General features: G+C 53.9%; 5 protein-coding genes across 11 annotated transcripts in view; 2 read left to right on the top strand and 3 right to left on the bottom strand.

The window, feature by feature from the left end:
• The window catches only part of PITPNM1 (phosphatidylinositol transfer protein membrane associated 1), a 13,581-nt gene extending 6,512 nt beyond the window's left edge, over positions 1-7,069 (bottom strand). The window contains exons 1-10 of one of the 3 annotated variants that reach the window (XM_027531507.1): positions 6,884-7,069; positions 5,864-5,982; positions 4,170-4,384; positions 3,963-4,084; positions 3,535-3,759; positions 1,527-1,853; positions 1,341-1,436; positions 1,152-1,259; positions 378-439; positions 36-292 (exon numbers count right to left, since the gene is read on the bottom strand). In XM_027531507.1, coding sequence (XP_027387308.1) covers positions 36-292; positions 378-439; positions 1,152-1,259; positions 1,341-1,436; positions 1,527-1,853; positions 3,535-3,759; positions 3,963-4,084; positions 4,170-4,384; positions 5,864-5,941 — 1,490 coding nt within the window. In that variant the 5' untranslated portion in view covers positions 5,942-5,982; positions 6,884-7,069. The remainder of the gene's footprint in view (positions 1-35; positions 293-377; positions 440-1,151; positions 1,260-1,340; positions 1,437-1,526; positions 1,854-3,534; positions 3,760-3,962; positions 4,085-4,169; positions 4,385-5,863; positions 5,983-6,883) is intronic. The other 2 variants (XM_027531506.1, XM_027531505.1) reach the window with 2 other exon arrangements.
• A 1,290-nt stretch (positions 7,070-8,359) lies between these two features.
• On the bottom strand, positions 8,360-10,698 carry CDK2AP2 (cyclin dependent kinase 2 associated protein 2). Of its 3 annotated transcripts, none has more exons than XM_027532244.1 (4): positions 10,033-10,698; positions 9,619-9,719; positions 9,398-9,530; positions 8,360-8,892 (listed from the first exon to the last, which is right to left on the bottom strand). In XM_027532244.1, the coding sequence occupies exons 1-4, from the start codon at positions 10,112-10,114 to the stop codon at positions 8,825-8,827; spliced, it is 384 nt and encodes a 127-aa protein (XP_027388045.1). In that variant the 5' UTR covers positions 10,115-10,698; the 3' UTR covers positions 8,360-8,824. The 3 variants fall into 3 exon arrangements, with proteins under 3 accessions (XP_027388045.1, XP_027388047.1, XP_027388046.1); XM_027532246.1 differs by having other exon boundaries at positions 9,888-10,262; XM_027532245.1 differs by having other exon boundaries at positions 9,907-10,090.
• Positions 10,699-16,916: 6,218 nt separating this feature from the next.
• CABP2 (calcium binding protein 2) lies at positions 16,917-21,612 on the bottom strand. Its single transcript, XM_027532186.1, has 7 exons — positions 21,556-21,612; positions 20,898-21,074; positions 20,311-20,341; positions 19,335-19,469; positions 18,531-18,640; positions 18,284-18,431; positions 16,917-17,164 (listed from the first exon to the last, which is right to left on the bottom strand). Exons 1-7 carry the CDS (start codon positions 21,610-21,612, stop codon positions 17,139-17,141), a joined length of 684 nt encoding a protein of 227 aa, XP_027387987.1. The 3' UTR covers positions 16,917-17,138.
• Positions 21,613-28,017: 6,405 nt separating this feature from the next.
• Positions 28,018-30,655, top strand: LOC113886404 (glutathione S-transferase P-like). Of its 3 annotated transcripts, none has more exons than XM_027532579.1 (7): positions 28,018-28,084; positions 28,194-28,229; positions 28,636-28,742; positions 28,836-28,923; positions 29,940-30,043; positions 30,139-30,246; positions 30,408-30,655. In XM_027532579.1, coding segments are annotated over exons 1-7 (633 nt in total). In that variant the 5' UTR covers positions 28,018-28,083; the 3' UTR covers positions 30,597-30,655. The 3 variants fall into 3 exon arrangements, with proteins under 3 accessions (XP_027388380.1, XP_027388381.1, XP_027388382.1); XM_027532581.1 differs by having other exon boundaries at positions 28,070-28,084; positions 28,555-28,742; XM_027532580.1 differs by having other exon boundaries at positions 28,065-28,229; positions 28,555-28,742.
• A 27,205-nt stretch (positions 30,656-57,860) lies between these two features.
• Positions 57,861-61,033, top strand: LOC113886202 (glutathione S-transferase P). The gene is made up of 7 exons (XM_027532221.1): positions 57,861-58,235; positions 58,435-58,470; positions 58,744-58,850; positions 58,974-59,061; positions 59,597-59,700; positions 60,490-60,597; positions 60,763-61,033. Coding segments are annotated over exons 1-7 (633 nt in total). The 5' UTR covers positions 57,861-58,234; the 3' UTR covers positions 60,952-61,033.
• The last annotated feature ends 5,861 nt before the right edge of the window (positions 61,034-66,894 follow it).

Genomic DNA, 66,894 nt, shown 5'->3' with positions numbered 1-66,894 from the left:
TGTCCACCCCCGCTTTCCACCCCCTAGACCAGTACTTGGAGACGAGGGCATAAGCAGCCGCGCAGATGGGTGGGCAGGGCACCAGGCGCAGCGCCACATGGCCCAGGGCCTCGGGAAAGTGGACGCGGGTGACGGCCTCGAAGGCTAGGCTCAGTGTCTGCACGTCCGCCCGCTTGGAGTCAGCATCTCCCGGGCCCGAGTCTAGGATGCTGCCACTGTGCAGGACGAGGAAGAGGGCGTGGACCTCGCACGTCTCCGCCCCCAGCTCCCCAGCGCTGTCTCCATCTGGGCCCTGCAGGGGGCACAGTGTGACGTCAGAGCGGTGGCTGGTGGGTGGCCAGGCAGAACTAAGGCTCGGGGTGGCCGGCCATACTCACTTCCGAGTCCCTGGGTGCCCGGGCCCCGTCCCCCAGGTCTTTGGTGCCCTCAGTTCCAGGGTCTATGGGAGGGGGAGAGCCAGGGAGAGAGACTGAGGGCTCTGTGGGGATGCCCTCACCTGGCACTTCAGGTGCCCCCGCTCGCTGTCTGCCTGGGCACTACCCCCTGCCCCCATCTCCCTCAGACGTGCCCCTCTCACCCGACTCCCCCAGGTCATTTCACACTTCTAGACCTTAGCACAGGCCAGCCAGTCCCTGCTGTTCCCAGAGACACCTCTCCTCACAATGCCCGTTTGCCTGGAAGATTCCTTCCGATCCTGCCCTGTCCCATGTGGTAGCCACGAGCCACATGTGCCTGTTTAAGTTGAAGTGAATTAAATTACTGTGCAAAATTTAGGTCCCCAGTCACACTCACCACATTTCAACAACTTGAGAGTCACATGTGGCTAGTGATGAGTACCTTTCCAGCATCTCAGAAAGTTCTTTTGGACACAGCTGGTCTAATCCTTCAAAATCTATACTTCCTGCATGAAGACTTCCCGGCCTCCAAATGAATTCCTCCATTCTTTGTTCTGTCTTTTTACATTCCAACCATCCATCCACCCATCCACCCATCCACCCATTATCCACTCATCATTCATCTGTGTATTTAAAGAGCACCCTTTCTGGGTTGACATTCATCTTAGTCCCCGTTACGTTTAGGAATGAGTAGTTCTCTGAGTCCCCACCACTTAGGGGGTGCGGGTGGCTGGTGACGGGATAGGGGACCTTTACCTGGTGTCCCCTCAGCCTCCATAGGGGAGGCAAAGGCGTCGATGAAGTCGTTGGAGTTCCACTTGGTCATCTCCTTGGGGAAGACCTCGTCACTGTCCGAGAAGCCTTCTGAAGGGACCAGGGACTGTGTCATGGGGCGGTAGGCACTGCTCAGGGCCCCCCCGCCCCCGGCAGGGCTGGGGTGCTGACCGTGGGCATCAAAGAACTCCTCCTCGGAGCTGTTCTCAGAGTCCCGGGCGATGTTCTGCATGCGCCACTCAGACAAAGTCTGGGGAGACACGCCCCCTGCAGGGCCACGCGGGCCTCAGCCTGGGCGTCCGGCCAAGGGCCGTGCTCCCCGACACCCCACCACCAGTCCCCATGCCCCAGCCTCACCCCCATGCTGGGATGAGTAGGAGGAACGGGAGGATGAAGACCACTGCTTGCTGAAGCTGGCATCGGGGGAGGCATCGGGGCCTGGGGGGGCCTCAGGCCCATCGGGGGTGCCCGCGTGGCTGGCCCCGGCCCGGGCCTCAGAGCTCGGCTTCCCTGGGGGCTGGGCCTCGGGGCCCTCGCTGCCTGTGTTGCACTTGGCCATGCGCTGTGCCAGCATGCGGGCAGTCTCCTCCTCTAGTGCCCGGATGTCAGCCATGCTCAGCTCTGTCCACTCGTCCTGCCAGCACCAGGCCTGTCGGTGGGCCCGCAGCATCACCCGGCGCAGACCTGTAGGTGCCCAGACATCAAAGCCATGCCCTCCCCACCCCCTGTGTCCCTGCCCTGCATGCCAAGCCCTTGAATTCCCTTGAATTCGGGTAATGGCTCCCTTAGGCACACCACCCACCCAGAGCTGCAAAGTAGGGAAGGGTGAGTGCTGTCCAGGCGATGGCAGTGGGAAGTGGGGCATTTTTCTTCCTGTCCTACCTACCTCCCTGCCCACAGCCTCTTTTGTCCCTCCAGACACCCCAACTCTTAGCTCTGAGCTCAGCCCAACACCCCAGGAAGCTGGGAGCAATGTTTGTTCTTGATCTTTCAGCTGGCTTCCTGCTGACTTCATCAGAGGAGTCAACAATTAAGGCGTTAACAGTTAATGAAATTGTTGATGGTTAATGAAGGTGTTAATAGTTAATGGAAGTGTTGGCACTTAATGAAGCAAAAACACGATACCCATTCTGGGATATTTTCATCTTAAGCAGAGGAGTAAAGTTAGAAACCTCAGTATCTAGGAAATAAAGTAATAATGATTGAATTATAAACTTTTGGAAGGAAATGCATTAGAATCTTAATAATGGTTATATGTGGGTGATTTTCACTTGCTTTTTTTTGGCTGTACCACATGGTGAAATTGAAAGTGAAAGTTAGTCACTCAGTCGTGTCCGACTCTTTGTGACCCCGTGGACTATAGCCCATCAGGCTCCTCTGTCAATGGAATTCTCCAGGCAAGAATTCTGGAGTGGGTTGCCATTTCCTTCTTCAATGATATGTGGGATCTTAGTTCCCTGATCAGGGATCAAACCCAAGCCTCCTGCGTAGGAAGTGCAGAGTCTTAACCACTGGACCTCCAGGGAGGCCCCTAATCTTATTTGTGCTTTTTGGACTTTTTCCAAATTTAGGATAAAGAGCCTGCATTATTACTCTCTGAGCTAAATTTCCTCATGTGGAATCATAATAGTCTTTACCTTGAGAGGTGTGGGGGGTGTGAAAGATATCTTGCATGGGAAGTGATTAGCAGAGGATTTGGCATCTTGTGATCAATATCAGCTTTTGCTATCAGGCCCAACCTTTTCCTCATTTACAAAAGGGACAATTAAGGAAGCAGCTCCCTGGAGGGGAGATTCCATGAGAGTCCGTGGTGGAGTGGAACCCAGGTCCCTGGGGGTCCCCGTCCTTCTTCCTGTGGGGAGCCCAGCATTAGACCTGGGAGGTGGGGCAGGGCTAAGCCACGGGAGTATGACCTAGGGCCTGCTGGAGACCAGAGCAGGAGGATGGAACTCAGAGCTGGGGTGGGAGGGACTCTGACAGCACCCAGCTTCGGCCTGCACTCCACAGCGTGTTGCCAGTTACAGCTGGTGACCCTCCTGAGAGTCTCTAAGCCTCGCTTGACCCACAGAACATTGGCATCTTAGAATTTTAATGGATGAGCAGATGCATCTCTGAGTGTCTGAACCGGCATGAACCTCAGAGATTATGTTGCCAGCTTCTTGCCCTTCTGACTCTTCCCTGTACCTCAGGGCAGGCTCCCCCAACCCCAGTTAGGCTGCGCTGCTCCCCCCTGCCCCAGCACCCACCCTATCAAATGGAAAGGATGGTTTTATGTTTCTGTGTCCCCGGCAGACTGGGAGCATCCCTGGCTCAAACACACGGCCTGGTGCATGCTAAGTGGAACCGCCCAGGACAGGGTGCTCACCGACGTCATGGATGAACTGCTCGATCTTGGCCTGCATGCCCCAGTAGCGGAACTCGACCTTGCACAGCTTGTAAGCGCACATGAGGGGCCCGGTCTGGGCTGCTGTGCGTGCCCAGTCATCAGCCAGCGGTCCTCGGCCTGTCTTGGCCGAGCGGTACAGCCGGGGGTCCTCTTCTGCTTTGTACTCGCCTGGGGCCACAGCATCCCGCACGATGTCGATGGTATCTGGGGGGGTTCCGACAGCCCTGAGCAACACCAGCCCCCTCCAGCCCCTGCTACTCCTCCCCCACCTCAGGATTGGGAGGGCAGCTTTTCACGCACAGAAAGCCGAGGCCAGGAACTGAGCCTGGGACTTGTCAGAGGCCACCTCTCCAGGTGGCAGGTGGTCTGAGAGGGGCTTTGGGGTCATTATTGGCTGTAGGTCTCACCCAAGATGCGCTGTCTCCGCTCAGCTCCACTCAGGTTGAAGACATTGGGCTGCTGCCCCCCATCGGGCAGGTAATAGGTCTCAATTTCAATGGAGAATTTCTCCACAAAGGGGCAGGTGTACCTGGGCAGAGGGCAGGGGTGAGGGTCACTGCTGGGCCCACCAGGGCCCTTCCCCTCCTGGCCCCTGACCCACCCCACCCACTCACCGGGTTCGGGTGTAGGGATAAGCATTCCAGGATTCCTCCTCCACCTGCAGGGCAGCCTTGGGCAGCAGTGCCCGGAACCAGCCTGGGATGTGGGAGCCCACGTGGTATACCTTGTGCGTGTACTGTCCACTGCCACCCGGCCCATCTGTGTAGGGCCGGTTGGCCAGGATCTCCACGCCACTGCCCTCACCACTCGACTCCTCTCGGCTCTTTTTCTGCAGCCCAGGGCAAGAGGAGGATGGGCAGCTCAGCCCTAATTCCGCTCCTGGGATGGGCTCCCCAGTTAGGCCTGGTCCCTGGCGCAGCTCTGAGGCCCGAGTCCCAGCCTTTCTAGGTCTCTGAAATCCCACTCTGCTCCCTTATAGCTACTGGGGTCAGGATTATAGCCTCTGACCAGTCCCCTCTGGGGTTCTGCAAGCAAAGACTTGTTCAGTCATTCAAGTATTTGCTGTCTGCTCTATTTCAGGCACTGTCTGGGCTTATATTCACTGGGATCTGGTGACGTACAGAGTAAAGACCCCTGCCTGCCCTTGTGGAACTGTACACTCCAGCGGAGGGAGACACAGTAGACAGAAAACAGAAAAAAAGCATCTTAGAGGGTTCTAAGTGCCATGGTAAAAAGAAAGCATAGACTAGGGTTAGGTGGATAGAGTTGGGGGTTGCAGTTTTGATAGGATGGGCAGGAAAGGCCTCACTGAAAAGATAACATGACCCTGATTTGAAGATGACTTGGGGGGGAAAGGAGGGTGCTGGGCAGATATGGGGTGGGGTGGGGGGTGTACTTCAAGCAGAGAGAGAGCCCGTGTAAGCTCCTAAGGGGGACAAGCTGCATGCCCTGCCAGCAAGGCACCAGGGTGGGCAGGCTGGAAGAATCAGGAGAGTAAAAGGGATCCCTGCCTTTCTAGGACCCCAACACCAGCTCCTGCCACACCCCTCCTAGTTGGAGAGCACTAAGATCCTGTCCTTATGTAGCTCAGGAGTTTGAACATGGCCCACCCAACCCTCTGAGGCCAGATCCCAGCCCTCTTGCCTGCTCAGATTCTGGTCCCACATTTCAGGGGACTCCTCTGGAATGGGCACCGGCCTCCTCCCCTCCCCGGGCGCCTGCCCTGGCTCACACTTCTCCGCCCAAGCCTGGCTCCCTACCTGCTTCCTCTCAGCCTAGACCTCACCCTCTGGGTTCCCTGCCTGCTCCTCTGACAGTCTCCGGCCCTAAGCCTCAGCCCATCTCCCTGACTGCTGGGGGTGGCCAGGTTCCTTCATCCTCTGGGAAACCTCTCCTAGTCTTTCTCTACCCCCTGGGACCCCTCCTCACTTTCTGCCCCCCACTCTTGCCTCCTCATGCGCTCCTCTCCCTACCCCCAGAGGATTACAGGTTCTAAGGAGGATTAAAGGAGATCAGATGGGGGCTGAGCGTTCAGCAGGGGCTGGGCACTCAGGGTGGGGAGGCACCACCAGGCCCTTCCGTCCCTCTTCGCACAGTCCTTAACCACCCCACCTCTCCCCCACACCCGACTGGGGACGGGCTCTCTTCTGCTCTGGCCTGAGCCCTCCCAAGCCCCGGGGCTGGACTGGAGGGGGATTGAGCTGGGCCCGGCCCCTTGTCCCAGGTGTGGCCTGCGCGCTCCTGCGGATACCCAGCATGAAGCATGCCCCCATCCCCTCCTCGGCCTCCTACTTGCCACCGCCCTCACCTGGATCATGTAGAGCTGGGCCACCTGGTACTCGTCCAGGCTCATGGGCAGCAGGATGTGGTACTCCTTGATGAGCATCCTGAAAGCGCTCGGCCGACCGCGCGCGGCCTCCGCGGCTCCTGGCGCAGGGCACCGCGCGGCCGTCAGTGCGGGGCGGCGGCGCGCGGCCCCGAGCCCTGCGCGCGGGCCGAGGGGCTCAGGCCCGGGGACCCCATGCCTGGGCTCGCTACAGGGCAGGCAGCGGCGAGCCCAGCTCTGCAGCCAGCGCCGCGGGGGGCCGGGAGCCGCCGCGAAGCTGAGCGCTGACCTCTTTTCCGCGCAGCCCCCGCCCCCCACCCGCCCATCGCCATGGCAACCGCTCGCTGACGCGGGCCCCCAGGAGCCGCGGGAGGTGGCCGGCGGGCTGGCGGGCCAGCCTTGCCTCTCCCGCCGCGGCGGCGTCCTAAGCCCCTCGGAACAGCATCCTTTGGGGACCCGCCCCTGGGAACCCTGGGGCCCCTCCTTCCGGGCCGCCTTCCACCACCGGCCCCTTGGGGCCCGCCCCCTGCATCCCTTTCCCCGAGTCGGTCCGTGTCCCCCACTCCTGGACATCCACTTAGAACCTTGTCCCCCGCGTGTCTCTCCGCGGAGCAGCCCCGGGCGCCCCCCGCCCCCCGCACCGGAAACTACCTTCAAAGACTAGATAACACCTCCGCCCCGAGACCTGTCTTCCCCACCCTGACGGGCAGCCCAGGCCCCAGCTCCCCTTTCCCCGCATCGTTCCTGGCCCCCAGGCACTCGTCTATGCAGCTGCCTCATCCTCCTCCAGGGCTGATCACTCTTCAGGCTCAGGCTAGAAGTACCCTACGGGCCCCCGCCCTGCAAGCCCTGCTCCGTCCACCTGCGCCCCGACTTCGCTGCCGCCGTACTCCCACCTCGCACCCACTGAGCAAGCGAGAGGCCCCCACTTCCCTCTGCTCCCCGGCGTCCCCGTCCCCCGCCGTGCTCTCTATCGGCCCGCCCGCCAACGTCCCGGCTCACCTCTAGTCTAGGGTGGACGCCCCTCACCCGGTACGGGCGGGGGCCTACGGGCCGCGGGTCGGAGCCCCGAGCGCCCCCAGCCCCGGCCGCGGATTCCAGCAGTGGCCGGACCCTCTGGAGGCGCAGCGCGGGCCCATGGCCCCGACCTTCCTCCCGGTCTGCCCGCCGGCACCCCTCCGGTCCCTCCCCGCCGACCGCCGCGTCACTGCGGCCGCCCCGCCCCCTTCCTGGGAGCGCGGCCCTCCCCACGCCGGCGGGGTCTGGGCCGCCCCGCCCGCGGCGGCGGAGGGCGGCCCCAACCTTCCTTCCTTCCCCACGGCGGTGGGGGAAGAGGCCCTTCTCCAAATGCTGGCGCTGCTTAGTTCGGCCGTGTTCTTTGGGATCCCCAGACACTCTGGGATCCTTCCTCCACCCTGGCCCGGCCCTCCAGTGTGCTATGGAAATATGACAAGAGTCCCATCCCCAACTTCTCCGGCCCTGGGAACCCGGGGCCCAGGGTGGGGGAAGCGCCTCCCCGTCCCAAGTCTGGCCAGCGGCTGCTCTCTGACATCCCTGGCCTAGCCGGTGGGGTTCCGGTGTCCCAGACCGCCAGGTCATTCAGAGGGCTGCAGTCACTTTCACTTCCAGTCTTGGGGCTCCTCCCGGAACGGGGCCCCAGCGCTTTCCCCACCTGTATCTTCCGGGTTCGTAAGTCTGGCCAATGGCGCCAAGACCGTGGGCAAAGGCTGCCAGGGCCTAGGGCTGGGCTCTTGGGACCGCACCCAGTTGGCTAGAGGGCACTGGGACGGTGCAGGGCGGCGTGGCGCAGGGTCTCACCCACACTGGGGAAACCAGTTCTCTCTCGACTCTTTCTCAGGTCCTGGGGGTTGGGAAGCAGCCTGGCTCCCTTTCTTTCTTCTTAGGACTCAGAGATAGGGTGTACTCCGAGCCCCAGGGCTGATTCCAAGCTTAGGATGTTAGGATGTTAAGGCATGCGAGGGTGGGGCTTAAGTGAACTGGCATTTCTACCCTCCAGGCACCTTTAGTCCAGAGAAAGAACCCTCTAGGCTCAAGCTGGAGACAGAGCCCTCCAGCTGTGGAAGCAGCCCAGGCCTTGTGCTGCCCCCTGGTGGCATCTTGTGAAGGAGGGCAGGGCACTCAGCTATTGGAGTTCAACTCTCCACAAACAGCTGGCAGGCTGAGGGCCAGGGAAGGGCAGGGTCCCACTCAAGGTCAATGGGCAGTGGAGGCAAGGCAAAGCTGGGTTTGGCGGGCCTCCCTCCCACTCAGTGTACCCGACCATCTCCCTCCGAGTCTCTGCTTTCCCTTTCTTCGTGGCCCACCCAGGCTTAGAAGCACCAGGCTCAGAGAAACTATGAACTGTGGGCTTCTCTGGTGGTCCAGTGGTTAAGATGCCATGCTTCCAGTGCAGGGGCATGGGTCCGCAGTGCACGGATAAAAATAAATAACTAAAATAAAATAAAAAAGACTCCGAGCTGAGAGAACAACTCCAAATTATATTTTATTTATATAAAAAGGGTGTATTTAGCAAAAGACACACTGAGAAAAGAGTTGTTATGGCCCAGGAGAAAAGGCAGGGAGGCCATGGGCCTTCTGAGGCCCTGCTGGGGGAGAAGGGGTCTGGGCAAAGTGGATCAAAGTCCTGGGTAAGTGCTGAGTGGTGGAGGCCACAGAAAGGAGACAGCTCCAGTTGGATCAACACTGTTGGCAGGTCATGGGTGAGACTCACAGTGACCTCGCTGCTAACTCTTTCGGGGGGTTCCAGTTAGTGCTGCCGACTGGAGTTAAGAGCCACCCCACTGGTTCCTGGAGGGTACCCACCAAAGGACACAGGACAGGAAGCCCAGGACGGGAAGTGCAACTCGGGGTGAAGGCCAGGGAGAAGCAGGTGCTCTGCAGTGGCCAGGAAAGGTCCAGAAGCTGAGGTGGAGTCGGGTCCTGTTACGTGCGGGCGTTCCGCTCTGTCTCTGCCAGGCACTCTCTGACGAGGGCCCGGGCATGGATGATGCCTGGGGTGGGCATGGGCAAGTAACATACAGGATCTCAGCGACCCTCCACAGTCGCAGGTCTGCCCTCCAGAGGAAGACCCCTCCCTCACACCCCGTTTCCTTTCAGTGAAAGGGACTATAATCTAATGAGGGACTCGATGACATTAGAGGTTTAGACGTTAACCAGCAAATTTACCCCGCTGAGATACAGCGTTGGATGGCATCACCAACTCAATGGACATGAGTCTGAGTAAACTCCAGGAGTTGGTGATGGACGGGGAAGCCTGGTGTGCTGCAGTCCATGGGGTCGCAAAGAGTTGGACACAACTGAGCGGTTGAACTGACTGACTGAAATACAAATTCCCTGGTCCTTCCTTAGAAACTGACTCAATTTCAGTTCAGTTCCAACACGTCTCTGGATAGTGATCCTTGCCCTCGTCTAGGCTTGGTTCAGGCGGCCTCCAGAAGTCTTTCCTTCCCTACCTTGTGAAGAGTTGTTCAGTGTTTGCCTCCTGGCCTCACTCACCTCTCTTCAGGCGTTCCATGGCGCTCTTGCTGCCAGCATAGGTGGGCCGGATCTCTTTGCCCATCTCTTCTATGACAGACAGCAGGTCGGTGTAAGTGCTCTGGGAGCCCTGGGCGCCAGGTGGTTTCATTGCCTGCGTCAAAAGAGAACAGGGCAGTGAGTTCAGGCCAACAGGGCACCTCCAGTCCTTATCCCACGGGCAGTCCCTCAGCTCCGCTCACCTGCACATAGCCCATGGAGGGAGGCCCAAAGTCATTAAACAGTGGTCTGAAAGGGCCAGCGGCTCCCGGCACAGAGCCCGATGGTGATGGGACACTTCCAGCTGCAAGAGGAGCGAGTAAGCGGTCAGCGCGGGTCAGGAGCGCCTCCTCCCGGCGCTCCAAGCCTCGGACTAGATTCGCCCCGATTCCCTCCAAAGGCACGCTCCATTCCAGGCCGCTAAACTTCAGGACAAGCCCCCCTCCCGCTGCGCTCAGCCAACAACCCTTACGCGACCACGCCCACTTTACAGGCCAGCAAACTGAGGCTCGGCGAGGACAGGCGGCGGGCCTAGCACACTGCAGAACTCGGGCCGTCTTCTCTTCGGAGACCTTGACCGCCCGGGCAGGCAAGCAGGGATGGAGCTGGATCCTCACCTGTCGGGACCGGGGTGCCGGGCCCAGGCGTGCTGGAGCCGGGGGTGCTGCTGGGGGCGGGGGCGATGGGCTTGTAGGACATCCCCAACTCCTGGGTGCGGCGGACGCCGGCCGGCCGCTCCTCCCGGGTTGGCTGCCTGGCCTCTGAGCCGCACTCTGATTGGCAGGCCGGCAGCACGCCCCTGGTAAATAGAGCTCGGGCCGGAAGGGCGGGCGGGCACGAACGATCCTTCACTCCCGATTGGCGCGTGGAGATGTCACTCGGCCCTCCTCATAGGCAGAGACCGGCCCCAACAGGCCGCAACCGCTGCTGATTGGCCTCCGCCTTCCGGACCTCGCACCTGTCTGCTTCGGATTGGGCGGTGGCCGACACCCTCCACAATTGGAGAGTTCGCGGCCCGGGGCCGGCGCGCTTTCAATCCGATTAGTCCTCAAGCCTAAGGGGCGGGGCTTCGGCAGCCTGAGAGCTGGGTCTGGTCCGCCGCGGTTCGCGCCGAGCTGGGTTCCCCGGCGCGGGTGCCGCCCTCGCACCTCACTCACGTTGCTTTGTACGTCAGCGTCCCGCTGCCCCGTCCCGGTTCGGCTGGGTTGTGGCCGCCGCTGCCGTCACCGCCGCGGCGCGCGCGCGCGCGCCTGTCCTCCGCTCTGGGTGCCGGAGGACGCAGGGCTTTGACGTTCCCAGCCCCGCGCCCCACCCTGTGCGCTTTTACGTCACCTTTCACCGGTTCCACAACCTGTCCCCGATTCGCGCATGCGCCCTCCCCGAGGCCTCCCCCATATGTTCCCATGGCAACGGGTCCTGCACCTACGCGGGTGATGCGCCTCTCCCTTCCAATTGCCTGGACTTCGGGTCTAGGTTGGTGTAAGGTCCAAGGGCGACTTCAAAGACTCCTCAGCCTGCCTCTCCCCCCCCCCCCCCCGCCCCCGCAACCCCACCAAATCCCCATGCCGGTGACTCATAATGACAATCGCAGGAACAGCTCACCTTGAATACTTAAACTGTTTGTCGGGCCCTGTACTATGGACCGTCCTGGATCATGGACTACAGCACCATCTGGGGTCAGACTGATGGTTGGAAGCTTAAATCACGTCCGCTAGCTGTTTGGCCTTGGGCAAATCACTTCAATAGGCCTCAGTTTCCCCGTCTGTAAAATGAAGACATTCAGTTCAGTTCAGTTCAATAGCTCAGTCGTGTCCGACTCTTTGCAACCCCATGGACTGCAGCATGCCAGGCCTCCCTGTCACATCGCCAACTCCCAGAGTTTAGTCAAACTCATGTCCATTGAGTCGGTGATGCCATCCAACCATCTCATCCTCTGTTGTCCCCTTCTCCTGCTTTCAATCTTCCCCAGCATCAGGGTCTTTTCCAACGAGTCAGTTCTTCGAATCAGGTGGCCAAAGTATTGGAGTTTCAGCTTCAGCATCAGTCCTGCCAATGAATATTCAGGACTGATTTCCTTTAGGATGGACTGGTTGGATTTCCTTGCAGTCCAAGACACTCATAGGGTTGTTGTGGGGATTAAAGGAATATTCATAAAGTGTCTACTGTTTCATTTCCTTTTTCCTATCCATATCTCCACTCAGATCCCTCCCCTCAAATCTCATTCCTCACAACCCTGGATCTTAGACTCTCCTCCAAACATTAACCTTTTTCCTGAGACTCTTCCTCCTCCTCAAAATCTCATGCCCCTCCCCACCCCACCCCCACCCCCGCCAGCTCTGTAGATTTTTTTCATGCCGAGGACATTGTTTATTCATTCAACAAACATTTTCTCACTCCATCCTCCATCTCAGGCCTTGTGCTGGACACTGATGGAAATGAACTAGTCATGGTTTCTGTCCTCAAGGAGATCCTAGTCTCAAAGAGAGACAGACAGGGAAGTAAAGCCACACAATAGAGTAAGACAGTGTGGATTCCTGGGGCAAGGAATTCCAGAGGGACAATTCCTCTGGAATTCAGAGTAAGGGTCCAGCCTTGTGACATCACAGAAGGCTTCCCAGTAGAGGTGACTTTCAATAGGTGAGTCAACAAAGAAACTGATGTTTTTATACAATGGACTCTTATTCAGCAATAAAAGGAAATTATCTACTCAGAAAAAGACACAGACATATTGCTAAGTGAAAGAAGTCAGTCTGAAAAAGACACATGCAGTATGATGCCAATGATATGACATTCTGGAAAAGGAGACTTATACAGAAGGTAAACAAGGTACTGGTTGCCAGGAGTTGGTGAGGGGTAAAACTGAGTAGGTAAAGCATAATCTGGAAATTGGAAATGAGTGGAGCCCATAAGAACACAGACAAAAAGCACTGCACCCTCGTTGATGATGTGGTTTCCCATGGGAGTATGGGCTAACAATTCTCGATGTTGGAATGAGAAGTTACAGGTAAGTGAGGAGGAGGAGGACGCTAGAATGATCCATGTGGTAATGGACCAGAGTTGGAGATACCAATAGGAACTCATGTTTAGCTTGATATAAGTACAGTTGGTTATATGCAGAAATACTTAAAATGTTTTCTATCCACAAGTTGGTGTACATATATACATCCTCATTCTATTAGAGTGCCTAGAAGCAACTTAACAGCCAGATCTTGGTTTCAAATACCATTCTCCAATAAAATGAAGCAGAGTTCCTTGGAGAAATGGCTGACTCTAGGACTGGGACCCGAAATATGCAAGATAATTCTGGAACAGCTAGTAGTGCCAGAAAGTAAGAAAACGCTAAAACAAAACTCAAAACTCCCAAACCCAAGCCCCTACGGTGATGGGGGTATGTCAGAGGGGCACAGGAGCCAAATGAAAGAGCTCTCAATGGCCAAAGGTGGAGCACTTTGAGCAAGAAAATTGATAAAATAGTACTGGATTATAACTTGTATAAAATATATATTGATATAAAAAATAGTGAGCAAATAAATGGAGAAAAGACAAATCGACCTTTAATAGGATTGGATGTAATAGGAGAAAGGAAATGAAATGAGTAATTTTACAGCACAGAAACCTGACAGAAACACTACTCTCAGCCAAGTGATCAACGTCAGAATCAATGATGATGTCATGTTGATAATATGGATAGTATATGTTGGGATGAGAACGCAATTCTTTTTTAAATATTTATTTGGCTGTGCTGAGTCTCAGTTGCAGCATGTGGAATCTAGTTCCCTGACCAGGGCAATTGAATCCCGGCCCCCTGCCCTGGGAGCCCAGAGTCTTAGCTACTGGACCACCAGGGAAGTCCCAAGAACCCCATTCTAACTGTGGTAGAAACAAGCAAATCCCAATTTAGGGACATTCTATAAAAATACCTGACTGGTATTCCTTAAAACTGACAAGATAATTAAAAAAGAAAATTCTGTAAAACCATCACAACCAAGAGCACCCTAAAAAGACATGATTTCTAATGTAAATGGTGTCCTGGAAAGCACTCTGGAACAGAACAAGGGAAGAAGAGATGAAATCTGCATAAAATGTGGTCTTTAATAATAATGCATCACTATTAGTTAATTGGGCTTCCCTGTGGGCACAGACCGTAAAGAATCTACCTGTGATGTGGGAGATCCAGGTTCAATCCCTGGGTTGGGAAGATCCCCTGGAGAAGGGAATAGCTACCCACTCCAGTATCCTGGCCTGGAGAATTCCATGGACTGTATAGTCAGTGTGGTCTCAAAGAGTCGAACACAACTGAGCAACTTTCACTTTCACAAGTGTTCTTGCCTTGAGAATTCCATGGACAGAGGAGCCTGGTGGGCTACATAGTCCATGGCCTCGCAAAGAATCGGACACGCCTGAGCGACTTTCACTTCACTTCGCTCACAGTTCATGAGCAGTGTCAGAAGTACCATTCTAATGTAAGATGTTACTAGAGTGTTGTGGTTCATTCTGTGTGTCGATCTGACTGGGTCATGGGGGTGCCCAGGCCGTAGGTCCAACATTATTTTGGAGTGTCTTGAGGGAGCGTCTGGATGAGATGCATTGAATCTGAGTACTAAGTAAAGCGAATGGGTCTTCCCAGTGTGGGCTGAAGATCTGAATGGAAAAAAAAGGCTGAGTGAGGGAGGAGTTTTGCCTGCCTGACCTTTGAGCAGGGTCACCAGGCTTTTGCTCTCAGACTGGAACTTCCCACATCAACTTTTCTGGTTTTGGGGCCTCTGGGCTCGGACTGGAACTATATCACCAGGTCTCCCATATCACTAGCTTGCTGACTACAGATCTGAGGATGGCTCAGTGCCCATAATTGCCTGAGCCGATTCCTTAATAATAAATATCTTTACACTGACACATCTCTTATTGGTTGTTTCTCTGGAGAGCCTTGACTAACACATGGGAGAAACTGGATGTGAGGTATTCAGGAGCTCCCTGTCCTGTCTTCAGTATAATTCTGTAAACCGGGAACTACTCTTAAATAAGTGGATTAACATCCTTATCGGGGTGATGGTTACCTGGCTGCATATGCATGCAAAAACTCACTGAACTGTACACTCATCCATGTTACTGAATGTACATTATACCTCAACTATTAAAAGTGAAACTGAGACTTCTCTGGTGGTCCAGAGGTTAAGAATCTGCCTTCCAGTTCCAGGGACACAGGCTTGATCCCTGGTCGGGAACAAAGATCCCGCACGCTGCAGGCCAACTCAGCCTGAGCACTGCATCCACTGAACCTGCACGCTCTGGAGCCCATGCTCTGCAATGAGAGATGCCCCACATGCTGCTGCAAAGACGCTGCTGCTGCTGCTGCTGCTGCTGAGTCACTTCAGTGGTGTCCGACTCTGTGCGACCCCAGAGACGGCAGCCCACCAGGCTCCCCCGTCCCTGGGATTCTCCAGGCAAGAACACTGGAGTGGGTTGCCATTTCCTTCTCCAACGCATGAAAGTGAAAAGTGAAAGTGAAGTCGCTCAGTCGTGTCCGACTCCTAGCAACCCCATGGACTATAGCCCACCAGGCTCCTCCGGCCATGGGATTTGCCAGGCAAGAGTACTGGAGTGGGGTGCCATCGCCTTCTTCACTGCAAAGACCCAGTGCAGCCAAAATTAAAAATAAATAAATACAGTGAACTTAACGTAAAAATCTCAACTGACAGCTTCTCTTGGAAAACCAGGAGATCCTGTAGCTCTAGCCTATTCCAACTGGCAGCAGCCAGTGGAGCTGGAGGGCAGGTGCCCCCTTTCGACGGGGGAGGGGTTCTTGGCTCCACATAGTTGCCGCCTGCTTATTGGTCTTTCTAGCCCTGGTCCCTGCTCCAGCTGTGTCTGCTTGGAACTTCTGGGCTAACAGCCTTTTTGGGGTGGGAGGGCGTGTGGGGGATTTAGGGGAGCTGTGGGCACTGCTGATGCCAGCAGATACACGGCAGCCAATTAAAACCTCCCCACCAACCGTCCCCCCTCCCCAGTTCCAACCATAGCACCTACCAAGCTGGGGCCAGTGGGAGGCTGACCTTGAGCAGGGTCTGCTCTTCCCCTGGCCCATGTCCATCATTCTCCCCAGCCCCTGCAGAGGGGACAGATTTCTTCTCTGGCAGTAATGCCATCTGTGCGTGTCGGTGGAGGGTAGGGGGAAGGAGGGTGGACCATGGCTCCCAGACAAGCTGCAACTCCCCCCTCATCCCCAAGCCTGCCAGACTGGCAGAAGAGATCACCTAATTGGGGATTAAAGATTAATTGTGATCTGCCAGGCAAGTGGTGCTGAGGCTGCTGCAGCCAGCCCTGGCACCTCGGTGTCCAAGCTCCAGACTGAGCAAGGTGCTGGTGGCTGCCTGCCTGATCTGTCTCAAGGCCATCTTGTTGGCACAATCACTGAAAGCTCCTCCCCTTTCTGGGCCTAGAGGTCAAGTTCATCCTTCCTCCCAGCAGGTGGGAACGGTGGCTGGTCATGCAGGGCTAGAAGAGGCCTCAGCCTGTCCAGGGTCCACTCCGACCTGAAGGCTCCCTTTCTGGTTGGCACTGTGACTCTACAGTCCCCAGGCCTAGCTGAAGTCCCCCTGATGCTTCTTCCTAACATGTGTGACTGTATGCCAGTTCCTCATCCTCATGGAGCCTTCCAGCGCCAGGCACAGGGACTGGATCATCCCAGGGGGCAATGGGGGGCCATGGCCAGTTTCTGGATAGGAGTGTGACAAAACGCAAATGGCATTTTAGAAAGAAAAATCTGGCAGCACGTGCTGCACGGCCGGGAGCAGGGAGAGGGCAGTGGAGCTGGGAGAACTCCCGCACATTGCTGGGACCTGGCTCCCAGGTCCCTCGATATGGAAAGTGGGGCTATGAAGACCATGGCAGGGCTGGAGTGAGGAGCTGTATCATTTGGTTTCCCTGGGAGGCAAACACCAAGGTGAAGTTCGGAATGTGAAAAAGAGGAAGTATGATAAAGAAGGACTGGGCAGAGAGTTGCTGATTCGGGGCTGACCTGACCACACCTCGGCTAAACTAGAGCGGGGAGCTTGGAACAGAGCCCACTTGTGTGCGCGGTCAGTGGCTGCAGGCTCCGGGGAAGAGTGAGGTGTGTGCCCAAAGGCTGAGATATATCCTGAAGGGGCCTGTCAGCTCCCTCACCCCCTGCAGCCCACCAGCAAGTTCTTTCTTGCAGGGAGCTCTGAGCTGTGCCCCTCTAAGAGGAAATGGGAAGGAGCTTGGGAGAAGCCCTTAGGCACATGGTCTTCGGTTGTAACCTTGGATCCAGAAGAGCACTTCACAGGGTGAGGGGCCACCATGCACCCACCTCTGGGAGAAACAGGTTGGGTTTACTCATTTGGGAACATTTCCCAGTACTTGCTCTGGGCTGGCTGCAGGATCTAGGGAGGGCCCCTTACCCACCCAAAGTTCACAATCAAGAGGACTTCACTTTGAGGGCCAGATACCTGCAGGATGAACAAGTGAGCAGTGGAAGCTGTGTCCCCAGCTCGAACATGCTTTATTGTCAGAGAAACAGAGCTGGGCAAGGGGGCTTGGTGGAGGAGGGGGGTGGAGGTGTTGCAGGCAAGGGCTGCGCACACTGGCCAGGGCAGGGAGAAGAGGGGGAGGGGTCCAAGCTGGAGGTGAGGGGCTCCAAGAACACACTGGCAGGCAGTGGCTCTGGTCCCAAGTCCTGTCTGCTGCTTCCAGCTTCTGTGCAGGCTCAGCGAGACATCATTCGCACAAACTCTGCCAGGACAAAGCCAACATTTCAGTCTGCTCTCTGGACCTCGACACCCTGGAGTGAGGCGAAGATACTGGCTTCGAGGTGGGAGGGGGTGTGGTCAAGGGCAGGACCTGCAACGGAGTCCCCTGAATTTGGTGGAGAAGAGGGGCTTTGTCTTATGGGGGAAAAAAAAATCTTGTAACTGAACCTACTTTCCTCTTTGCTTTGGCTGCTAGGAAGCTCGGGAACACTTTTGGGCCTACCTTGGAGAATTTCTACACACTGACTTTCCTTATGTGTGTTAGTCACTCAGTCGAGTCTGACTCGTTGTGACCCTATGAACTGTAACCCACCAGACTCCTCTGTCCATGGACTACTCCAAGCAAGAATACTGGAGTGGGTAGCCATTGCCTTCTCCAGGGGATCTTCTTGACCCAGGGATTGAACCTTGGTTTCCTGCATTGCAGGCAGATTCTTTACCATCTGAGCCACCAAGGAAGCCCTGACTTTCTGTGAAAGTGAAAGTTTCTCAGTTGTGTTTGACTCTTTTCGACCCCATGGACTATACAGTCCATGGAATTCTCCAGGCCAGAATACTGGAGTGGGTAGCCTTTCCCTTCTCCAGGGGATCTTCCCAACCCACGGATCGAACCCAGGTCGCCTGCATTGTAGGCGGATTTTTTTTACCAGCTGAGCCACAACGGAAGCCCAAGAATACTGGAGTGGGTAGTCTGTCCCTTCTCCCGCAGATCTTCCCGACCCCAGGAATCAAACTGGGGTCTCCTGCATTGCGGGTGGATTCTTTACCAGCTGAGCTATGAGGGAAGACTTTACTTTCCTTGGCTTCCTTTTATTATTTAATCCTTGTTTTCCCCTCTGTTGGGAAGGGGTAGGCTTCCTGGATCTAGACGCTGGCTCCATCCACTTCTTTTGCTAAGCACCCTCGCTTCCCTAAGAACCGACTTTCTCCTCCTTGTGGGGTTAAGCCTGGCTTCCTCCCAGGTTCTCCTGATGGTTAGCCGGCAGAGGAGATAGGTGTGCTTAGCACAGAGCCTGGCACACACACAGCGCTTGAGGCTCTTCCTCTGTGAAAACTCGCGCAGGGTCCGCGGTGCTGAGCGTGGGGGAGCGGTGGGCTGTACCTTCGAAGTCCACCAGGCCGTCCCCGTTGAGGTCAATGTCGCGGAGGATCTCGTCCACCTCCCGCTGGCTGAGCCGCTCTCCCAGCAGGGCCTTCAGGGCCGCCCGGAGCTCACCCAGGCTGATGCAGCCGTCCCCGTTGGTGTCGAACTGCGGCGACACCGGGTCACGAACCAGTCATTCATTCGCGCGGCCCCGCCCTCACCGCCGACACGCAGGCCCCGCCCGCCCCGGCCCCGGGGACCCCACCTCCCGGAAGGCGTCCCGCAGCTCCCGGACGCCGATCATGTCCGCGGTCTCCGCTAGCAGCTTGGGGCCCATCAGCTCCACAAAGTCTTCAAAGTCCACCTTCCCGCCACCTGGGGGCCACGCCCAGAAGAGACCCGGAACCATCAGAGACCCCTGCCCAGCCCTGGCCTCCTCCGCCCTCCCCTCCTGGCCTGTGTCCCTCTCCCCGCCCCACTGAATGGGCCTTTCCCTCCCTCTGGGTCTCCTAGGCTGTGTCTCCTGCCGGCTTCCCTTAATTTTCCTGAAGAGCTCAGTTGGGCTCAAGTTCCTGACTCCAGTGACCTGGCTGTGTGACCTTAGGCAAGTCACGGGGACCTTTCAGAGACTGTGGCTGAGTGCTAAGTCGCTTCAGTTGTGTCCAACTCTTTGTGACCCCATGGACTGCAGCCCGCCAGTCTCCTCTGTCCATGGGATTTCCCAGACAAGAGTACTGGAGTGGGGTTGCTATTTTCTTCTCCAGAGGATCTTCCCAACCTAGGGTTTGAACCCCGGTCTCTTAAGTCTGCTCCGTTGATAGGCAGTTTCTTTACCACTAGCGGAGACTGTTGCCTCATCTAAAAAGTGGGCATGCTAGCCCTTGACCCACCCACCTCACGGGGGATGGTGAGATCTCTGGAGGCAGAGAGCTTGCCGTGAGAACGACCAAAATCCCAGGTTCTGGGAGCCAACCTGTGTAGCCACCTCGGTTCCCTGAGCTGCCCGGCTGCCCTGACTGTGGTCATGGCCACTGGAGAACTGGGGGTGGGACAGGTCTCAGGCACGTACTGATTTGCTGGGAGATCTCGATGAGCTCCATCTCGGTGGGCATGTAGCCCAGTGTCCGCATGCAGGCCCCAAGCTCCTGGTAGCCGATGTAGCCGTCCCGGTCTCTGTCAAACTCCTGGAAGGCGGCCTGCAGCTCTGCCAGGCAGGGCGGGGTCAGGCCTTTCCGCATGTCCCCTGGGACCCCAGCCTGGATTAGACCTTCTCACCTTGGTCCTGTCATGCCCTGCTTTCTAAACAGTTGTTTCTCTTTGCTACCCCAGGGTCTTTGCAAATGTCATTCCTTTCATTCACTCTGCAAATATTTAAGGGACATCTGCTCTGTGCCAAGCGCTACTCTCGGTACTGCAGATGTGGCAGTGAAGAAAGAAAAAGATGAAGGAGAGAAAGAGAGAGGGAGGGGAAGAAAGAGAGAAAGGGAGAAAGAAAAGAAGGAAGGAAGAGAGGAAGGAAAGAAAGAAAGGAGAGAGTGAAGGAGGTGAGAAAGAAAGAGAAAGGAAAAAACAGTCCTTGACCTCATGGAGCTCACATTCTGGAACATTCTTGGTCTTTATGCCACCTATTCAAGGAGGTCTTCCCTCTTAATTCAGTCCCCTCTGGCTCTTCGGATCACTTCCTTGAGAGTGCATAGCACCATTTGTACTGGCAGTTGACCTGTTGACATCTCTCTCCAGAGGACACAGTCCAGATCTATCTGGTTGGCCACGTTTCCCAGTACTCAGAACTGGGCCAGGCCCACAGTGGGCACCCAGGAAGTGTTCGCTGGATGAATAAAAGGGGGACCATGTCCCGCTGGGCAAATAGAAGCAGGAAACTGACAGCTTGGGGTTCTCTCAACCCCACCCTGCTCAGTCTGGTCCCCATCTTCCCGCTTGGATCCCCTCCAGCCTGCTTGCTCCCAGGTCCTCCTGGAGACTGCTCAGACCCCCACCCAGTGCCCCCCACTCTGGAAACTATAGTTCTTTCCCCAAGCCTTTACCTTCAATCTCCTCTGGCCGCAGCTCCCGGTCCTGAGGGAAGACAGAAGGGTTAAGAATTCCCTGGACAACCCCCTAGGTACCTGCACCTCCTCTTTCTTGTTCTCTGGGGCCCCCCACTCAGCCCCACAACATGCAGGCACTCCTTCCCTCCCACCATTCATGCTGCTGGCTGGGCATCTGGGCCCCCCTTCCTGTCCCCTGTGCCCCGCTCCTGGAGCTCCATTAGCCACAGGTGGAGCTGGGGTTGGGCAGACCCTCCGGCTTGGCCATGTCTCTCTTGTTCTCTCTATTCCTCTTTGGGGGCCCTGTCTCTTCCCTGCCCATCCCCTTGGTGGCTCCTGTCTCCGCTGTTTCTCTGAGACACTCTCTGCCCCCCTCTTCTCTCTTTCCTGGCCTGTTTCCCCAGGCCCCCCCCCCCGTTTTGATCTTATGTCTGTTTCTCCATGCCTCTCTGTCCCCCACATTCCTAGATCTGTGAGCCTTTGCTCTGAGATCCCCACTCAGTCCTCTCCCCCCCACTCAAGGAGAGGCAAGACGTGGGGGCAAGGGTAGGGACCGGAGGCAGGCAGGTGGTGGCCGTACATACGAGCTGGGTGGCGGCGATGCTGGGCCGCAGAAAGATGCAGGCGGGCCCCACCACGCTGCTGAGCACGGAGTAGCCCTGGACGCCCGGCCCAGGGGCCCCCGGCTCCTCGGGACTGGGGCTGGGGCCCAGGCCATGGCGGGACCCCCCTGGGGGGGAGCCAGGCCACTGCCAGCGGTCCTGCAGCAGAGCCAGCCATGAGCTGGGGCAGTGACCCCTCTCCACCCTCACTTGCCAGCCTCTCCCGTTGTTAGAACCCAGCACAGGACAGTGGAACCTCACCATCAACACTCTCGACGAGAAGGGTCCACTCCCTTACTGTTCAGTGGGGCAAACCGAGGCCCAGAAAGGGGGCAAGGCACAGGGCCATGGTCACTCCAGAGGGCAAGGGCAGCAGCAGGAAGGGGGCAGTTGGATGGGCAGTTGGGGGGCCTGACAAGCTTGGCAGCAGAAGGCCCAGAGATCTGCAGGAGCCAAGACTATGATGGGTCAGAGTCTGGGGTCTGCCAGGGAAGATCTTGGTCGACAGTGGTGGGCGCCAACCCACTCATCCCCCTGCTGTGCCCACCTGTGACCCCAGTCGGGCCCTGCCCACCCCATCAGACCCTTTCAGGGTCCAGCCCAGCCTCCCGGCCTTGCTTCTCCCCCTTAACCCTCCTACCTTAGGCGCCCGGTGCCGGGGCCGCTTGGCACAGTTTCCCATGGGCCCTTGAACCATGCCAGTCCTGGAGTCCCTGGGGCAGCCCAAGGCTGGGCCTCAGAGGATGCTGTGGGCTCCCACCAGCTCCCAGTGAGAGTCTGAGATCACTGCAGGGGATTTTCCGAGGGTTTTGTGGGGAAGATCGCGGGCGGGTGGGCAGGCGGGGAGCCCGGGGCACAGGGGCTTGGGTCCTAATCTGGGATTATCTCTGAGCATCTCTGCTGGTGAGGGTGGCCACTTGGGGCGCAAGGCCCCCCCTGGAAGGCACAGCTTCCCCGTGCTCACTCCTGAGGGTCTTGCAGACACGCCCTCTCCAGCATTCTCTCCCTCCAGCCCAATCTGGAGAGATTTAATGTCTTCAGAAGCAGTGCCTAGACCTGGGAGGAGGAAGCCAGGTGCCTTGATTGCCAGGGTGGGCTGGGTCATCTCTCCAGGAAATGGCAGACCCAGGAAGCACCTGCCCCTCCCAGCTGGACCCCTGCTGTCACCTCAGAGCATCCGCCCAACCTGCCTGCCCTCGGCACCCCTGCCTGGACCTGCCCCAGCCTGGCTACTTAGGCGAGGACCTAAGGACAGCTGACTGGGCTCTGCGGTCTGGAAACAGGGCTCAGTGATGGCAGAGGTTGTGGGGGATGCCAGCCTCTCTCTGGACAGCTGAGTGGCTGCTGGCCCATCCATCAGAGTGCATGTCTGAGCTCCCCTCCCTGGGCTCAACCCTGGGTTTGTCCTGTGGGGCCCCGGCTAAGGCGTGCGGTCCCCGCTGTTCCCTCACGGTTCCCTCAGCTGAGGATGACCCCACACCCCGGCCCCCTTTACCTGCCCATAGGCGGCCTGCACCTGAGCCTCCAGTTCCCGAAGGAGTGCCCGCCGCCTGGTGGCTGCTGGGCTGGCAGGGGCCCGGCTAGGCCCTGGCGTGACCTCGGAGGGGGTGGGGTCCCCCGTGGGGAGGCTGCCATCTGCCGGGCCCTGGGGAAGGGCCATGGAGACGAGCGCTTGGCACCTCCTGCCGTCTGAGGGGCACTGCCCACTCCACTTTCCCAGGGCCTGCGGGAGGGTGGCCTTGTGGGCAGCTGCAGGTGTGGTTCCCGCAGGGTCCCTGCTACTCTTCTTCCTCTTTCCGGCTCCAGGGGCTGGTGGGCCCCAGGCCCTCCAAGAACCCCATCTTTCCTAGCTCCCTGGACCCCTCACACAGCCCCTCCCTGAAACCCTACCTTGACACCCACCGCGCTCAGGCTGCCACAGACCGTGCCCGGGGCTCCTCGCGTCACAGCAGCCTCTCTGCTCATCTCCCCATATGCCCCTCCGCCTCTGAGTCTGTGTTGTTCTCTGCCCCTCCCTGGCCCCTCTGCTCCGGGGGGTCTCTCTGTGTCTATCTCACCCGCCGTTCTCACTCCACCCCCTGCCCCCTGCTGACATCTGCCCAGCTGTGTTCCTGTGGGTCCTTCTGCCCACTTGTGCCCATCTCTTTGTCAGTTGCCTCCCTCTGTTGGGTGAGACTCTTTCCCATATCAGTCTGTCCCTCTTTCTGTCTGTGCATTCTTGCTCTTCCTGTTCTCCGTAGGATGCCCTCTCCCAGGATGGCTCTTGGACTCTGGAAAAACCATCCCCCTAAGCCCCATCCCAGATCTGCCCCCCTTTCCCCAACCCAGAGCCCTGGGGTATCTCTGCACTTGCCCACCACCCCACTTCCGCCCGCACCTCCCACCTAACCTGTGCCGACCTCCAACTTCCTGCTTCTTGGGGAGAAGGGTGAGGGTGGGCCAGGCAGCCTGCAGCGGCCTCTTGTGTGCCCCTCCCCCCAGGTTTTGCCCCTAACCCACTTACCACCCAGCTGCCGGCTCCTCACCTCCCAGAATGAGGTCAGTTGTCCTGCCCCGGCCCTGCTCCGGGCCCCTCATGATTTATTCACCTGCCCCCCGCACCGGCCTTTGTCCAAGGGAACCAGATCCCACCAAGCACCTGCCACCTGAGCTGGTGGCGCTGGCCTCTCTTGCCAGAGCATGGCCATCCATTCATGTATTTCTTTTGTAAACACTAAAGGTCTGCCGGGATCCAGCCCTGGGCCAACACGACAGACCCCTGCTTTCAGGCACATCTAATTCAGAAAAGGGCCGAGAGACAGTCTCCAAGAGCTTTGGGGCAGGGACCTAGGCATCAGGAAGGCTTCATGGGGGAGATGGGCAGATGGGCAACATTCTAAGCATTGCCCACTGATGTTTACCTGGGTGAGTCCCAGGGTCCCAAGCAGGGACCAGCTGTGAACATGGGGTGTTCCAAGGCGCTGGAATCCAACAGGGTCTGTGGGTGGAGGCCTTCAGGAGGGAGGAAGGGCTTGTAACCCCTGCAAAGGCCACAAGAGGTCGGAGAAAACTCCCAGGAGACTCGATTTCAGCAAATGTTTGTGGACCCCCTGCTGTGCACCTTCCTGGGCCCTCCCACCTGGTTTGCACCTTCAGAGCCGACTGGAGGGGTGAGCACAGGGAAGGGCCTGACCGGCTGTCAGAGAAGGAGCGTGGGGACCTTGATTGGATAGGGGCTGGGGAAGTGACCTGTGAGCCGAGACCAGAGGGATGATGGGAGTGACCACATGAAGCGGGGCGGGTGGACTTGCAGGCAGAGGGAACGGCCTCCACAGAGCCCTGAGTGAATCTGAGCAAAGGCCAGGGTTGAGAGGCCAGTGGATGCCGGCCGGTGGTCAAGGGTGGCTCACTGTGACCATTCATGTTGACCATTTGAAGGCTCAGCTTCAGCATCCTTCAGTCCCTCTGCACCCTGGGTCACAGCTCCTCCCAGAGGCCAGGCGTGCACAGCATCCCCAGAGGGACTGCAAACATCCCTTAGAGAATTCTCCTGTTTTCTGCATGGTCTTAGAATGGACCTGCAGGCCTGGGATCTCCCCTGCATTTGCTGTGTGACCCTACGCAAGGTATTTCATCTCTCTGAGTCTTACTTTCCTTATGGAAAGTGGGTAAGAAAGTTTCCTTATCTGGAAAATAGGGATTGACCTAGTATTTGCCTCATGGTGCCTTTGTGAAAATTAAATGAGAAAAGACCAATCAGGTTCCTGGTGTATTGGAAAGGCTCAAAAAACTGTGCCTGTCACATGAGATGAAAGAATCCATGTCCAAATAACCTGCTAAGAAGGTGGGGAAGTGTTGAGAAATGTGTCCCAAAGTATAAGCCAAAGAAGTGGGGACTATCACTGGTCAGGGTATGTGAGCTGGAAGCATTTTCAATGAAGGAGCAAAGCCTTCATGTCCAACTCCAGGGTCCAAGATGCCCAGGTGGATCAGTGGTGGACAAATGAATGGATGGATGGTTTGGTAGATAAGTGAGTGGTTGGATTGGTTGCCAGATGATTTGATGGGTTTGAATGGTTGGTGGTGGGAAGGATGAACAATTGAGAAGCTGGATGGATAGACAAACATGGATGGAAGGATGAATAAATGGACAGGTGGATGTATAGTTGAGAAGATAGATGGGAAGTTGGATGAATGAATGGATGGACAGTTGGGTGACTTCATGGAAGGATGGGTAGATGATTTGATGGCTAATGGTTTCATAGACAGATGGTTGGTTGGATGGATAGATGGGTGAATGGAAAGATGGAGGTACAGACAAGTAGAGGATGATTGCGTAGGTAAATGAGTAGCGGCTGGGGAAATGAGATGGTGGGTAAACGGACAGGTAGATGTTTTGATGGACTACTGGTCTAATGTTTGGTTGTCAAATGGCTGAATAACTGGGTGAAAGTGAAAGTCACTCAGTTGTGTCTGACTCTGCGACCCCATGGACTATACAGTCCATGGAATTCTCCAGGCCAGAACACTGGAGTGGGTTCCTTTCCCTTCTCCAGGGGATCTTCCCAACCCAGGGATTGAACCCAGGTCTCCTGCATTGCAGGCGGATTCTTTACCAGCTGGGCCACAAGAGAAGCCCAAGAATACTGGAGTGGGTAGCCTATCCCTTCTCCAGAGGATCTTCCTGACCCAGGAATCAAACCAGGGTCTCCTGCATTGCAGGTGGATTCTTAACCAACTGAATAACTGGGTAGATGGGTATATAGATGGACAGACAGATAAATGGAGGCTGGGTGGATGGACTTGCTGTTGAAGGTCTTACATTCTTTAGTCAAAGAGTTCATTAGGGTAAAGACCATATTGTACTTGTTTCAGTGTCTTCCCTTATGTCCAGTCCAATCATTGCTGAGACACACTAATCAGTGTGTGATAAAGACCTGTGCTTGGGGACTTCCCTGGTGGTCCAATGGTTAAGACTCTGCACTACCAATGCAAGGGGTGTGAGTTTGATCCCTGGTTGGGGAACTAAGATTCCACATGCTCCGCAGCACAGCCAAAAAACAAAAAGACTTGTGTCTATCTCCTCCTACTCTGAGTTGAGTTGTAATTCCCCTAAAGGCAAAGATGATGGTTCCTTCTCTACCCAGTTCCCCACAAGCCAAACCCAGGCGTGGCCGGTGGTAAGATATCACGTAAGTTATACACACACTCACCAGGACAGCTACAGTGAAACAGACGAGCAGTAACAATCATTGGTGAGAATGAGGAGAAGTTGGAACCTTCACAGGCCGCTGCTGGGCTTATACAATGGCGCAGCCACTTTGGAAAAGAGTTTGGCAGTTCCTCAAAATGAGTTACCACGTGACTCAGCAATTTCACATTTAGGTGTACACCCAGGGGAATTGATAAGTCCACACAAAAACTTGTGTATAACAGTGTTACAAGGTTCATAAAGTGAAAGTTGCTCAGATGTGTCTGACTCTTTGTGACCCCTGGAATTCTCCAGGCCAGAATACTGGAGTGGATAGCCTTTCCCTTCTCCAGGGGATCTTCCCAATCCAGGGATCGAACCCAGGTCTCCCGCATTGTGGGCGGATTCTTTAGCAGCTGAGCCACCAGGGAAGCCCAAGAATACTGGAGTAGGTAGCCTATCCCTTCTCCAGCAGATCGTCCCACCCAGGAATCGAACCAGGGTCTCCAGTATTGCAGGCAGATTCTTTACCAACTGAGCTATCAGGGAAGGTGTTACTCATAACAGTAAAAAAATGAAGCAACCCAAATGTCCATTAATACATAAGTGGGTAAACAAAATGCATATGTCCAGACAATGGAATATTATTTGGCCATAGATAGAAATGATGTCCTGACCCATCCTACAACATGGATGAAGCTTGAAGACATTATGCTAAGAGAAAGCAGCCGGACGTGAAAGGCCACATCGTGTATGATTCCATTTTTATGAAATACCCCAAAGAGGCAAATCCATAGTGACAAAATAGATGGTGTGCGTGCGTGTCAGTCACTCAGTCGTGTCTGACTCTTTGCGACTGTAGCCCACCATGCTCCTCCGTCTATGGGATTCTCCAGGTAGGGATGGCAGGAGGGGGAATGAGGCGTGATGGCTAATGGATCCAGGGTTTCTTTTTGGAGTCATGAAAATGCTCTGGAATTAGTGGTGATGATCACACAACACTGAATATACCAAAACCCACAGAACATACACTTTGTAAGGGTGAATTTTGTATAGCAATAAAGCTCTTACATATACTTTGCTGCTGCTGCTGCTAAGTCGCTTCAGTCATGTCTGACTCTGTGCGACCCCATAGACGGCAGCCCACCAGGCTCCCCTGTCCCTGGGATTCTCCAGGCAAGAACACTGGAGTGGGTTTCCATTTCCTTCTCCAATGCATGAAAGTGAAAAGTGAAAGTGAAGCTGCTCAGTCGTGTCCGACTCCCAGCAACCCCATGGACTGTAGCCTACCAGGCTCCTCCGTCCATGGGATTTCCCAGACAAGAGTACTGGAGTGGGGTGCCATTGCCTTATGCATACAGAACCCTTAGACGTAGTCAATAACAAGGCCCTGCAGAAGACCGTGAGGATTGAAGGTGATGCCCTGAATCCAACCCGATGTATTCACTAGCCCTCTGACCTTGGGAACATCACTCTGTGTTTCAGTTTCCTCCTCTGTAAGATGGGATCTGAACAGGACCAAGTCTTAGGGTTGTAATAGGTGTAAATTTCTCAGCGGCAGCCCTCAGTCCCTGAGGGTTTGCTATTATTATAAAGGAGACAGGCTGCGGAAATGGGTGTTTATTGAAATAGCATTCATTCAAGCAAAAAGCATTTATGGAGCACCTACTGTGTGCCGGTGCTGGGGCGCTCAGTCCTGGCCCTCTGGGGGCCCTGAGGATGCTGTGTTCAGGTGCGGTGAGGAGGCCGGTAGTGGCGGCCCGGTGCTGAGTGTGGGAGCCTCTTGTAAAACCGCTGCACAGCAGGCAAGGTGCACGGCTGCGGAGAGCCGGTGGGCCCCTCCGGCCCGGCTTCACCACACCCACACCTCGCCCCAACCCAGATCCGCTCGGTGACTCGGCGGATTCCCGGGGTGGGGCGTCGGGGTGGAGCAGGACCTTAAATATACGGCCTCTGGGTCCTCCCCACTTCCTGCCACACTTGAACTCCGCCGCCTCCAGTGAGTAGGGTCTGGACCGTGTGGGGGAAGGGGCCGGCCGAGCCACCTCCTGCCCGGGCGGCCTGACCCCCGATCCTCCCGCATCGTCCGGTCTGTCTGCCTACCCTAGTGCCGCCCTACACCATCGTCTACTTCCCGACCCGAGGTGCGGCCGCTGCTCCTTTAGGAGGGCGAAGGGCCCCGGCAGGACGCGCAGTCTGGACAGCGCCCGAGGCGGAGGCGGGACCCCGGGGCGGCGGGGCGGGGTCGCGGGCTGGGGTCCCGCCGCAGCGTCCTTTGTGGGGGCAGGGGGCCCGCGGGCGGTGCGCTCTATTCCTCCCTCTCGGGTCCCTCCCTGGGGCGAAGTGGGCTGGGCCTCCAGCCCTGTCCCCTGGCCCAGACGCTGTGGGGGCCGGGGGCTGCACTCTTTATCCGCTGCTCATCTTCTCAGGGGGCTCAGACTCTGGTCTGTGTCCTGTCTCCACATCCAGCTCCCATCCACTCCTGACAGGGGGCTGCTGCGAGGCTGGGGTCTCTGCCCACCCCCACTGCCCCATCCTCCCCTCCCCCAGGGCGCTGCGAGGCCCTGCGCATGCTGCTAGCCGACCAGGACCAGAGCTGGAAGGAGGAGGTGGTCACTAAGGAGAGCTGGCTGCAGGGCCCACTCAAGGCCTCCTGCGTGAGTGACGGTGCCCAGACAGGTGGGGCAACCCTTGAGTAGGGGGCAGCTGAGCTCAGTGTCCCTTACCAAGCCGTGCCCCACCCCTCCCAGCTGTACGGGCAGCTCCCCAAGTTCCAGGATGGAGACCTCACCCTGTACCAGTCCAATGCCATCCTGCGACACCTGGGCCGCTCCTTTGGTGAGTCCCGAGGCTGAAGGCAGCCCAGTCCAGGAAAGCTCCTGAAGGGTCCCACCCAGATGTCCTGGGATCTGGTCCTACGGCTGGGGGATGGGCCAGATGGCCCTAGAGGAAGGGGCAGGGCCTGGGTTAGGAGGGTTCTAGGTTACAGGGCTGGGGCTTCCAGCCCCCCCAGGGCAGGGACCACATGGCTTGGGCCGGCAGCCCTCCTGGGTTCATCGCTTCCTGGATGACAGCTCAGAGGTGGTCACTGGCCACCACAAGGTACATGCTGCTGTAGTCTAGAGTCACTGTGGGTGTGACCAGGAGCTTCAAGGCCGGTCTCCTCCTGCCTGGCCTCACCTGAATCTGCAAAGCCTGGTGCACACAATGAGCAGGTCTGTGGCCTTGTTTCAAGGGTGGCAGGAATGTGGCTTGGGGAGGTGACTGCCTCTTTTTCGGCCAGCTTGGGGGTTGGGGGGTGGGTACAGGAGGATGTGGGAAGGGGATCCCACATCAAGGAAGTCAGGGAAAGGGAGTGGGAGCAGCCAGGCCCAGGCCCACCCTGACTTCTTCGAGAGCCAGGGTGAGAGGACGGGGGCCTCTGGTGTAGCCTGCCTCTCGCCATCCTGCCCCATGCAAGTCCTGCACTCAGAGGGACACGACAGTCTGCAGAGCCAGGTTCTGGCCAGGCCCCACAACCGGGCACCCCTCAGGCCTGGGGAGGCGCAATCAGAGCCTGGCTGGCCCTTGCAGGGGGACAGCTTGGAGGAGGAACCGGGGGTGGCTTGGGCTGGGAGTCCCCGAGTCCCAGGGACCAGGGTCTGGTCTCAAAGACGAGCGCCAGGGCTCCTGCTGGGTACGTTCCTTAGGCTCGTGGAGACGGGAGTGGCAGAATTGGGCAGAGCGGACCCCCCAGAGCAGGAGACCTGGGTGTCCAGACCTGAGGCCTTCAGGTCTGGGGGGAGAGGGGAGCACTGAGTGGGCCGGACCCCAGCCTGAACAGAACGTGACCCTCCGCCCGGCCGCTGACACAGGGCTCTACGGCACAGACGAGCGGGAGGCGGCGCTGGTGGACATGGTGAACGACGGCCTGGAAGACCTCCGCAGGCACTGCGGCCACCTCATTCACCACAAGCGCGTGAGCCGCTGGGGCCGGCGCTCAGGGCTGGGGCGGGGAGGCTGCCCGGGCCCAGGCCCACCGCAGACCACCGCAGGCATCACTTCCTTTCACAGGAGGAGGACAAAGCCCAATATGTTCAGGAGCTGCCGGTGCACCTGCAGCCTTTCGAGACCCTCCTGTCCCAGAATCAGGGGGGCCAGGCCTTCATTGTGGGCGACCAGGTGAGCGCTGGCCAGCCATTGGAGGTCCATTTCTCAGATGGGCAAACCGAGGCCCAGAGCAAGGCCGTGACTGGCTCCTGGAGCAGTCAGTGTTCTGCCCCCTCAAGCAGCGCCCCCTCTCTTCTGATCCCACTCAAGCCCTCCCGCCCCCTGCCCTACAGATCTCCTTCGCCGACTACAACCTGCTGGACCTGCTGCTCAATCATCAGGTGCTGGTCCCCGGCTGCCTGGACCCCTTCCCCCTGCTCTCAGCCTACGTGGCCCGCCTCAGCGCCCGGCCCAAGCTCAAGGCCTTCCTGGCCTCCCCGGAGCATGTGAACCGTCCCATCTTTGGAAGCCGCAAAATATGAGCCCAGCCTCCCCTGGGAGAGGGGCTGCCCTTGAGACGAATAAACACGGTGAGAGGAAAGCTGTGCTGTGGTCACTGAGGGACCGGGTGGCCACTGGGGATCCCCAGCCCTTCCCAGACTGTCTCAAAGAGGATGAGGGCTGGGCTGGGCCTTGAAGGAGCTTCAGGCCCTCAGAGCTGCCAAGACACAAAGAGGAGTTCCAGGTCCAGAGAGGAAGGTGAGATTCCACACCTGCAAGATCCACCCTGGAGGGCTGCCTGCAGGAGGAGGTTGACCCCCCAGGGCCGCAGCAACCTGGGAACCCTCTCCAGCTGAGAAAAGGGCCTCCGTGTAGGGAATGCGCAGTTCCTGACAGCTGCGTGATGGGTTCCGTCACCCAGCACAGGCAGGGTGACTGGTCTCTGCTCTCTCCGGTGCTGTGCACACGAACCACTTGGAGTGACACACACCCTCGAGGGTTTCACACGCGTGTCCATGCTGCCTGTTCTCATGTGTGCCACGGTCACCCGCAGGCAGTGTGGCAGGTGGCCAGCAGGGCCCAGGTGTGTGGCTGAAGACCGCCCTGGGAGTTCTGGGCATGCCGTGCTGCTTGGGGACCTGGGAGGGGGTTAGTCAAGGTCCTCCAGCTCCTGGGGCCTCTGTCAGCGCCCCCTCCCACCATGGGAGCATCCTACCACCTGCCCAGGCCCAGCTCAAGTCTCCTTTCTGCAAGGCTGTGACTGCTCAGCCTGTCCAAGGCCTCCTGCTGCTCCTGGGACAGTGTGGAGGCAGATAATTCCAGAAGGCCTGCATTCCCAACGCAGAGCTCTCATGGCTCCTCGCTGCTCTCCAGGCAGAGTCCTCAGAATGATGAGCCTGCCAGGCCTTCCTACATCTGAATTCTCTGGTTTCCAGAACTTTCCCCGCCCCCAGCCACCTGGTTCACCCTTAGAGCTGCTCTCTGCTCTCCAGACAGCCCACCTCTCCTGCCCCTCCCTGCCTTTGTGCCGCTGACGACCCACTTCCCTGCCTCCACCTCCCCTCCCCCACTTTCCCTGCCACCCCCCACAGTCACGCCCCTCAGCCCTCTTCCAGGTTCCCTGGGCACTTCTGCCTCTCCACTCTGTGGGGTCTGGCCTGCCCAGGTGTCGCCCCTCCAGCCCTCCCCCGTGAGGTCAGAGACTGGATCAAGTTCCGTTCTGCCTCCCTTGGCCCCAGGGGAGACGCTGCTGACTCACCTTTGTTGTTGCTCAGTCGTGTCTGACTCTGCGACCCCATGGACTGCAGCACGCCAGGCTTCCCTGACCTTCACCGTCTCCCAGTTTGCTCAAACTCATGTCCATTGAGTCGGTGATGCCGTCCAACCATCTCATCCTCTGTCATCTCCTCCTGCCACCCTCAATCTTTCCCAGCATCAGGATCTTTTCCAGTGAGTCGGTTCTTTTCATTAGGTGGCCAAAGTATTGGAGCTTGAGCTTCAGCATCAATCCTTCCAATGAATATTCAGGCTTGATTTCCTTTAGGATGGACTGGTTTGATCTCCTTGCTGTCTGAGGGACTCTGAAGAGTCTTCTCCAGCATCACAACTCGAAAACATCAAAATCTGTGGTGGTGGTGGTTTAGTCACTAAGTCGTGTCCAACTCTTTGCAACCCCATGGACTAGCCCACCAGGCTCCTCTATCCATGGGATTCTCCAGGCAAGGATACTGGAGTGGGTTGCCATTTCCTTTTCTAGAGGATCTTTTAAAACCAGGGAGTGAACTCAGGTCTCTTGCATTGCAGGCAGATTCTTTACCATCTGAACCACCAGGGAAGCCCGCAACCTCCTTTAAGACACGCCACAAGCCAGGATTCGAACCTGGGCTTTCTGGTCCCAGAACCTGTGCTTGTTACAACTCTCCCAGCTTGAACCACTATTTTTTATATCCCAGTCCAGGGTGACTGCAGTTACCAGGTGCCCTGCGAGCTGGTAACTTTGGTGACCCCCTTCCCCCACTCAATTATATGGAGACAGGAACCCTAACAGGTTGGGCTTGCAGCCTTTCAGGGTCGGGGTGGAAGTGAAACTGGTTCCAGTTTAAAGGCTGGATCAGGAACTTCCCTGGTGGCACAGAATCCGTCTACAAATGAAGGGGACATGGGATTGATCCCTGGTCCAGGAAGACTCCACATTCCAAGGAGTAGCTATGCTTCTCTGCCATAGCTACTGATGCCCACACACCTCGAGTCCGTGCTCTGCAACAAGAGAAGGCACCCAATGAGAAGCCTGTGCACCGCAGTGAAGAGTAGACCCTACTCTCGACAACCAGGGAAAGCCCGGGTGCATCAACAAAGACCCAGTGCAACCAAAAATAAATAAATAAAGAGTTGCAGGGGGAAAAAATGAGGGGGGGCACTGGAACATTTAAAGCCTGTTGATCGGATTTGCTCTCCAGCTGGGGAGGAGGGACAAGCGGTTACAGACTCAAAACGCCAGTCCTTGTGGGCGCTCCCAGTCCTCAACCAGCTGCAGCTGGGTCAGAAGAGGTGGAATAAAGGGGTTGATCCCAGTTTCTGTGAGGGTTTGCCCTTTGGTGGCAGCTCTGAGACTCAATAATCTCCCTCCCTGGGGTATTAGACCAGGGAGGTTGGGGGTTAGGGGTTTAGGGAGTCACCGCTGACCTGTAGAAGCCCAGCCTGCTATGGGGCCTTGAGTCTAGGTCTCAGCCTATGGGCCCTGCTCTGCTGCCACTCCAGAAGCTGCAGGGACGTCAGCTGAGTCCTTCCCAGGCTCGTCTCTGGCCTGCACCACCTTTTCCTGGCTCTGTCAAGGTCCCGGATGGCTCTAGCTTAGGCTCCATTCCCCGCCTCCAGCCCACTCCCCCCGAGCCCACTTGGTGAGCCACCTGAAGACTCTTTTCCCAGCCCTGGAGCCCTGGCTGCCTTTCCCCAGGTGTATACCCTCTCTGCAGAGAAGGCGATGGCACCCGACTCCAGTACTCTTGCCTGGAAAATCCCATGGACGGAGGAGCCTGGTGGGCTGTAGTCCATGGGGTCGCAGATGAAGAGTCAGACACGACTGAGCGACTTCACTTTCACTTTTCACTTTCATGCATTAGAGAAGGAAATGGCACCCCACTCCAGTGTTCTTGCCTTGTGGGCTGCCATCTATGGGGTCGCACAGAGTCGGACATGACTGAAGCGACTTAGCAGCAGCAGCAGCATACCCTCTTTGGGCCTGTTTCCTCTTCTGACATCACGAAAGGCCACAGTATTTACCAAGCACCTTCTGTGTGCCAGACACTTGGTGGGCCTTAAAACTTCCATTTTACAGATGAGAAAACTGAGGTCAGAGCTGGAATTTGCACCCAGGCAGACTGACGGCCTAGCCTACATTCTTTCCCAAAGAGCCCCAGAAAATGCTCTCAAATGTGCTTTGCACGAATCTAGCCGACAACGGGAGTGGTTATTTGCAATGTTAATGTTAGTGACTTGTTAAATTTCCTGATTGCAATCAAGAGGGAGCCACAGGAATTTTAGAAGCCAGAGCACAGGTCATGTTCAACCCCTGGCCTGCTTTGCAGTTTGCTTTCAAGGCCGAGAGGCTGGAAACCAGCTCTGCAAACACGTGGAAATGAAACCAGGGTGAGCACGAATAACTGCGAGGATCCTCTCATGACCCTATGGAGACGTTTACCCCCAAGAACTGTTGAGTATTTGTCCAGGAAGTGCTTTTGGCAGCAAAACTTGAACTCCAAATCTTCCTCTTGGAAGACTTTCCACCGGGGTGAGGGTGGGGAGCCTATACATCTCCAGATGGGATTTTCCACAAAGTCAGGAAAATAGCCCAGGATCCTGCGAGCTCTGATTACTATTCCTCCAACTTACTTGCCTGAGCCTTGATCTTAAGAGAAGCATCTAGGGGAGAAAATAAACGAAGGCTTTTAGTTCGCCCATTGGCTGATCCCCAGCTGGGTTCTGGCTCAAAAGTGTGTCAACCTTGAGAAAATGGTGGTTTCTCAAAGATTTGGGCTCAGTATGTTTAAGTCTCCAGCTAGACCTACTGATTAGGCCACATCTGGGGAAAGTTGGTGGCTCAGTGTTCAAGAACCCACCTGCCAATGCAGGAGACGTGGGTTCCATCCCTGGGTCAGGAAAATCCCCTGGAGGAGGAAATAGCAACCCGCTCCAGTATTCTTGCCTGGAAAATCCCATGGACGGAGGAGCCTGCTGGGCTACAGTCCATGGGGTTGCAAAAAGTCGGACATGACCTAGTGAGTAAGCAACAAGGAGAGTGGAAAGTTCCCATTTTGAGAGTTTGAAGCACTGGCTTTTTCCTCTTACGCCAAAAATAAGGCAACTGGTAATTGGGCTCATAAATCAGGCTCGGGGAGATTGAGACACACAGCTGACTTGGTCGCTCAGCTCTAACCTGGTAATGTCTATGGGCTTCTCTTCCTCTGACTCTGCGAGCCTTCATCGTCTGCTGCTGGTACCAGCCTCTGCCCTCCAGACACGTGTGACCCAAACCCAAGCCCTAGCCCCGGGCACAGTGTGGTCCAAGGGCTGAGCCCTGGCAGGGAGCTGGGCCCATCAGAGTCCTTCCCTGACCCAGGCAGGGCAGTGCTGGCCAGGCACCAGGAGCTTCCTCTGCAACCAGAGCTTTCTTTTCTTCACAAAAGTCTGTGAGGGGACTTCCCTGGTGGTCTAGGGGTTAAGAATCTGCCTTCCAATGCCGGCAACACGGATTCAATCCCTGATCAGGGAACTAAGATCCCACATGCCACGGGGCAACTAAGCCTGTGCACCACACCTTCTGAGCCCGCCCACCCGCCGCAGTGAAGGCTCAGCACAGCCCCTGCACAAAAAGAGTCTGTGAGGGTGTGACTTCAGAGCAGACTGTGGGGTTGTTTATAGCTGAGAGAGTTGAGCCCATGTGTGTGTGTGTGTGAGAGAGAGAGAGTTTTCAGCTATGATTCCAGTCTCCAAGAGGCCATGTCCTTCCTCTGATTTGTTCACATGACCTCAGACATGCTTCTTGTTTGGAGTTGAGCTTCTGTGATTTCAGCTGAAAGAGACTGTGAGAATTGTCAAATATGTCTACAGATGCATTTTCCCCGTCAGAATTTGGAGTCAATCTCCTATCCCTTGGGTGTGGCTGGACATAGTAACTTGTTTCCAGCTCACAGGTGTGGGAGAGATGGTGCAGATTGTCCGGGACTAGGTCGTGGAAGCTTTCTGGCTTGCTCCTGGCTCCCTCTCCCGGTTGCCAGCCAACCAGGAAGACACTCAAGCAGCCCTGGGGAGAGGTTCAGGTGATAAGGAGCGGAAGCTTCCTGCCAAGGCAGCACGAAGTCACCACCCACGTGAGCAAGCCGTCTGGAGGGCCTCCTCCAGCCCCAGTCGAGCCTTCAGATGGCTGCAGCCCCAGCTGCAATGCTGACTGAAACCTCATGAGAGACTGTGTTAACTACGTGTTTTAATTTCTAGTTTGTTTTTTTTTTTTTTTTTGCTTTGCTGGGTCTTAGATGCAGCATTTGGGATCCAGTTCCCTGACCAGGGATCAAACCGTGGCCCCTTGCATTGGGAGTGTGGAGTGTCAGCCACTGCACCACCAGGGAAGTCTGATTTTCTGTATTCTGATGCTCTGACTTCTAGGGCCTGACTGACCCTGCAGGGTTAACTAATTCTCACTGGAAAAGACCCTGATGCTGGGAAAGACTGAAGGCAAAAGAAGAGGACAGCAGAGGGTGAGATGGGTAGATAGTTATCACTGACTCAATGGACATGAATTGACTAAACTCTGGGCCACAGTGGAGGACAGAGGAGCCTAGTGTGCTGCAGTCCAGCACTTGGTGACTGAACAACAACAAAAGCGATGGTAGACGATTGGCCTGACAGTGTGCCTTTCAGATGCAAACTGACCAGTTCAGAGCCCATGTCCCGCCTCCCTCAATGGGCTCTTATACCCTGGCCGTACACCTGCCACAGTCACCCCAGGGCCAGGTACCAAACAACCAGAGATGGCCCCTATGCTCCAGAGCCCACTGCAATGATCCAAACTCCCCAATCCTTGGCCTGCCTACCCTGCCTTGTGTGTTTCTTTCCATGGAAACCACAGTAGAGGCTCTGCCCGAAGTTTCCCATCTCCCTCTGCCTCCTGACCACCCCCGGTACATCCTCGGGTGGACGCCCCCCCACCCCTACCCCAGGATGGCATGCCCCCTTCTCTTGGGATCTGTGAGAAACTATTTCTTCGATGGCAGATGCCTCTTGATCTGTTGGCCTTGCCAGACCTAAATAATAATAAAGACTATATTTAAAACAGTGACTCTGGGCAACAACCCCACAGTCAAGCCACTCCCAAATTTCTGACCCAGAGAAGGAGATAATAAATGTTTATTATTTTAAGTGAATAAACTTTGGGGTCATTTGTTAGACAGCAGTAGATAACTAATACAGGGTCGGAACCAGGCCAGCAGCATCTGGTCCCAGTGTGGGATGGACATGGAGCAACTTTCCGGGTTCATGAAGCAAGGCAGGTGTTCTGAGGTTTCATGAGCTACTTCCCAGAGGTTTTCTGGTTCCTTTGGTTGAGGTTTGGTGTCTTCTCTGACACCACTGGGCACAAGTGCTGGTTAGTCCTCGGGATAAAGGTACATTCTTCAAACAGGAATCTTTGCTTTGATGATCTCAATTCCTGATTGCAAACCCAGCGCAGCCCAATGCCCCAGTGCGTATTCCAACAATTAGTGTTTCCATGCAGGTCATTCACACTGAAGAGCAGCTAATGAGCTTGGCTTCAGGTCCCATCCCTTCCCCTCATTTGCTCTGTGATCCTGATCGCCATACCCAAACAAAGCAATACATCTAAAACAGCTCTGGACTTTCCGGGTGCTCCAGTGGTTAAGAATCTGCCTGCCAGTGCGGGGGACACAGGTTCAATCTCTGGTCAGGGAAGATCCCACCTGATGTGGGGCAACTAAGCCCATGTACTACAACTACTGAGCCACACACCTTGAGCCTGTGCCCCACAACAGGAGAAGGCACTGCAACCAGAAGCCGGGACCCTGCAATGCACAGTAGCCCCTGCTCACCGCAACTAGGGAAAGCCCACGCGGCAAAGAGGACCCAGTGCAGCCAAAAATAAAGAAATCGTTAAAAAATTCTTATCTGTGTCTCCCCTACTGCTTCTGTTTCTGGATAGAACGCTGACTAATACACTATTTAAACAGAAGCATAGGATATTTCCCTGGTGGTCAAGTGGCTAAGACTCCACACTCCCAATGCAGGGGCCCAGGTTTGATCCCTGCTTAGGGAACTAGATCCCACACTCTGCAGCTGAGACCTGGAGCAGTCAAATAGATACAAATAAGCATTTAAAAATAAATTAATACAATTACATTTAAAATAAAAAAAAAAAACAGAAGACTCACCTATTGAGGGCTGTCTCTGAAAAGATTGATTTTCTATCTGTTGTGATTAGAACAATCCATTTGGTTTTTATTCTTTAAAAAAAAAAGTTAATTTTAATTGAAGGATAATTGCTTTACATTATTGTATTGGTGTCTGCCATGCATGAACATGATGGCTTTTATTCTTGAATAACATGTTGATTTTAAAAATTGAATAAGAAAAAACTTGATTTAAAAAACTTTACTTGGAGAGGAAATCTCAAAGTAGTAATATTTCTTTATTTCATTATACATGCAAGTGCTCAAATGATGACTTGGCTGAAAATGTTGAACTTCAAGTTTTGCTAGAGGTCAGCATATCATCAGTTGTTTTCTTTCCCCTCTTGCTCAATTGCATACTTGTGTAAATGTATGGTGAGAGAAAAGATGCCACCTTCCCAAGATGTTGAGATAGCCCCTAAGGTAAGGGTGATGAAAATACCTGCAGAGCTGGCTTCTTACAAAAATTGTGTTCAGCCATTTATTGAACATTTATTATGGGCCAGGCATTGAGCTAGAGGTTTTCTTTATTTTTTTTAAAAAAATTTGGGGGGTCTTCATTGCTACATGCAGACTGCCCTCTACTTGTGGCACACACTTCTCACTGAGATGGCCGCTCTTGCTCAGGGCACAGGCTCTAGAGCGCAAGCTCAGAGTTGCTCTGAGCCACGTGGAGTCTATTTTATACATAGTAATTTGTATCTGCTAGTCCCAAACTCCTACTTTACTTCTCCCACCCCTTTCCCCTTTGGTAACCACAGATTTGTTTTCTGTTTATAAGTCTGTTTCTGCTTTGTAAATAAGTTCATTTGTATCACTTTTTTAAGATTCCAAATATAAACAATATTGTATGACATTTGTCTTTTTCTGACTACTTCACTTAGTATGATAATCTCTAGGTTCATCCATGTTGCTGCAAATGGCATTCTTTCATTTTCCCACTTTTCCCTGGTGGCTCAGACAGTAAAGAATCCATCTGCAGTGTGGGAGACTGGGTTTGATCCCTGGGTTGGGAAGATCCCCTGGAGAAGGGAATGGCTACCCACTCCAGTATTCTGGCCTGGAGAATTCCATGGACTGTATAATCCAAAGGGTCACAAAGAGTCAGACACGACTGAGGAACTTTCATTTTCACAATTTATGGTAGGTGTGCTTAAGCATGTGTGTGTTGCTGCTAAATTGCTTCAGTTGTATCCAGCTTTTTGCAACCCTATGGACTGTAAGCCCGCCAGGCTCCTCTGTCCATGGGATTCTCCCCTCAAGAATACTAGAGGGGGTGGCCATTCTTTTCTCCAGTGGATTTTCCCGACCCAGGGATCAAACCTGTGTCCTCTGCATTGTGAGGAGGATTCTTAACCACTGAGCCACCTGGGAAGCCTCCAGACTAACACATATATCCTTCAGTGGGTAAGTGGTTAAATATACCAAGGAATATGACTCAGGAATAAAAGGAATGAACTGAGACTTCCCTAGTGGTCCAGTGGCTAAGACTCCATACTCCCAATGCAGGAGTCGGGGGTGGGTTTCGATCCCTGGACGGGGAGCTAGATCTCACATGCTGCAACTAAGAAAAAAAAAAAAAAGACTCGTGCCAAAACTAAAAGACCGAAGATCACAGGTGGGGCAACTAAGACCTAGTGCAGTCAAATTAATTATTTAATTGATTTTCAAAAAGAGGAATGAACTATTGATTCACAGGGCAACCGGAATCCAGAGAAGTGTGCTGAGTTGGGGGGGGGTGGAAAGCTGATCCCAAAAGCTTACATACTGTTTGATTCCATTTATATAACATTCTTGTCATGACTAAATTATAGAAATGGAGGACAGATTGTGGTTGCCAGAGATTAAGGACAGGCAAGGGGATTGGAAGTGTTGTGGAGCTGGGGCGGGGGTGGGGGGGTGGGGGGGGAGAGACGCGGGTGTGGTTATCAAAGATGATGTAAGAAATCGTGTGGTGAGGAACTGTTCAGGGTCCTGACTGTGGTGGTGGATGCGTGAACCTACACAGGTGATAAAATTGCATAGAACTAGAAATGGCAACCCGCTCCAGTGTTCTTGCCTGGAGAATCCCAGGGACGGGGGAGCCTGGTGGGCTGCCGTCTATGGGGGTCACACAGAGTCGGACACGTCTGACGCGACTTAGCAGCAGCAGCAGCAGCAGCAGCAGACACACACTCACAGGAGTCCAGCTGAAGCCAGGGCACTCTGCACAAGATGGTTAGATTGTATCAGAGTCAACATCCTGGGTGTGACTTTGTAGCACTCCAGTTTTGCAAGATGTTATCTCAAAAGGAAAAGTTTAGGTCAAAAAAAGTAAATAGATATAAAGGTTCTAATTAAAAGACACAGGATGTCAGAATGACAAAAGAACATTAAAGTCCATTCTCTGTATAAGAACACATTTCAGGCCTAGGATGGAGAAGCTGAAAGTGAAAGGGTGAAAAGGCATGCTGTGCCAGTACCACCTGAAAGAAAGCGTAGCTGCATCAGTATCAGGACAACAGCGCATGGAAGCCAAAAGTCAATACATAGTGAATGAAAAACAAAAAAATATAGAGAGGGGATTTTGTTAATGAGAAAAGCCTCAATATTTATCCAGAAGTAAAAAGACTCTAAGTTTGTATGTATCTAATACCATGGCCTCAAACTTTATAAAGCAAAACATGATGGAATTGCAATGAGACATACACAAAGCTGAAGTCATTACGTGTGTGTGTGTGCATTTGCCAGTCTTGTTTCGTTTATATTTTCTTTCCATCTATATTCAGATATTTTAACATGCTTCTCTTAGTAACTGATAGATCTGGCAGAGAAAAAATTCAAAATAATATGGAAAAGCCAAACAACCACAGAATACACTTTTATTTATTTATTTGGCTGCGTTGGGTCTTAGTTGCGGCATGGAGGATCTTTCCTTGCAGCACATGGACTCTCTAGTTGTGGCTCAGTAGTCGAGGAGCATGGGCTTAATTCTACTGCATTTGGGATCTTAGTTCCCCGACTAGGGATTGAACCTGTGTCCTCTGGATTGCGAGGAGGATTCTTAACCACTGGACCAGGGAAGTCCCAGAATACACTTTCTTTTCAATACGCGTGTAACATATACCAAAATTGATTCCGTAGAAATGTCAGCGCATTCCAGTGGATTGAAATTGTAGAGTCTGTTGCCTATGCACAGTGAAAGTGAGCTAAAAGCCAATTTCCAAAAAGACAATTTAGATGGTTGTGATTAAAGGACTATTTCAGGAGCTGAGTCCTCATGCCAGCGAACCACAAGTACCACAGAGAATCATTGCTTCATAGAAAGCAAACCAATATGAAAATGGTAAAAGACAAATTTACCTCAACTTGTTTTTAGAAAATTAGTTAACTTATTTATTTAATTTTAATTTAATTTGGGTCTTCATTGCTGTGAGGGCGTTTCTCTAGTTGAGGCGAGTGGGGGCTACTCTCTAGCTGCGGAATGCGGGCTTCTCATCGCAGCGGCTTCTCTTGTTGTGAAGCATAGGCTATAGGGTGTGAGGGAGCAATAGTTATGTCTCGCAGGCTCTAGATCACAGGCTCAGCAGCTGTGGTGCGTGGGCTGAATTGCTCCCTGGCCTGTGGAATCTGCCCAGATCAGGGATCAAACATGTGTCTCCTGCATGGGCAGGAAGATTCTTTACCACTGAGCCACCAGGGAAGCTCAAATGTGTATTTGGGTTTTTAACTTTAGGGATAAATTTTGCTGTTGTTGAGGTATTATACATCCATAAATACATAATTATGCCTACAGTGCACATACTGTAAAGTACACTCCTCTTTAAGTGGATTTTGTGAGTTTTCAGATTCATGCAGACCTCTGCAGTTACCACCAGATCAAGAGAGAGAGAATGTTTCTAATACCTCAACCCCATAAAGTCGCCTCAAAGTTAGTGCCCTCCAAACCACACATCATTCTGGCTCCTAATGCCATAAACTAGTTTTGCATGTTTCTGAATTCACATAAATGCAGTCGTATATCAGGCATTATTCCGTGTGGCTTCTTTGGCTTAGTGTAATGTCTGTGGGTTTCATCCTTGTGGTGTGTGGCAGCGTCCGTTGGGTGTGTTAGTTGCTTAGTTGTGCCCAACTCTTTGCGACCCCATGGACTGTAGCCCGCCAGGCTCCTCTGTCCATGGAATTCTCCAGACAAGAATACCAGAGTTAGTTGCCATTCCCTTCTCCAGGGTATCTTCCTGACCAAGGGATCGAACCCAGGTCTCCTGCCTTGCAGGCAGATTCTTTACCATCTAAGCCACCAGGGAAGCCCTCCACTGGGTGACCGTATCATCACTGACTGGTTGACATCTGGGTTGAATGTCTGGTTTGGGGCTATTATGAGTTAAGGATCAGCTTATTTGATTGTGGAAGCTTGGTAAATCCAAAATCTGAAGGGTAGGCTGGCATTGTCTACTGATTTAAATGTCAATCTCATCTAAAAAAAAAAAAAAAAACCTTCAGAGAAGCATCTAGAATAGTATTTGACCAAACATCTGGGTACTGTGGCTTATTCAAGTTAACACATAAAATTAACCATCACAAATATATACCCAGGAGTGGAGCTTTGGTAGAGAACACGATTTTTCCAAGTAGTTGAATCATTTTAACACTCCCACCAAGAAAACATGAAAGTTCCAGTTGCTCTATGTCCTTTCTAACACTTGGAATTGTCAGTGCTTCCAATTTTCCTAATGGATGTATAGTGGTAATCTAATGGTTTTTATTTCCTTGATGACTAATGATGTCACACACCTTTTCTTATGCTTGAGGCTTGTGTGATATTGCCACACAAACTATTTCCAAACAGCAAACTCTTTCCCCCCCTTAATTTTATTGAAGAATAGTTAACTTCCAGTGTTGTGTTAATTTCTGCTCTACAGCAAAGTGATTCAATTATGCACATTCATGTATTTTTTTCATATTCTTTCCCATTTGGTTTATCACGGGGTATTGTTTGCAGTGTTTTATGCCATTCAGTAGGACCTTGCTGTTTATCCATCCTCTGTATACAACAAGCAGTTTTATTTTATTTATTTATTTTGTTGTGGCGTGTGAGATCTAGTAGCCTGACCAGGGATGTAACCCGGGCCCCCTGCATTGGGAGTGCGGAGTCTTAAACATTTCCTTGGACCATCAGGGAAATCACAAACACTCTTTTTTAAAAAGATGAGAGTTGGACTCTGAAATATGGGCACAGGTGGCTAGTACTCTGCTCCCCTTTCAAGCCAAAGGTTTTAAATATTTAGTCATCACATATTAAATATTAAGTTTGGCCATATAAAATATGCTTTAAGAAAAGAGATTGTTTACAGAAACATATTCACTTTCGGGGGCTGGAAAAAACCTTCATAGCCATTGCCTACCTTTCTGCTTCTTTGTTATTACTCTTTAGTTACTCGGTCGTGTCTGATTCTTTGCAGCCTCATGGACTGTAGCCCACCAGGCTCCTCTGTCCCTGGGATTTCCCAGGCAAGAATACTGAAGTGGATTGCATTCCCTTCTCCAGGGGATCGAACCCAGGCCTCCTGCATTGCAGGTGGATTCTTTACCACTGAACCACCTGGGAATTCTTGCTTCCAGTTGTGTATTAATTGAATATAAGTTCAACTGAGGTTACAAAGCTTTCAAATAACAGAAGCTGAAACAAGTTAGTTCTTGTTCAACTAACGGTCCAGAGTCATCTGGATGGGCTGGTATCCACTCCCCATGGTGTTGAGACCCAGGCTCCTTCCGGCTGACTCTGTCACACGGTTGGCCCATCTCCTGAGTTCCAGCCAGGGGAAGGGGGTCTCTGAACCACACCTGCTGGGGTGGCACCTTCTGGGGTTTACCATGCAGTTGGTAAAATAAGTTACTTGCTGCCAATACCCAGTGTGACCCCACGCAGCATTTGGTTTGAAAGTTCTGACTTTCAATCAACAATAATTTCTAGTGAACAGGCCTTGCAAAAATCCTCAGCAAAAGAGAGGCAATGTTATCAAGAAGTCCCTTTTTTCTCCATTTTCAGCACTTCGGGGTTGGGGGGGAGGCGCGTCACGGATCAATTCATATTCAATCAGTTATTTTAAGGAATCAAGGTGGGGGGGGGGTAAGCTGCCTACTGTATAACTGGTTTATTTCAGTTCTGTTTCATATACAGGCCCCCAGGGAAGCTCCCCCTGGGCTCTGCCCAAGCCCCTGTCTGACTGGGGTAACACATCCCTGGTTTGACAGCAGCAATTCTCTCACATTCTACCAAGCATCTCCTGAAGCCCACAAACATGCCACCACCACAGGGCTGGAGGGCTCACTCCTAACACTCTCTCATCCACTTGTGTTAGAATGATTTGGACTGCAAGCCACAGAAACCCCACTCAAAGCAAAGTGAACGGACTGACCTAGCCGGCGGGGAGAGGACGATGCTTCTGACTCGAGGCTCACCGGCTCAGCTCCAGCCCGTCCCAGTTTCCCTGGCCCCTCACCCCTGCTCCCTGGACCGCTGCCCCAAACCAGCGGCCTGTCCCAAGCCATGTCCTGGTCTCGGACTCTGCTTTCTGGGGAGTCCCAGCCTGAGACAAGGAGCTTGTTATGGTAAGTTTTTTGTGAGTATTTTCAACCTTGGGAAGGGGAGTGGCTGATTTATTTAGTCCCACGGGTTTTGTTGGTAGAATCTGTCAATGCACAGGGAGGAGGGGATCAGGCAGGTTCCATGGGTTCAGGGACTCTGTCTCACCCCGTGCTGAGTTCTCAGTGCCTTGACCAGTTCCTGATATTCAGTAGATGTTCAAGAAAAAGCTGTGGAGGGTGTGAGGGGGTGGGTGGTCCCGCTGTTCTTGGGCAGCCTCTTTTGGTCCTGTCTCTCTGTGTCAAGTTTCTTCCTGGGTTGCACCTCCCTCCTGGCCGCTGAACTCCCTGGCTGTGCCTCAGGAGGGTGCCAGAACCTTGGCATCTAGAGAGGAAGGGTGCTCCCCACAGCCCAGGCCCTGCACCTGACAGTCCCTGGCTGGGTGTTTCAGGATGTGTGCCTGGAGGAAAAACTTTACCAGTTTCTCCCACACGAGGCGGGAACTCATCAGCCCCTGGCAGGCGTGGGGATGGCTCTAGGGTGGGGTGCGCTCCCTGGAGCTAGTCTCAGGGAGCAGAGATCCTGAGAGCAGAAAAGGCATCTACCCCAGAATAGATGGGGAGGACGAGAGGTCTGGATCCTGAGTTGACCCATTGGGTTCTGACCACCTTCCCTCTGCTAACTGGGGAGGTGGGAGAGAAGAATCTGTGGCTCTATTTGGAGTGCAGGGCAGCGGGCAGGGACCAGGCTGGGTACGAATGATACCTCTGTGTGCCAGTATCATCTCATTTAATCCCCACAGCTTGTCTCCACTTTGCACGAGAGGAAAGGGAGGCACAAAAATTCTAAGGAGCTAGGCCAAGGTCCCTGAAAGCGTGTGGGAGCTATAATGCAAGCCGCTTGGCCCCAAGATTGCACTCTTGCTCTTGAAGCCCAAGAGGGGGAACTATAAGCCAAATGCCTTCTTGATTGCTCAGTTTGTGGAGGCCAAGCTTTCGAACTATGGTATTGGAGAAGACTTTTGAGAGTCCCTTTGACAGCAAGGAAATCAAACCAGTCAATCCTAAAGGAAATCAACTCTGGATATTCATTGGAAGGACTGATGCTGATGCTGAAGCTCCAATATTTTGGCCATCTGATACGAAGAGCCAACTCATTGGAAAAGATCCTGATGCTGGGAAAGAGGGGAGAAGGATAAGGGGGCGACAGAGGATGAGATGATTGGATGGCATCACCGACTCAGTGGACATGAATTTGAGCAAACTCTGGGAGACAGTGAAGGACAGGGAAGCCTGGCGCACTGCAGTTTATGGGGTCCCAAAGTCACAGCTTAGAGACTGAACAGCAACAACTCAGCTCTGGACCCTAACTGTGTCTTCCCAGGCTTTTAGTAAAGCAGGCAGGGTGCAGGCTGGTCCCTGAGAGCCATGTAATGGTGAGGTGTGGTCTGTCTGGTGGCAGGGCTATCATTTTTAAATTAAAAAATTTTTTTTCAAATTTATTTTGGGCTGCACTGGGTCTTTGTTGCCGCACACGGGCTTTCTCTAGTTGTGGCGCACATGCTTCTCATTACGGTGGCTCCTCTTGCTTCGGAGCACGGGCACACAGGCTTCAGTATTGTGGTGCACTGGCTTTAGTAGCCCCCAGGTATGTAGGATCTTCCTGGACTGGGAAGTGAACTCGTGCCCCCTGCATTGGCAGGCCGATTCTTAACCAAGCCCTGGACCACCAGAGAAGTCCCTGGGCTGTTATTGTTTTATTTATTTGCACCACTTGGCACGCAGGATCTTAGTTCCCCCACCAGGGATCGAACCTGTGCCCTCTGCAGTGGAAGCACAGACTCCTAACCACTGGTCCTCCAGGGCTGTCCCAGGGCTGTTGCTGCTACTTTCTCAAGGCCTGTGCGGGGGGAGCCGTGCCTGCGGCCTTCCCCTGTCCTCGAGCGCTGTGGATGCCCGCATCCTGGCGCTAAGAGGACACAGACCCTGGAAGAGCCTTGCTGGCACCAGCTGGCCCTGCTCCAGCACGGCTGGAGATGCAAGCCCTTCTGGGGTTTCCTGTTGCTCCAGGAGGTTTGAGGGGATTACTCTGAACGCTCACCTGGTTGTCAGCTTGTGCTGGGACACCACGAACGATGTGAGCAGGGCCCTGGAGCTCCAGGAATCTAGCCCCAGTCCCTCTCAGCCCTCTGGGGAGTGGTGGGGTGAAGTCGTCTTCCCTTCGTGCCCCTGGCTTGGCCTCTGAGGCCTGACTGAGCCCGAGCCCTTGGTCACACTTCCCATGGCAGTTCGGTGGGCATAGAGTGGCACTGGATCAGCCCAGGGCCGTGGGCTTTCCCTGGCATCAGCCTGCTCTTGGGGACCGGCTCTCCCGTGGGAGGTGGAGCTCCCAAGATGGGCTGCTGTCAGCATCTTTCAGCGAGGCCTATGGCTGGGCCCCCAGAGGTCAGGCAGTCATGGTGACCAGCCCGTGTTTGGCCAGGCCCCTCAGCAGGCTGCTGAACCCACCATGGGAGGGGTCCAGAGCGATCTGAGGGGGAGCCTCCCCATTCCGGGCCTCCTTCTCCCAGGGCCTGGCTCACAGAGGTGTCAGCCCAGGCTGCTGGGTGCTGTCGGGTTTGGGGGAGCAGAGAGGGGCTCCAGGTCCCTGGTCTACTTTCTTGCTTCGCACCCTGATTTGGCTGCAGTGAAACTCCACATGGATTCCTAAGAAAAGCATGGAAGCTAGCTTTTTCGAAGCCGTCGTATCTAAAATGTCTATCTTTCCATTTGACCCATCATTTGGCTGAGTGGACATTCATGGCTGGAAATCATCCCCACCTCAACCTGGAGGTCCTCTCACCTCTACCCTGGGTTGATGGGGTAAGGAGGTGGTGGTGGGGGGATGCTGGGGCGAGGGGATCTAAGGCCAGTCTGATTTCACTCTTTTGTGAGCAGTGCTTTTTTTCCTCCAAGGAAGCGTTTAGATTTTTTCACTCTGGATATTCTGAACCTCCTCAGCCATGGCTATAGATGTCAGTCTTTTTTTTTTTTCCCCCTTCATTCCCCTGGATTCCTAAGGTTTTTCAGTCTGGGGATGCATGTCCATTAGCTCACAAAACCCTCTCCTACCACCTGTGCAATAATGTCGTTTTCTCTGCTTTGTTAGTTGGATGGCAAAACTCTTGGTTTCATTTTTATTGTCATTAGTCTTTTTCTTTTATCTGCTGAACAGTAACAACAACAAAAAATCATAAACCATCTCTTTATACTGCCATCCTTTAGTTAGATTTTTGTGTTGGCAATCATTTTGAACTTCTAAGAATTCTCTCTTCTGTGCTTCAGTTTTCCTCTCCAGCGAGATGCTGTACTGCCTGCTGAGAAGAATTCCCTTCTGAACCGAAGGGCAGGACCAGCTCCCCAGCCCTGGGCACACTGATGGCAAACAGCCCTGGGCAGTCCGTCCTCTTTGGAGCTGCTTTGGAAGACATTCGAGTTCACGCCTGAATTCACGCCTCCTTCCCAGCCCACATCCAGTGACTGGTTAGTTCATATTTTACTGGAAGTTCTGCTTATTTACTTATTTGGCTGTGCTGAGTCTTTTTTCAGAAAGTAATTTAATTTATCTATTTTTGGCTGTGCTGGGCCTTCATTGCTGCCCGGGCTTTTCTCTGGCTGTGGCGAGTGTGGGCTACCCTCGAGTTGCGGCGCATGGGCTTCTCATCGCCGTGGCTTCTCTTGTTGCAGAGCACAGCCTCCAGGGTGTGAGGGCTCAGTCGTGGTGGCTCCCAGGCTCCAGAGCACAGGCTCAACCTGTGCTCAACTAAGCACAGGACCACAACCATCCAGTTGTGGTCCACGGGCTTAGTCACTCCTTGGCATGTGGGATCTTCCTGGGTCAGGGATTGAACCCATGTCTCCTGATTTGGCAGGCAGGCAGCTTCTTCACCACTGAGCCACCAAGGAAGCCCTTGTGCTGAGTCTTAGTTGCGGCATACAGGACCTTTGGTCTCTGTTGCAGCGAGGAGGATCTTTAGTTGAGGCACGTGCGATCCAGTTCCCTGACCAGGAGTTGAAGCCCCCACTCCCTGCACTGGTAACGCCAGTCTTATCACTGGACCTACCAGGGAAGTCCCCAGTGACTGGTCGACAAAGGAATAAAAACACTGAACCTTTGTCTGAACTCAGGACAATCTTCCAGAACCATCCAGCTTCCACACTTTCCACAGGGTTGGCTGAGACCTTCACGGATACCCCACTTCAGCTCAGTTTATCCTCCACCCAATCCTGTTTCCTTCCTTTCTCTCCCCTGGGTGTTGACCCTAAGAACTCTCCCTATAAACCTTCCGCAGGCCGAGCTCTGCTTCCTGGGGAGCCAATACAGCAGCTGGTAACAGAAGTGACTCAGAAAGCAGACACCCAGTGGGAGTCTGGAGCAGGGTCACTCGTCATCCAGCTGGCCGTGACGGCACGCCACACTGGTAGCAGAGAGAGCTCCTGGCCCAGGTAACAGAATGACTGTCATACTTTAACTGGGGAGGGAGGAGGCAGTGGAAAGAAATGTACCAGCTGTCCAGCTAGATCAGGCACGTGAGAAGCAGGAGGGCAGGTGTACCTACAAGGATGGTGGAATCAGATGTCCACTGCTAAGCTTTATTGATGCTTTGGGAAAAAAGACAGTGAAAGGCTGAGCGCATTGAATTGGGATGAAAACCTATGGGGTGTGAAGGAAGAGAGCTAGGCTTCCACCTCCCTGCAGAGCTGGAGGGCAGAGTGCCAGGCCAGGAACTTAATCCAGAGAGCAGCTGAGCTCTAAAGAAGGTATAGTTTCCATCGAGGCATATCTGCTGTGCCCAGGTCAGGAGACTCTGCCACACAGCAGGGCACATCTGGGCTGACACCCCCCCCAAATTCTTGAATCTCCAGCTTCCCGCTGAACCTTCAAGCCAGAAGTGGCCCACTACTCTCGGTTAAGGGCTAATGCTCACCCCCACCCCTGTCCCACTTGCTTGAAGAAGGTGCATGCAAGACAGCATGCAGCGCCCCCTCCCCTCCCCCCCCCAGCCTCTTCCAACCACTGTGCAAATAACTAGGTGAGATCACCATATGACTAGGTGAGGACAAGCTGGGCTGATAAGGGAGGAATAAGACCGCCTTCAAAGGAGCCAGAGACCCAGATGACACAGACCAGGAGAATGTGCCAGGGGCTGGATGGTAATCAAAGGAATCTGATGTTGAACCAAGGAGAGTTTATTGACCTGGGAACACTCTCCAGGGTTATTGGACTCAGTTTCTGGCAAGGACTCCAGGAAATGGGGCACTAGAACTGTTAGGGTGGCTCCTAGCAGTAATATCCACACCAAGTGAGGTAGAAATGCTAGGATTGCCATGATAGATGGTGGAAGGTGCAGGTACAGGTTAAGTCGCTAAGTCGTGTCTGACTCTTGTAACCCCACGGACTGTAGCTTGCCAGGCTCCTCTGTCCATGGACTTTTCCAGGCAAGGATACTGGAATGGGTTGCCATTTCCTTCTCCAGGGGATCTTCCCGGCCCAGGAATCGAACCCGGGTCTCCTGCATTGCAGGCAGATTCTTTATCGACTGAGCTATAAGGGAAGTGCAGGTATAAGGCTCAGAGAAGTAGGCACGCAGGGCTGGTTATTCTGTGTAAGGCTGGGAACTCCACATAAACCAAAGAAGTAAAGGTTGCACTGGTGAGAGGGCCCCAGCCTCGCTATGAGTCTCATGGCCGTGCCCCTCCGCAGGCCAGGGCTGACAGTAGGGGAAGCTGTACAGATCTGGGTTCCCCATGGCAATGGGATGCCAGAAGCCTGAAACCACGTAGCCAGGTGGGTGCTTACCCAGAAGGAAATGGGAGCAATTACTGTTAAAAAAAAAAGAGAGAGAGAGAGTAGAATCAGAGTCAGGCTCTGATCAGCAGCTCAGGTCCTGATTGCAAAGGGGTATGTTTGTTTTCTCACTTCAGAGCAGAAATTTGGTGTCATGGTGACAAAGAGGGAGAAGAAGAAAAATATCGTAGCATTTCTTAGAAGAAAACATCTCCCTAAAGAACATATCCAAAGTGCAACCGTGGCGCTCCCTCTTGCTGGAGCTCCGGATGCATTTAAAATTGAAGCGCAAGGAGAGGATGAAAAAGTCCTTCTGGACCTGTGGTTTTCAATTGTTGGAGATTGAGCGCCCCCAGGGGACATCTGGCACTGTCTGGGGACATTCTTGATCATCCAGGGAAGGCTGCTGGCTCGTAATGGGTAGAAGACAGGGGTGCTGAGAGGCAAGCTGCAGAATACAGGGCAGCCCTGGATACAGAACTATCCAGACCACAGTGTCTGGAGTCACATCTGAGAAGCTCCCTTTTATTTTATTTGAATTTATTTATTTATTTGGCTGCATCAGGTCTGATAGTTCACGGCATGTGAACTCTTAGCTGTGGCATGTGGGAATCTAGTTCCCTGACCAGGGATGGAACTCAGACCTCCTGCGCTGGGAGTCAGGAGTCCTAGCCATTGGACCACAGGGAAGTCTCAGCTCCGTTTTACTTTTTTTTAAATACTCTTCTTTTTAAAAAATTTATTTATTTATTTTTGGTTATGCTGGGTCTTTGCTGTCAACCCGCTGTGCCCACAGTGCCCACAATACCTCTGCTATTTGTTCTTAATAAACTCACTCCTTTCTGCAATACTCTGCGTCTGGAAATTCTTTTTCAACCCTTGCTCGGACTGCCTCAAAAAATATATCATCTAGGAGTGTTACAGCCCATGGGTATCACAACAGAGTTGGACAAAGCTTAGTAACTAAACAACAACAACAAGAAAACAAAAAAGGAATTCACTAGAAATATATCAGTATAATTCTCTACACAAATAAAAATAAAGGAGAAACACCATCTGACTACATTAAGCAATGTAGGAAACGCATTTAATAAGATTTATTTATTTATGACACAAATTCTTATTAAATTGGGAATGGAAGAGAATTTCTTGAACTCGATGCAGTTTCCATGCCAAAAAATCACAGCAGATATTCTACATAATGGCCCTTAACCCTGGCTCAGACACCCTGACCAGGGGCAAAGTCACCCCGAGCCATGCGAAAAGGGAGGCTTTAGATAAGATATTTCCTTCTTCATTCATGCTCACATGTCCCTTTAATATCAAAAGCAAGATATTTATATTTAATATAGTTCTGGAGGTGCTGGCCAATGAAATAAAGAAAGTAAAATAAAGCTGTACAGATTGGAAAAAAGGAGATAGAACTCTCCATATTTGCAGATGATGTGAGCATTCATTTAGAATGGACTCAACAGACTATTAGAATCAATAAGATTTCAGTAATATTGCTAGATAGAAACCTATAAAATCATAGTATTTCTAGAATTTCTCTACATCTTTGATACCCAGCTAAAAAAACAGATTTTATTCACAGCAGCTAGATACAAAGTATCTAGAATATTTTGTTGTTTAGTTGCTAAATCATGTCCCACTCTTCGCAATCCCATGGGCTATAGCCTGCCAGGCTATTCTGTCCATGGTATTTCCTAGACAAGAATACTGGAGAGGGCTGCCATTTCCTTCTCCAGGGGATCTTCCCGACCCAGGGATGGAACTCAGGTCTCTTGCATTGGCAGACAGATTCTTTACCACTGAGCCACCTGGGAAGCCCCATCTGGAATATATAAGAATATGTAAAACCTCTTGGCTGTTGCTGCTGCTAAGTCGCTTCAGTCGGGTCTGACTCTGTGCGACCCCCTAGACGGCAGCCCACCAGGCTCCCCCGTCCCTGGGATTCTCCAGGCAAGAACACTGGAGTGGGTTGCCATTTCCTTTTCCAATGCACGAAAGTGGAAAATGAAAGTGAAGTCGCTCAGTTGTGTCCTTCTCTTAGCGACCCCATGGACTGCAGCCTACCAGGCTCCTCTGTCCACGGGATTTTCCAGGTAAGAGTACTGGAGTGGGTTGCCATTGCCTTCTCTGAAACCTCTTGGCAGAAAACTTTAATAAAAGATATAGAAGAGAATCTGAACAAGCAGAGAACAAGACCATCATGTGGACTTCCATAGTGGCTCAGGCAGTAAAGAATCTGTCTGTAAAACAGGAGACCCGGGTTCAATCGCTGGGTTGGGAACAACCCCTGGAGAAGAGAATGGCAACCCACTCCAATATCCTTGCTTGGAGAATTCCATAGACAGAGGAACCTGATGGGCTACAGCCCACGGGTTGCAAAAATTGGACACGACTGATCGACTAAGTTTCACTTTCTTTCAGACAATAATATCAGGTAAGATGACAAAGTTACCGTAATGTGAGTTGTCTCCAAACTCATCTCTAAATGTAATGTAGTCCTAATCAAAATTCATTTGGATATTTTGGAGAAATTTGATAAATTCACAAAAGCATTTTTATAGATGAATGAAGATTCATAAATAGCTAAGAAAAACTTCCAAGAAGAGGAGGGCTCAGGAAAGGAGCGTGTGTGTTTCCTTACTAGAGTTGTAAGACCATGAACGTGAAAGTGTTAGTTACTCAGTCATATCTGACTCTTTGTGACCCCGCAGACTGTGGCCTTCCAGGCTCCTCTGTCCATGGGATTCTCAAACAAGAATCCTGGAGTGGATAGCCATTCCCTCCTCCAGGGGATCTTCCCAACCCAGGGATTGAACCCAGGTCTCTTGCATTGCAGATTCTGTACTGTCTGAGCTACTAAGGAAGCCCTGTAAGGTTATAGTAATAATAATAAAAAAAAATTACAGGGACTTCTCTGGTGGTCCAGTGGCTAAGACTCCTTGCTCTCAGTACAGGGGGCCTGCGTTCGATCCTGGGCTGCTCACACATGTTCGCATGCCACAAGCTGGAACCAAAAGGTCCCATGTGCTTCAACTAAGACCTGGCACAGCCAAATGTGTAAAGTAACTAAATAAATATTTTTCGAAAAATTATGGCACTGGCCAAGGAACAGACACAGAACAGAATGCAGAACTGACCCGACAGCTTCAGGAGCTCAATATGTAAGTGAGTACATTGTTCAGCAGATGGTGTTGGCGAGGTGAATTCCTCCCTGACAGTACAGGCAAGGTGGCCTCTTGATGACTGATGGTGTAAATCTGAAAGTGACTTGACAAAGTTAATAAAAGAAAACATAGGAGCATATTATTGTAATCCAGGGCCATAATTAAAGACTTTTTTTTAAAGTTGTTTTTATTATTAATCCCCAAGCTGTGTGACCTAACTAGTAAATATTGCCTCTTACAAGTTACACAAGTATAAATGTTCCATGTATTCTCTCCTGTCATTAAAACAAGCAGTAATAGGACTTCCCTGGTGGCTCAGTGGTTAGGACTCCATGTTTCAAATGCAAAGGGCACAGGTTCCTTCTCTTGCTGGGGAAGTAAGATCCCGCATGCATGCCGCTCAGCACAGCTAAAAACAGCACAGAACAAAATAAAAACATTCAGAAATAAAAGGATTTTTAAACAAAGTTTCAAAAGCACAAAACACAAGCAATCCACTCCCCCAGAGAAAACCCCTCCTGATTACACTGTTTAAAGAAAGACATCTTGAACAAAGGGAAGGGACAGACTGAACAGAGAAGGTTTTTGTGATGCTTGAAACGTTTGTGACCTCAAGGACTGTACCCCTCCAGGCTCCTCTGTCCATGGGATTCTCCAGGCAAGAAGAATACTGGAGTGGGTAGCTGTTCCCTTCTCCAGGGGATCTTCCCAACCCAGATGGGAACCCAATGCCTCCATCATTGCAGGCAGATTCTTTATTGTCTGAGCCACCAGGGAAGCCCGATATCTAGAATAAACTCCTGCAAATCAACAAGAAATAGGCAGCAAATCGAATAGAAAATGGTCATGATATGAAGGGCAAAACAGAAGAGGAAAGCAAAATTCAAGGTGCATGGGACGAGATGATGCAGATCCTAGGAAAGAGGGATGCCATTTAGAACAACTTTATACCAATAAGACTGGCAAACATTCCAAAGCTGCTGATGCTGCGTGTTGGGGGTACGTGGGTCTGGAATGAGTCTGAAGGGTAGGAATGCATCTGAAGAGTAGCCGGGGTTTGGGGCGGGCTGGAGCAGCCATTTGGGACAGCAGCCTGGCGCTACTTATGTAAATCGAGGGTTCACATACCTGGGACGCAGCAGAATGAAATGTGGGGATAAAGGGAACACGGAACTAACTACATGCACACAAAGGGGGAGGGCGGAGCCAGAGCAGACGAGCAGTGACATTGGACCAGAATCTGAGGAGCAGGCGTGCTACACACACACCACACACACCCTTGAGGTCCAACAGGCAGGAACGGCCCAGGATGGCCCTGCGACTGCGCCGTGGGAGGAGAAAGCGATGAGACAAGCTGAAATGAACCCGGAAACCACCAGAGGAGTGGAGAAAACACCTAGGCCAGCCCTCTGGCCTGACCCCTGGACACACCCCTCCTACCCTCACTCAATATAAGGAACAAGCTCAGCACCACTGCCCCCACAACATGCCAGAGAGCAAGGGGAACTGTGGTTTGCTCTGTTCTCCATCTCCCTTGCTGTTACCTGGAAATAAAACTGCAAGTATTAGTCGCTCAGTCGTGTCAGACTCTTTGGGATCCCACGGACTGTAGCCCACCAGGTTCCTCTGTCTGTGGAATTCTCCAGGCAAGAACACTGGAGTGGGTTGCCATTTCCTCCTCCAGGGGACCTTCCTGACCCAGGGATTGAACCTGGGTAGAGGCCCCAATAAAGCCCTGCCTGAAAAAATAAAACGAACCCTGGAGATCTCTTAAGATCCACATGGCACAGGGAAGGAGACTAGGGGTAGACAAACGCTCCTGTATACCCAGGGGCAATCAGGGAGATTGAGTTAAGTCTACTCAGAACCGTGGGAAAGGGACAGAGTCTGGGGCTGGGGCCACAGCAGGACAGGTTGGGGCGGGGAACACCAGCCAGGGTCACCCCCCAACCTCGTCCACCTCAACCCCCCACTTCAATTGCCCAGACCTAGGAGGGGAAGGGGGCGACAGAGGATGAGACGGTTGGATGGCATCACCGACTCAATGGACATGAGTTTGAGCAAGTTCCGGGAGATGGTGATGGACAGGGAAGCCTGGCGTGCGGCAGTCCACAGGGCCGCAGAGAGTCGGACACGACTGAGCAACTGAACAGCAGCAAGCACCCTGCCTGTACAGGAAGACTGAGGTCTGGCTGTCCCTCTCAGGCCCTCGAGACCCCAGAGGAGGGGGCCTCTGCGGTGCCTGGTGAGATTCTAGTCCTGATCATTGTGCGTGGGGGTGTGCAGGTGTGTGTGAGTGTGATGTGTGTGAAAGGGTTGTGCGGGTGTGGCTGTGTCTTTGCAGGTGGGGGCGTGTGGTCCTCATCAGGGCTGTGGAAAATGCTGCAAAGGGAGAGTGTAGCAGGAAGGGAAATGGACAGGAAGTTTGTTTTTGATATAAAATTGCAACTGTTTATGTTTTTCTTTGCTCTTTGTAGCTCATTGAATACTGCATGTTAAGAACCGGGGGAGGCAAATTTCAGGTGACTTTTAGCTCAGGTCAAATAAGCAAAGGGAGCTCTTCTGGAAGAAAAAGAAGAAAAAGAGTTTTGCGCCTTAAGGGATGAAGACGGTATTGGTGGGACCTGAGGGAAGAGGGTCGTGAGTAGAGAAGGAGCAGAGACTCTAAGTGCTGGCCCCTGGTGGGTGGGAACCTGGAGCGTGTGCAAAGGCCCAAGGACTGTGCTGATGGCTTGGCCCAGCCCTTCCGGGGGCCAGAACTGACTGCCTCAGAGCAGTGCCTGTCCTTGCCTGTACCTCCTCTGCCTGGGCCAGTGGTGATGTATAAGGAAATGATTGTTTCATTATCCACTTAGAAAGTTACAGACTGACGATATTGTTCAAGCTTTGCATGGCCTCTGAAGAATCCCTGCTGGGGTGGGGCAGGGTCGGGGTGCAGGAGATGTCAAGGGGGTCAGGAGAGGCGCACTGGTCCTTAGGCAGGAATGTGGTTCTCCCGACTCCTGTCTGGGTTTTCTTTCTGCCTCTGCCCCGACCGCCACCCCAATCCCACAAACACCTGGACTCACCAGGTCCAGCACGATGTTGGATGTCCTCCCAGTGGCTGCCTCTCCTCCTGGGTCCCCCTCTCCATCTCCCATAAGGCTTCCTTCCCCACACAGTCACCAAGTCCAGAAGCTTCCACCTGGATGTGCTTGGAGAACTTGCCCAGGACCCAACCCAAGGTGTCCTGCCTGGGGCTTGGCTCCTCTGCATCAGGCCAGCTCTAGGGGAGGGGTCCTTATGAAACACCATCTGGACACCCCTCTCTGAAGCTTTCTCCATCACTGCCAAAAGGGAGACCCAGAGTAGTGCCTGAACAACTTGGAAAGGGGCTCCCAGGTGGACGGTTGGGGTTAAATAGCTTGGATGCTTGTCCTGGAATCCTTTAAAATCGCTCTCAATCCTGATGGAACTGAAGGACGCTGATCAGCTGGGTGTTATTGTGCCAGAAACACCTAACCTTGTTAGTGGCACGTTTGAAAAGGGAAGATCAGACCGTAAAGAATGTGCCTCCAGTGCAGGAGACCTGAGTTTGATCTCTAGGTCGGGAAGATCTCCTGGAGAAGGAAATAGCAATCCACTCCAGTACTCTTGCCTGGAGAATTCAATGCACCACAGAGCCTGGTGCGCCACAGTCCATGGGGTCACAAGGAGTCGGACAGGACCGAGCAACTAACACACACACACACACACACGGTGTCCCGTTGTCTGCGATTTACAAAACCATTTCGTTCTCGGGTCGCGTTTTTACAGTTAAGTGCTTGTCACAAGTGGTGCTTGCTTCCACTTACGAGAGTAAGACAGGTTCCCTCTGCAGGCATATCTGAGCTGAAGTGAGAATTAATTTGTGTGTGTGCTCAGTCGCTTCAGTCTTTTCCAACTCTGTGACCCCATGGACTGCAGCCTGTCAGGCTCCTCTGTCCACGGGACTCTCCAGGCAAGAATACTGGAGTGGGTTGCCATGACCTCCTCCAAGGGATCTTCCCAACCCAGGGATGGAACCAGGGTCTCCTGCACTGGCAGGCAGGTTCTTTACCACTAGCACCACCTGGGAAGCCCAATTAATGTTTAAATTAATTAATTCAGATAAAAATGGTAAGGAAGGGGCAGCAGGGCACATGAGTCATACAAGAAACCCACGGTGGCCTCCAAACGGTCCACGGGTCTGAAAAGCCAATCTAGGGCGTGAGCTGGGTGTGCGCGCTTCGGTGTGTCTCCGTCTTTGTGTGCAGCATCTGCCTTTTGTCTGTGGAACAAGTGTCCACACGCAGGGGTTTGCGTGTCTGGGGTCTACGACCCCACTAGGGGTCGGACCGCGCGGACCCTCCGAGTTCCGGAAGCCCTCGGCCATCAGAGCCCGGCGGACGTTCAGCAATCGGTCCCGGCGAGCTGCGGGCCCCCAGGGGATGGAGATTAAGCTGTGGGGCGGGGGGCGGCGGCGCAGCGGCTCGTGGCCAGAGCCGTGACTCAGCACGGGGGGCGGGCCGGCCAGCCGAGCCGCGCCTGGCGGGGAGAGGCGGGGCGGGGCGCGCCCACCGCTATAAGGCTCAGGCCGCCGCCGAACACGCTGGAGCTTTGCTGCCGCCGCCACCTTTACCGACTTCCCCGACTCCAGGAGTGAGTTCCCCGTTGCCTGGGGCTCCCAGGGATTCCGAGGGGGGCGCCCAGGGTGTTTGGGGGGGCAGGTGGGGCTCTCGAGGGGGCGCGCTAGAGCGCCCAGAGCCGGGGATGGGACCCCCGGGGAGGACGGGCCGGTGTCGTCTCCCCCGGAACAGGCCTCTCCCGCCGCTAACTGGCTTCTTTGTGCATCCTGCAGTGCCTCCCTACACCATCGTCTACTTCCCGGTTCAAGGTAGGGACCTGGGACGGTGGGGGTGGGGCGGGAGGGGAGCCAGAAGTTGAGGGCTGCAGCCCACACCCCCGTTTTTTTCCCTGGCATCACGTGGCTACTAACTCGAGCCTCCTTCCTGGGCCCCGGAGCTGCCCGGGCTAGCGTACTTCTAGCCTCCCGGCCTTGGCCCGCCCCTCCGCCGTGTGCTGTGAGGTCTTCCGAGCAGTCCCCAGCCCCCTTGGCCCCTGCCCAGGGCACTGCCCACCGTCATTGCCCCGTCCTCCCCTCCCTCAGGGCGCTGCGAGGCCATGCGCATGCTGCTGGCCGACCAGGGCCAGAGCTGGAAGGAGGAGGTCGTAGCCATGCAGAGCTGGCTGCAGGGCCCACTCAAGGCCTCCTGCGTGAGTACTTTTGTCCCGTCCCCGGCTCAGGGGCTGGACCTTGTGGGGGCGGGTGGGGGGTGCAACACTGGGGTGAGGGGCAGCCGAGCTCAGCGTCTCTGACAGAGCTGTGCGTCCCCCCAGCTGTACGGGCAGCTCCCCAAGTTCCAGGACGGAGACCTCACGCTGTACCAGTCCAATGCCATCCTGCGGCACCTGGGCCGCACCCTCGGTGAGTCCTGGCACTGCAAGTGGCTCAGCCCAGGCTGGGGTGGCAGGCATCAGCCAGCCTTCCTGAGCACCTGCTGAGCCTCCTCCATGTCAATCAAATCGCCCAGCCACCCTGTGGAATGGAGGCGTGTGGAGGTTATCTAGGGCTTGCCTGGTAGCTCAGTTGGTAAAGAATCTACCTGCAATGCAGGAGACCCCGGTTCCATTCCTGGGTCAGGAAGATACCCTGGCGAAGGGATAGGCTACCCACTCTAGTATTCTTGGGCTTCCCTTGTGGCTCAGCTGGTAAAGAATCCACCTGCAGTGCTGGAGACCTGGGTTCGATCCCTGGGTTGGGAAGATCCCTGCCTTAGAGTGGGGCCACCTGCCCTGAATTCCGGGCGCGGACTCAGCCCCTTTCTTCCTGCGCATCCTCCTCCCTCCTGCCTGGCCCAGGGGCACGGGCAGCCACATGGCCTGGCTGCAGGGCGCTGGGGGGTCATGTTGCCGTGGCTTTCAGGCTCCCACTCATGCCCTCTGCTCTCCCGCCACCCCAGGGCTGTATGGGAAGGACCAGCAGGAGGCGGCCCTGGTGGACATGGTGAATGACGGTGTAGAGGACCTTCGCTGCAAATACGTCTCCCTCATTTACACCAACTACGTAAGCGCAGGCGTCGGGGTGGACACGGAGGACAAAGAAAGAAAGGGGCTTGTTTCCTTCTCACCCTATACTGCCCCCCTCTTGTGGCTCTGGCTGATCCCCGCCTGGGGCTGCTTCTGGTTCTGGGTGGGGGGATGGGAATCAAGAGCCACTGTAGACCAGACACACCTTTCTGCCTCCCTGCCTGGGGGAGGGACTGGTCAGGTAGCAGTGCACTGCAGAACGGTGCTAGGACAGGAGACGACCAGCCAGAGGTGGTTCCCTGATCCTCAGCCCGGGGAGGTCAGGAGGGCTTCCTGGAGCAGGTGCAGAAGGAGGAGCTTCTGGAAGGGATGCTGGTACTTTCGGATGCACGAAGTGTGCAGGCACAGGGCACATCTGGGCACTTGGGAGCAGTTTCGCAGAGGCAGGGTGTGCCTCTGTGTGCGAGCAAATGAGAGTGTCAGGAGATGAATGGAGCTGGAGGGACAGCAGGCCCGCTCCTGAAGGCCTCGGCCAGCTGGCTTGGAGATGCGCTTTGGGGGGTCTAAGCAGGGCGGTGTCTGTGCGATCTGGAAAGATCCTGTGAGGCTTTTGCAAGGCTGGGGAGCGATCATGACAAGACTGGACAAGAGGAGACTCAGCCTCTGAAATGGACAGGATGTGGCAATAGCCTGGGGGGAGGTGAGGAGAGCAGGGCAGGGCTGGGCGAGTGGCCATCCTCTCATCCCCGGGGGCGGGGACGGGACGCGACGGGATGGCAGCATGCCAGGGCCAGGAGGATGATACCCAGCGGCCTCTCTCTGGCAGGAGGCGGGCAAGGAGGACTATGTGAAGGCGCTGCCCCAGCACCTGAAGCCTTTCGAGACCCTGCTGTCCCAGAACAAGGGTGGCCAGGCCTTCATCGTGGGCGACCAGGTGAGCTGGCCCCACCCCGCCCCTTCTGCACCCCGCTCTGTCCAGATGGCACAGCCGTGCAGAGACAGCACGGGAGTCATGGGTTCAGCAAAGCTGGGGACTGCCTTGGGCGCCCTGCCCCCCAACTCCCACACCCCCTGAGTCCCATCCTGCTCTGCCCTGCAGATCTCCTTTGCGGACTACAACCTGCTGGACCTGCTTCGGATTCACCAGGTCCTGGCCCCCAGCTGTCTGGACTCCTTCCCCCTGCTCTCAGCCTACGTGGCCCGTCTCAACTCCCGGCCCAAGCTCAAGGCCTTCCTGGCCTCCCCCGAGCACATGAACCGGCCCATCAACGGCAATGGGAAACAGTGAGGGCTTGCAGCACTCTCTGCTCGAGGCAGGGGGCTGCCTGCTCTTCCCTTTCCCCAGGACCAATAAAACTTCCAAGAGAGAAGCAGTGAGCCTTGAGTTTTCTTGGCAGGGACCTCCCTGATCCTCTCGGGCTCTCAGGTTTGGGGAGGGCCGGGGCAACTGGCTGGGATGCTGCTGCTACGTTGCTTCAGTCGTGTCCAACTCTGTGCGACCCCACAGCCCATCAGGCTCCCCCGTCCCTGGGATTCTCCAGGCAAGAACACTGGAGTGGGTTGCCATTTCCTTCTTCAGTGCATGAAAGTGAAAGTGAAGTCGCTCAGTCGTGTCCAACTCTTAGCGACCCCATGGACTGCAGCCTACCAGGCTCCTCCTCCGTCCATGGGATTTTCCAGGCAAGAGTACTGGAGTGGGGTGCCATTGCCTTCTCCAGGATACTTGGATCCTAAAACACAATCAGGCTTCCCTGGTGGCTCAAACAGGAAAGAATCTGCCTCATATGTGGGAGACCCAGGTTTGATCCCTGGGTAGGGATGATCCCCTGAAAGAGGGAATGGCAACCCACTCCACTATTCTTGCCTGGAGAATTCTATGGACAGAGGAGGCTGGTGAGCTACAGTCCCTGGGATTGAAAAGAGTCCTTGCGACTGAGCAGCTAACACTTTCGCTTTCAAAACATAATCGGTGTCTTCCTGAAGCCCTTGGGTTGGTCTGCGTTTACTGAACTCCAAAAACAAAGAGGGGAAAGAAAAAAAAAAAAAAAAAACAGGAAGAGAAATTAACTATGGTCCCTGCCCTGAATGTCCACACAGTCTAGAGAGACAGGCTCACTTAAATAAACATGTTTTCTGATCTCAGCCAGCCACCTGCCGGAGGGCCCCTGTGCAGGACAGCAGGAGCTCAGGGGCCCTTGGCCGAGAGGAGGGATGTGGAGAGGAGCTGAGTGGCTCAGAGCAGCCCTGGCTGGGGCGGTGGGAGGGTCAGCCGTGTGCTCAGGTGGGGCTCTCCTTGCTTCCCCGTGCATCCCAGGCATGGGAGCAGCACAGTGATCCAGGTGGCTTGCCTGCTGCCTTCTCTTCCCATCCTTGTTAGCTGGGCAGAGAGAACAGCCCAGCCTGGGTGAGCTGGCTGTGGGGTGTCCACAGTGGGGAGGCATTGGGGTGCAAATAGCTTGGGGCTCTCGGGGCTCCCAGGAATGGCTGGAGGGAAGGGGCCATGGGCAGCCCCCTGTAGTTCAGCCTGGAGGAGAAGACCCTTCTCTGGGAAGCCTTGCCCAGCATCAGAGCTTCCTGCTCAAAGTAGGAAATCTGACCTCTCAGGAAGTCTACCTCTCATTTCTTTTTTAAATTAATTTTTTTTTTAAACCTTGGCTGTGCTGGATCTTCCGTGTGGCGCACGTTTTCTCAGGTTGCGGGCTCAGTTGCCCTGCAGCATGTGGGTTCTTAGTTCCCAGGCCGGGGATGGAACCCTCATCTCCTGTTTTGGAAGGTAGATTCTTAACCACTGGACCACCAGGAAGTCCCAGCTTCTCGTTTCTTATGAGAGGACTCATAACAGGTTGAGACATCCAGGAAATGTCACCTGAGGGCCCAGGGGGAGGCCTCTGTGTGGTGACTAAGGTGACCTGCCTGCATGCTGCAGGGATGGTGGTTTGACAGAGAAATACCTGCATGCACCCATCCCACACCCAGAGGCCCTACTTAGGGGCCATTAGTGGTATCAGAGCCGGTGTGGCTCCAGCATCAGGACGGAATGCCTTGGGGAGGCCTGGGAGCACAGAACGGCTGAGAGCAGTGCCATTGGGTGGGTGGCTGGGGAAACTGACTAGAGGCCTGAATGGGCACTGCCAGCTGGGGACTTTGGGTTCAGGGAGTGTGGATCAAAACTGAAGAGGCATTCGTCCCCCAGCCCTCTATAGCTGCCCTTGCAAATAATGATAATAATTGTTAAAGCTTATCGAGTCCCTTGAATGCCAGGCATCATACTAAATGCTTCAGTATATATGACCTTTAATTCTTACCACCCTTGAGTAGGTACGCTTATCCCTATTTATGGATGAGAAACTGAATCACAGAAAGTTTAAGTAACTTGTTGATGTGTGAACAAAGGCGCAAGCAAGATTATTCATTTTATTGCTTGAGATCACACGCAGGTTGAAAACACCAGGTGTCCATCAACAGGAGACTGGCTGAGCACATTCAGCGCACACACAATGGCTCTTGCTGGTGCACCGTGGATTTTACTGCTATGAAAAAGAGAAAGGAGGTCAGGATTAGACTCTTACGGAGTACAGGAGGCTGGGCCAACAGTGAAGCCCTCTTTGCGAGACTTTTTCTATTGCACATCCATAACGTGGGAAAATCAAACTTCCCTGTCCCCTCTGCAGTGGGGAGGGGCCAGATAACAGGTTCTGATGCTGGACTGTGGGTAGAGTGGGTAATTCACTTCCAAGGACAGCGTAGAGCAAGGCATGTGGAGTGGCTGAGCGGAGGCCTTGTGGTTTTACACTGCTGGCATTTTCTTTTGAATTTTTTATATTTATGACTGCATCAGGTTTTAGTTGGAGTGTGCAGGCTTCTCTCTGGTTGAAGAGCATGGGCTCAGTTGCTCTGAGACTTGTGGGATCCTAGTTCTCTGACCAGGCATCGAACCCACGTCCCCTGCATTGTAGGGTGGATTCTTAACCACAGGACCACCAGGCAAGTCCCGCTACTGGCATTTTCGAGTTGCCTGTTACTGCAGCATAATTGACCCAACCTGTCTGATCTACCCTTTACTCTCAGCTCAGGCAAAGGGAATCCAGTCACCTCCCACCTTTGTCCTGCCTCTGAAAGTGATCAGGGGAGGAGAGAGGGCTGTGACCCTGAGGTATTCTCCCTAGCCCAGGACTAGGTCTCTCAGGCTCTCTCAGATCAGGCCCTGAGAGCTGTCAGTGATGGGGAAATGTCTGAGAAAATGTCTATCTGGAGGGCGGTTGGGAGGAAGACACCAAGCTGATCAGAGCGACTAAAGGGCACAGCCCTCTCCTTGGCACGGACATTCGGCTACAGGGCCAAAGTGGGATAGAGTTTGGCCTCTGGGGAGAGCAGAGGATGGTTTCAGAGCTGGGCTGGGCTGCTCCCTCTGCCCGGGAGCTCACTGCACTTGCACACCTAGTCCACTCCCGGCGGATGGACAGAGACTGTCGGTGCTCCAGCAACCCCTGACCGCAGCACCTCCGTCATCTCTCTTTCGGAAACCCCACTTTCCTCCTAGCTGGTTCTAGCAGCCCTCTGGGAAAGTGAAGACCAGCAACTGAGAACAAGCGGTGGGTGTCCTCAGGGCAGGGAGTGCTCCAGCAAGGGAGTCAGCCACAGCCACTTGATTGGCAGAGCTCAAAGGCAGGCAGAGGAGTGGGAAAGCCTATGGGGTTGAAAAGGGGAGACTCAGGTGTACCCTGAATGGAGGCTGTCGGCCTGGGGTGCTCTGGGAGGGCTGACCGGAAGTGGAACATCCTATGTCACTGCTTAGGGGAGCAGATTTGGCTTCCTCTGGTTGGTCCTAAGTTGGAAGGTGATGGTTAAGTTGCTCCGTCGTGTCCCCGACTCTTGTGATCCCATGGACTGTAGCCCACCAGGCTCCTCTGTCCATGGGATTCTCCAGGCAAGAATACTGGAGTTGGTTGCCACTTCCTTCTCCAGGGGATATTCTTGACCCAGGGATCGAACCCAGGTCTCCTACACTGCAGGCAGGTTCTTTACCCACTGAGCTACAAGGGAAGCCCCCTAAGTTGGAAGAGGGGATGAAAATTAAGGAAGCAGTCACTTATTGGGGCAATTATTACAAGGGTTATCCTAAATCATCCTAGAGATAGTCATCAGGCTTCCTACAAGTCTGACCTATTGTGGGGTGGCTTCCTGTCTGGTTATTGTAAATAAGAGGTTGGTTTTCAGGCAGGTTGCTGCAGGCGTGGGTCAGATTCTACTTCCATATATAGTCTGGCCATTGTCTGTTGTGTTTTCAATCTCCTCTGCAGAGAGGTGACCCAGCCATAGCAACTGGAAGCCTTTTCCTCTGTCATCTTCCTCCTCGAGTGGAGAAAACCTGTTGGGAGAAAGCAGGAGCCCACACAATCTCTTTCCAGGAACAGTTCTTGGCTCATTTCTGGGCCCTGCAGGAGACTGAATACTCGGGGCACCAGAGGATCAGTCTGACTTGCCCCTGCGAACACCAAGACAGAGATGGTGTGCTAAAGGGCACTGCTTCCATTGCACGTGGTTACTGAGGGACCCGGGAAGCTGCAAGAGTTGGTGATTCACGTTGCCAACATGCCTATACCTGCCCCACTCCGCCTGGAGGGCCCTGGGGGCTAAGAAAGAGCTGGGCTTCTGGCTGGGGTGGGCTGCCCTGAAGGACCCTGGAGAAGGATGCTCTCCAAGGAAGAACTTTGAGTGGCACCTCTCACTGCCCACTTTGCCAGGAAAAGAGAGAAAGCCAAGGTCAGTGTCCAGAGTCTGGGGCAGAGGCCAGTGATCAGGAACTTGGAGTGAGCAAGATTGGGGGGTGGGGGTGAGCAAGACTGAGGGTTGAGGGGTGGGTAAGATTGAGGGGGTGGGGGGATGGTGGCGTTGAGGCTGTTGGCATAAAGGGTTAAGGGAGGACCTTAGGGTGGCTGGTGGGATCACCCTGCTGCAGGAAAAGAGCTCCGAACTATTGGAGGCGCTGACCTCTAGAAGGTTCTTGGCTTCCTCCCTCCCCAGTTGACTCAGTCCCAGTGGGTTTCGAGGCACCTACTGCAGCAGTGCAAACTTGGTGGCATCACCCTCTATCAGGAATCCAGGCCTGGTGGAGATCTGGGTTGGCCTCCTGAGCTTGGCGACAGGCAGTGGGCGAGGCTGGCAGCCTGAGAGCCCTAGCACCGGCCCCCAAGCTCCACCTGCATCACCAGGCTGGCTCCAGCCGGAGCATGTGCGGAGGGGGCATCCGTGAGAAATGGAAACTGAGCCGATGGCCGAAGTCCTGCCACGCAGATCACAGTCCCCTCGATCACCTGGTTGCTGTTGCTAAGTCGTGACTCTGCGACCCCTTGGACTGTAGGAGGCAGATCTGCTTCCCTGCCCTTCACTATCTCCCGGAGTTTACTCAAACTCCTGAACTTCTGAACTTCCATCAAACTTCCTGCTCAATCCTAATACCGCAAATCAACAGACAACAATGGCCAGATATTTGAGAGAAATCTCTAGCATAAAAAAGATAACAATGAATAGGAGGGAGGAAGGAACTCTGAGAAGGCAGAGACTGTGCATGAGAAAACTTGAGTTAAAAATAAACTTTAATGATTATCTTCAGGGAGATAAGAAAAGTTATTAACTCAGAAGATTGATGATGGTGGTGGTGTTCAGTTGCTCAGTCTTGTATGCCTCTTTCTGACCCTGTGAACTGCAGCACTCCAGGCTTCCCTGTTCTTCACTGTCTCCCAGTTTGCTCAAGCTCATATCCATTGAGTCCATGATGCCATCCAACCACCTTGTCATCTGTCACTTTTTCTCTTCCTGCCTTCAATCTTTCCCAGCATCAGGGTCTCTTCCAGTGAGTCAGCTCGTCACATCAAGTGGCCAAAGTATTGGAGTTTCAGCTTCCGCATCAGTCCTTCCCATGAATATTCAGGGTTGGTTTCCTTTAGGATTGACTGGTTTTATCTCCTTGCAGTCCAAGGGACCCGGAAGATAAACTGAGGCTATTAAAAAAGAACATTCACTGGGACTTCTCTGGAGGTCCAGTGGTTAAAACTGGATCAGCTTTCATTGCGGGGAGTGTGGGTTCAATCCCTGGTCAGGAGATGCACAAGCCACATGGTGTGACCAAAACGAAACAAACAAAAGAGTTCTCAAAAAGGAAAGTACTTTTTAAAAAAACCTAAAATATGATAACAGAAATGAAAAATCTCAGAAAATAAAGTTGAAAAAC

This window comes from Bos indicus x Bos taurus, chromosome 29, assembly GCF_003369695.1.
Source record: "Bos indicus x Bos taurus breed Angus x Brahman F1 hybrid chromosome 29, Bos_hybrid_MaternalHap_v2.0, whole genome shotgun sequence".
NCBI classification, from domain to species: domain Eukaryota; kingdom Metazoa; phylum Chordata; class Mammalia; order Artiodactyla; family Bovidae; genus Bos; species Bos indicus x Bos taurus.
This window is presented reverse-complemented; position numbering and strand designations above follow the sequence as displayed.

What these genes read in the sequence shown, in the direction of transcription:
- CDK2AP2 (XM_027532244.1), bottom strand. Translation starts at nt 10,114, where the DNA reads ATGTCCTACAAGCCCATCGCCCCCGCCCCCAGCAGCACCCCCGGCTCC. An exon ending in CGGCACCCCGGTCCCGACAG is followed by an intron (nt 9,720 to 10,032) that starts GTGAGGATCCAG and finishes CTCCTCTTGCAG; the next exon opens with CTGGAAGTGTCCCATCACCA. An exon ending in CATGGAACGCCTGAAGAGAG is followed by an intron (nt 8,893 to 9,397) that starts GTGAGTGAGGCC and finishes TGCCCACCCCAG; the next exon opens with GCATCATCCATGCCCGGGCC.
- CABP2 (XM_027532186.1), bottom strand. Translation starts at nt 21,612, where the DNA reads ATGGTTCAAGGGCCCATGGGAAACTGTGCCAAGCGGCCCCGGCACCGG. An exon ending in CCCGGCACCGGGCGCCTAAG is followed by an intron (nt 21,075 to 21,555) that starts GTAGGAGGGTTA and finishes GCTCTGCTGCAG; the next exon opens with GACCGCTGGCAGTGGCCTGG. An exon ending in GCGGCCAGAGGAGATTGAAG is followed by an intron (nt 19,470 to 20,310) that starts GTAAAGGCTTGG and finishes CCTGCCTGGCAG; the next exon opens with AGCTGCAGGCCGCCTTCCAG.
- LOC113886404 (XM_027532579.1), top strand. An exon ending in ACACCTGGGCCGCTCCTTTG is followed by an intron (nt 28,924 to 29,939) that starts GTGAGTCCCGAG and finishes CCGCTGACACAG; the next exon opens with GGCTCTACGGCACAGACGAG. An exon ending in ACCTCATTCACCACAAGCGC is followed by an intron (nt 30,044 to 30,138) that starts GTGAGCCGCTGG and finishes TTCCTTTCACAG; the next exon opens with GAGGAGGACAAAGCCCAATA.
- LOC113886202 (XM_027532221.1), top strand. An exon ending in CCCTCATTTACACCAACTAC is followed by an intron (nt 59,701 to 60,489) that starts GTAAGCGCAGGC and finishes TCTCTCTGGCAG; the next exon opens with GAGGCGGGCAAGGAGGACTA. An exon ending in CCTTCATCGTGGGCGACCAG is followed by an intron (nt 60,598 to 60,762) that starts GTGAGCTGGCCC and finishes TCTGCCCTGCAG; the next exon opens with ATCTCCTTTGCGGACTACAA.